Here is a 72,089-nt window from a genome sequence, read left to right on the forward strand (position 1 = left end):
TGACAGGGGAAAACAAAACTACTTTCTCAGTTTGCAAAGCTTCTAAAATTCTTCTCTCTTATGATAAACTCATACTTTAAAGTCTCCACTACCATGATACGATTTTTTTAAACCCATAGGTCCCAGTTTAACAATAATGTCAAGAATAAGTGCAAATGCTTTCACCTGCTGTACTGACTGGTTTTGTGTGTCAATTTGGCACATCTAGAAACATAGAGGAAGGAGCCTCAGTTGAGGAAATGCCTCCATGAGATCCAGCTGTAAGGCATGTTCTTAATTAGTGATCAAGGGCCCAGCCCATTGAGGGTGGTGCCATCCCTGGACTGGTGGTCCTAGCTTCTATAAGAAAGCAGGCTGAGCAGGGCGGAGGAAGCAAGTCAGTAAGCAGCACCCCCTCCATGGCCTCTGAATCAGCTCCTGCCTCCAGGTTCCTGCCATGTTCAAGTTCCTGTCCTGACTTCCTTCAGGGATGAACGGTGATGTGGAAGGGTAAGCTGAATAAATCCTTTCCTCCCCAACTTGCTTTTTGGTCATGGTGTTTCATAATGGCAATAGAATCCCTAACTACATCCACTAATCCATTTCACCAACCCCATGAATAATATCTTACGGAACTGTGGGCGGAATTGTCCATGTCTGGAAGGGGGACTGAAGTGCTAGAAGAAAGTTATTAGAAACCTTTCTCATGCCCTGGTACAGATGGATTTAATAGATCAGAACTTGTAATGAATCTAGAAGACCAGAGACATCTATCTAACTGTTGGAGTGGTATCTTCAAGGAGAGTTGTGGAGAAGTCTGTGGGCAACTGTCACTGCTAAGGGGCTTCCACCAAGCTCTTCAGTAAGACCTGGGCCCTCTGGAGGTGAAAAGCACCAGAAATTGGAAAGAAGAGTGAACACTGGAATCAAGGACCAGCTAGCTAGACCCTGCCAGTCTCTTTGTGGATGTCTTCTACTGTCTAAACATGGTGGTTGTCAGGGATTAGTAACTCTCTCACCTCTACCACCCAAAATTTGGCCAAATTCCTCTTTTGGACATTCACTCCCATTTTTAATTTTTTTATTTTTTATTTATTTATTTTTTGAGATAGGGCTCTCTATGTAGCTGTTCTAGAAATTGCTATGTAGACCAGGCTGGCCTTGAACTGACTGATGTTGACTGCCTCTGGCTCATGAGTGTTTGAATTAAAGGCATGTATGACCATACCCAGCTTGGTTTTAGCCAATTTAACTCAACCATAAGATAAAAGATAAAAGTCTTGGGGAATGAGGCTCATCTTAGGCAAGTCCGCATGGATACTAGAGAATGGAACTTGGGTTGAGTGATTTTTTTTTTTTGTAATTCACACAGCGTTTACTTGAAGTAGACATTTACGGTTTTCTCTGCTATACTCAGGAGGCTGGAAGCCTGTGCTCTGGAATCCTGGGGCATTTCCTGTGGCCTGCTTCCTGCTCTCACATCCTGTTTGCCCAGCTGCTCATCCCCATGAGTGACTGTGATACTGATAGGAATGCCTCTTTTATCTGGGATCATATACTTAATTTGATCCTGCCAGCAGCATTGCATCTTACCTTAAATACTGAGTAGTTTTTTAATTAGGACTTCAGTGAAATGACCAACTTCATAGTGCCACAAAGTTTCACTGATCTGTGGGTTTGAAGGAGGGAGATGTGACACTAGAGAGGAAGGTGATTTTAGTGGAAGGGTGTTAAAGCCCACCTTCCAGTGGATAATCACACCCGATTCAAGCGCGTGCCTTCCCAAACTCGGGCCCACGAGAATGGACGATTGTCCTGAGGGTTAAAAACAGACACACACACAAAAGAGACCTTTGCTCATTTACCAAGAGTAAATGGCAACTTTATTAAACTCAAGTCGGGTATTTATACCAGTGGGCAACCAGGATCACAAAGGGCAAGGCCTCCTCCCAACAAAAGCAGGAAGGAGAATAAAGGCCCCAGTAAAGGAAAACTCCTCCCACCCAGAGGGGGCTGGGGAAACTGGCCTCTGTGGGAGTTTTTCCCCAGGCAGGTGGTCGAGGGTTCAAGGCAATGTCAGACAGGTTAGATGGGCCTTGGCGCCTGAGCTTCTTTGAGGCAGGTTGAGAAATTACCATTTTAAAGTAAAATAGATCCCTCAGGCTAAAGTACCAGGCTGTAGCAGAACCAAGGACGGAACTAGCAGGAAGCTTAGCTGGTTAGCGTAAACATTATTTGCATCCAGTATTTTGGTCTCAAGGATCAGGGAGGACAGGGTCCCACAAGTCCCCCTTTTATATAAAATATGATGACTAGCACCTTGTCTTAGGTGGTGATGGCCAGGCAGACTCTTTACCCGTCGTGGAAAAAGTATTCCAGGTCAAAATACCTTTCTGTCTTAGGTCAGAGTCTCCTCCCATTCAATCCTTACCCGTCTTTGGTTACTAGTCATACATTGAGTCCAGCCAGATTATGCTGAAAGAAATTTTGAGGCGAATGCCAAAAGGACTTGACCTGAGTAGTCCTGACTCCAGCTTCATGAGATCATGAATGTCATGCTCCAGCATATACAAGCATTTCCAAAGGAGATTGTGCTTTGGCACAATCCTGAAAACTCTGCTCAGAATAGAGCCCCTTTAAGTAAGGTCTCAATAGCACTGGTGTAAGGTCCCTGGAAAGCTAACTAGAATAAATGACAGCCAATTAGTAAATTTTGTATTTCAGGGACCACGAAAAACAGTAAAAATCCTATTCTGTGACCAGCAAAGGTCAAAAAACCATATCCAATCTGTCAAGATTAGCCTCAGTATCCAATTTTTAATTTGAACAACCATGGCATTTTGTAACCTGTCTTGAAGATACCCATAGTGCTTAGCAGAAATAGCTGACAGGATAAGAAAAACTGATAGCAAGCAATAACTGAGAAATCAAGGGGAAATCCAGCAGTACAGCAATTGTACAGCAATAACAATATAGCAATGTACAGCAATAACTGATAGATCAAGGGTAGGAGCTGGATCACTTTTCAGGAACCTGCCAGCTCCGCAGCAATCAGGTCAGGCAGCTCCATAGCAGAGGCTTTGTCCTCAGGCCTCTGGACAGATGAATCCACAGCATGAACAGTACCCAGATGCATGTCAGCATTCCTGGAAAAAACATAAACAAAACTCTTCTCCCAAATTAACATTTAAGAGTACTAAAAAACTCAGTATAAAAATTTAGCACAGTCAGTACTGGAAATAGGCTGGTCTTGAACTTAGAGACCTGAAGGTCTCTGCTCCAAAGAGCAAATTCTATTGGCCTGTGCCACTGCAACCGGCCTAAATATTGGGCAGAATTAGCCAACCTCAAAACATTATTTTTTATTGGCCCGCACCATCATAGCAGGTTTTGAACTGGGCTGAATGGTCAGCTCCAAAACATCTTTTAGAATCAGTTCCGCCTGGAACTTTACCAGGGACAGAAAATAATTATCTGATCCAGTACGTGAGCACTTATATAACTGGATAGAATTATAAAAATTGTTACCTTTATGGGGGCACATTGCCTCCCGCCAACATTAAATAAATAATAGGATCGACATATCTGGCTACAGATATGGAAATCTTTGTCAGTCATTAATCCATATAAAAACATTAGGACTTTATAAATAGTCCTCCAAAGAGCAATTAATCAAATAAAAATATATGCAACAACCCTAAATTGAAAACTCTCAATAGACAAACTTAAAATGACTGAAAGACATTTTAAAAAATCCTCAAATAATAACATCTTTAATCATTGGAGAAGTGTGAATCAAAATAACTCTTGACTCTATCTTATCCCTAAAACATGATTAAGATCAAATATAGTTCATAACTTTTACTTAAGAGAAACTCCTCCACCACTGGTGGAAATGCAAACTGGCATAGTTTGGATTTTTAGAAAATTAGGCAACAAACCATCCCAAGATTTAGCTAACCTCTTTTGGGTCTGTATAACCTTTGAATCTATCACAGTTTCCACTTAAAACTGCTGAAGCTGCGCTGTACAGCGGGGGGGGGGGGGGGGGGGGGGGGCAGGACACAGACCCCTCCGCTCTGTTTGCAAACTGTCACCTGAGTTTAGGCGGGCAGATTTTAACTATTCTTTGTACCACCAAGGCCTGGCTATTGTCGCCTTTTGTGGGCTGCCTCTGTTGTCCAGGCAAGCCCTTTAAGCCAGCCCAGGTGCCAGAACAGCGCCGCGGCCTGTGTTGCCCTGCGCCTTCCTCCCGTAGCCCCCGCCCGGGAGGTGTCGGAGATCGCCAGGCGCCTAGCGCGCCCGCCACATCCCTGTTGAAGTCAGTCGCTGCCATGGTCACCCTCAGTCAGGCATCGCCGCTTTTCCCGGCCGCCTAGCACTCTCTTTTTTTATCTGTCTGCTCAGGCGCCGCCACAACCGGCAATGCACCCTGCCCCAGGTTCCTGCGGCCTGCCGCTCACCGGCCGCCCTGGGCGAGGGAGTCAGCGTATGCGACTGCCTTTTGTGTCGCCTTTCTGCTTCTGGTCAGCGCGGCTGTGCCTCCGGACGAGTTTGCACCCGTGGCTGAGTGTACCGGCACACCGCTGCGTTTTACCCTCCTTGCCTGTCTGTAATGGCCCCGACACTCACAAGCAGGGCCTGGCGGCTGCCTGCACTCCTCCCTGTGCCATACAGCAGCCTGTTTTTCTGCTCCTAAGTGCACCTAGCAGAACCTCAACCACAGTGAGTGACCAAGTGCGGTCCTGTGACCCGCATTCAAACATGCATGGGAGCTTTCTAGTCTCCCTGAAAGACAAGCTCTGTGAAGCTGTTCTTTTGTTACTCAAAAACTCTTAATAGAACTTACAAATATATCTTTAATCCTCTCTCAGCCCGAGACCCGCACTTCCATGGGCCCTCGGCTATATTATTTGCTAGTCACCAGTTACGTTTGGCCCTGTTGCCTTGGGAACGGATTCCCACTGGGAGCTAACTGCACCCAGCCTGTGCTCTTAGGCAAAAATTAAAGTTTCCTGCATGTGAGAGCCAGGGACTGAGTTATAAGATCATCTAAGCGGTCTCTAGTGCAGTGTCATTTAATCCTGGTGCCTAGTCTCTTTATGAAATTTAGCAGCTGATTTGCCCACTGGCCTTCAGCTCCGGATCAGACCTTTTGGCACCCATACTTCACACATCAAGCTATTCACCCCCTATCACATGTGCACAATTGCACACTATAAAACTGGCCAGATTCCGGATCGTGGGGTGACCCTCACCTCTATTGGGGTTCTCGTGGTGGATCCACTGACGGCAGGACGCGATTTTTCAATTCTTTAAAGCCCACCCAGGGACGCCATCTGTTAAAGCCCGCCTTCCAGTGGATAATCACACCCGATTCAGGCGCGCGCCTTCCCGAACTCGGGCCCACGAGAATGGACGATTGTCCTGAGGGTTAAAAACAGATACGCACACAAAAGAGACCTTTGCTCATTTACCAAGAGTAAATGGCAACTTTATTAAACTCAAGTCGGGTATTTATACCAGTGGGCAACCAGGATCACAAAGGGCAAGGCCTCCTCCCAACAAAAGCAGGAAGGAGAATAAAGGCCCCAGTAAAGGAAAACTCCTCCTACCCAGAGGGGGCTGGGGAAACTGGCCTCTGTGGGAGTTTTTCCCCAGGCAGGTGGTCGAGGGTTCAAGGCAATGTCAGACAGGTTAGATGGGCCTTGGCGCCTGAGCTTCTTTGAGGCAGGTTGAGAAATTACCATTTTAAAGTAAAATAGATCCCTCAGGCTAAAGTACCAGGCTGTAGCAAAACCAAGGACGGAACTAGCAGGAAGCTTAGCTGGTTAGCGTAAACATTATTTGCATCCAGTATTTTGGTCTCAAGGATCAGGGAGGACAGGGTCCCACAGAAGGGCACTGATATTGGAGGCCTCATCATAATTAGTTCTTGTGGTGAGACATTGATGATCATTCTGTAGGACCCTGAAGTCCAATCACTGAGGAGGAGTCGCCCCAAAACACTCTCATGCCGCAGTTGATGTAAAAGCATGAGGATTATAATTAATTCTGGTGCAACAAGGTCTTTCAGCATTTGAGGAGCCAAAAAGACCCTGAATAGCTGGTACAGGCTACTTTTAAAGTAAAAAGCCACAGAAACAAGTGGGGGAGTCTGGGGTTGTTTTTTTCCAACTATTAGAATTGGCTGATTCAAAGGGCTACTAGCAATGATTGGTCTTAGCCATGGCAAAAGAGTGGTTGCTAGATCAGGCAGGGTACGGGGGAACATCTGTGAGTCATCTTAACCATATCTGAGGAACTGAGTCAATATCCCTTGACCAAGGCCGAGGAACTGACAACATCTAAGGGTTATCTTGCCCCAATTCCAATAACTGAGTTCTATCTGGAGAACATCCACAAGAACACAGGGAGATGGAAAATCCCCAACATTGCAGTACGTGCATATGAAGTTAGTGTCCCAAGGGAGGGACACTAATGCTGAGAGGCCTCAGAGTTGTCTTAAATGGCTTCAGAATTATCCTAGAGTTTTACACTTCATTTTCCCATGGTTATATTAGTTCAGTGTGAGCCGGGAATTCAGAAAAGATGACAGGAGAAAGAAAGAAAAAGGAAACTCAGTTCCCATCAGGAGTCCCTCTTTTATTCAATTGCGTGTCCTCCTGAGGAATACACAAAGAATTTAGTAAGATATTCAAGACCTGTCAAAACCTGCTCTCTAATTACTATCTGCTCTTATTCCCCAGGATATATTTGACTTTGCAGAACACTTGAGTGCCCGAAACCCACCTAGGGAACTACTTCAACATGCCTGAGAAAATCTTAGAGGGACTGACAGAGATGCTGGGGTAATGACACTTTGCTTGCGTTCAGATTAAGAGGGCAGCATTATGATCATGTGATCATCTAAGAACAGGAAGCCTTGTGCATCCACAAAGACTTTTCTTGACATACTTGGGACAAACCTTAATGCTTTCTTTGGTACATTTCCATAGTTCAAGTTTCCTCAACAATGTCTAGAGCAGGAAATACATCTTCTGAGGTTCTATGTAGTCTGCGTATTGTCATTCATGACAATGCTAATCAGAGTAAGTAATTCTAGCTGCTAGAAAAGAAAAACACACACACACAGTGACTCAACACAGCTAGGCTTACTTTTCATTCACATAATAGCCAAATTAAAATTTAGTGAGTGGTAGGAATGACTTAGTTCCGTGAAGTCAGTCTAGGATTTAACCCTCACCCAAATTATTAATTGCAGTCACTGTCAGCATGCTCAGTAATGTTGCAAGGTTGCCAAGGAACAGGAAAGAGAGCAGAGTTAAGGCTAACTTGGTTTTGACTGCAATGCCATTGAACTAGCCACATGGTGTTAGTTACCTAGATACAAGGAGAATGGACAGAACAGGTCAGCTTTGTGCCCAGGAGGGGAACTTGGCATTTAGTAAGTAATCACGACACTGCTGAAATGTTCAGGATGCACCTGTTAGAAGCACCTAAAAATGTTCACTCACCAAGGAAATGAAGGGGTGAGTCTGTAGGCGTCTCTGTTGTGTTTTTCATAGAAGGTAAATGGGAAGAAGACTCTAGGGGGAGAAGATATTTATCTGCTGTACCTGTTATAGTCATGTGACAATTTGTATTTGTGAGGTTATCCCCCAAGGGCCATGGTCTCTTGAAGATATGTTTTAGTTGTTCAAAAAATATTCCAGTGCCCCCGTGTGTCAGGTACTATGGTATGTTGCATAGAAGAAAGAGTACAGTTCATAATTTCTGCCAAGTGATAGTTCCCCTAGACTGAGTTTCGTGGGAAGAGAGAAAAGAAGTCAATGATTACTAATATTTTGTGGGTGCCATGATAGGTAAGTGGTTGAACTGTTGTGGCAGTGGGGAAAAAGACCACATGATTCAGTCAGAGATGGACATTATAGGGGTTCACTCGCCAGATGAGTGTAGTGATCATGATAGGTGAGACACAGGGAAGGGTATACGCAAATCTGACAGTTTAGGGAACTCCAGGAGGTCGGATGTCTGGCAGTGGAGGGTAAGCATGTAGGTTTAGGCCTGGACTGAGTCATGAAACACTTACCAGTTGCATTTGATGAGAAAAGAACGAGTAGAGATTAGGGATAGCGATGACGAGGTGAGCCTCTGCTGAATTAAATCATTGACATATTATAAAATCTAAACAAAAGCTGTGCCATCTGTCTCTCTCCAAATCTATTTTTCAGCCACAGATCTGCTTCAAATAAATGACCGGTAATATTAAATAAGGAAGTAAAATGCCTGCTCGGGGTTCTAATAACAACTCTTTCACGGGCAGAGGCTAAACACAGGAGACCATCCAAAGGTTTCATAACCTCCGTCTCCATACAATCTTGCCTTTGAGAGTGGAAGAGCAAATGGCCCCCTTTGAAATAAAAGAAGGGAAGTGACTTTATTTTGTAAGATTTCTATTTATCCACGGAATAGATGTTTCTGAGAATGTTTTCAGATGAACTATGGCAAACAACAACAACAACAACAACAAAACAGCCCCCCCCCAACAAACAAACAACGAGGAACAAGTTTTGCATTATTGAAGATGTTAAAATTGTTCAGTCAGGGGACCAGCTATTCATTCAGCTGTTGAGCATCATGCATGCTCTCAGTATGTGTGAGTGACACATCTGTATCCTGAAGTCAGAGCTGTCACATGGATCTAGAAATTTCTAACTAGGGATGTACTCTATTCAAGGATTAAAATAATACACAGAGTAAGTATATACTCATGTACATACACATGTATTAAATATCCTTCAAGGCCAAAGTCCAGATTAACTGTCTTACTTGGGCAATTAGTCACTGATTGACCTGTCATTTTCACTGTAAAATGAAAATACTGCAGCTGCAGACTGGTTACCAGGACTAGATAAGACTCTCCGAAGCTCTGGGTAACACCACAGTTACCAGGACTAGATAAGATGACTCTCCGAAGCTCTGGGTAACACTGCAGCCCTGCACATTGGTGTAAATATTGAAGGTGAGCACTCTAGTACTCTCTAGCAGCGTTTATCAAAGTGTGTGGGCGCAAAGTACTTAGGTTCAAGGAAAATAACATGTATTTCTCAAGAAGAGAGTTCTGTGATTAAATTTGGAAAATGTAAGATTAGCAAAAAAAAAAAAAAAAATGGTTCTTGGGTTGTTCCGATGCTAATATGGACTGTGAATTGCCCCAGCCAGCATTGAGATACTTACCATAGGAGGTATAAAAGGAAAGGGCCAGCCAACTCTGACAAAGTTGGAGGGGATTCCTCCATAAAATTGGGGGATATATGGTGTTGTAGTGGACACATTTAGTATTAATACTGATATTAGTATTAATATGGTAAACGACAGGGCAAAGCAGTAGAAGATACAAGGAAGCAAAAGTGATGAGACGTGAACTGAATCTGGAAGATTTTACACAAGCAGACTTAGCTTCTTTTGTTGTTTTATATGCACGGGTGTTTTGCAGCATACACCCATATCTGCCTGCAGAGACCAGAGAGGGTACCGGATCCCCTGGAACTGGAGCTACAGAAGGCTGTGAGCTGCCACCGGGGTGCTGGACTCAAATCCCGGTCCTCTGTAAGAGAGCCACTGAAACATTTTATTCAGCTTATAATTAAACTTTTTATAAAACATTAAAAGTCATAAAAACCACAACTTCGCCCTTTTGAACAAAAGGGTACAGAAACACCGCTAGCAAGAAAGGACTCTGTATTCAGAGTTTATCAGGCCAACAGCTTTCCCTCTTCAGGCTCTTCCCAACTTCAGGCTCTGCCTGGCTGGGTGAGACCTTTCAGTACTCCAGGGAATGGAGTAACAGCGCTTGAAGGTGCGGGGTGGGGGTGGGGGTGGGGGTGAAGGTCCCACCCTGAGGGGCGGGGCGAGCACGAGAAGGGGCGGGGCCATGCTGGGGGGGAGAGAGAGAGAGAGAGAGAGAGAGAGAGAGAGAGAGAGAGAGAGAGAGAGAGAGAGAGAGAGAGAGTGTGTGTGTGTGTGTGTGTGTGTGTGTGTGTGTGTGTGTGTGTTCTCCCAGGGAGGGCGGGGCTATATTGGGAGGCGGGAAAGCCAGAGGGGAAGGCGAGCAGTAACTGTAGAGCAGGGGCGGGGCTCCCTCCAGAAGGGGCCGGGCTGTCCTGGGAGGAGGGGGAAACGTTCAGGTGAGGGGGCGGGGCATCTGAAGGGTGTGGCGTGAGGGGAGGGGCGAGGGGCGGGGCATTGGGGTGCTGGGCGGAGCTGAGCTCCGCGGAGGCAGAGCGCCGGTGTTAGTTACAGGTAGCCCGCCCGCAAGAGTGGAGGCTCCGGATCGGCGCAGGGTGCAGCGAGGGCGCCCACGCCTCGAGAGCCGCGGGAGAAGACGCTTGGCAGAGCGCGAGACCTCGACGGGGAGCTGCGGCGGCTCAGGTGCGCTTTACCCTCCCGGCGGTTTCCGTCTCTGAGTCTTGAGCTTTCTTTCTGTCGAGGGTCGCGGTGACCTGAGGGCGGCGGGGGGCGAGGCCCGGCCGCCTGGCGTGGCCGGCCGTCTCTGCGCAGACGCACGCCCGCGTGCGGCCCCAAGCCTTCCCCGGCCCGCGCTGGCTCGCGTGCCGCAGGTGCTCTCCCGGGAGAGGCGAGCGAGGCGAGCAGTCTAGAGTTCAGCTGCGAAACTTCTGAGACTCCGGGATACCGGGAAGGCGTGTGTGTGTGTGTGTGTGTGTGTGTGTGTGTGTGTGTGTGTGTGTTGTGTGTGTGTATGTGTGTGTGAACATGTCATTTTCCTGTGTTTAGCGCATCGCAATAGGATTTCTACCTCTTCCGTGCTGTTCTGTTTTCTCTTCCAGGACTTTCCTTTAATATAGGGAGATAGAATAGTTAAGTTGTGGGATAGATGCCAAGCCAAACCTCGTCTTTAAAGGAATCACGTAAAATGTTTTTGCTTTTGTAATTCAAATATTTTGATTCTCATTGCAGGTAGGCAGTCAATAGAATTGTGTTTTTCCTTTTACTGTAACAGAATTTACAACTGGTTTTTCCTGTCTAATATTTAACTTTCTTAAAACAATTTCTAGAGGGGACTATTAATAATATTTGTCTCTGAGGTTATAGATTTGTTTTTATCATCTCCTTTGTAATTTTTTGTGTAGGGGTTGCTAATGAACATTTTGGCCATATAACTAGGAGAGAAACAAAATATTTTTTTTATCCTTCACGAAAATTTAAATAGGTCTTGAATTTTGCTTCATTTGAGTTATAGCGATTCTTGAATAGAACTTGTCGATGAAGAAATAAACGCAGGTTGAGAGAAAACTAATTTGATATGCTCTTAGGACATTTCGCAGGTTGTCTATTGGCACTAAGATTTATTGGTACTGGTTATATTTGAAACCACACTCAGAAGCCGTGCAAGGGTATAGATCATTCGAGTAAGCACATTAGAAGAGAGGAAGGGTATGGGAATTATGAATACTTGAGTGTAGAGACAATCAAGGAGACCGAGGAATCTTGAGAAAGAATGAGAAATTCTAGGAGACAGTGGTACTTACTGTCAGGAGAGTTTCAAAGAAGACTTCAAGCAACATGAATCAAACAGATCAGGAAATAAAGTGCCTTTTGACTTCGGTAGCCAAGGGAGAGGGTCTTTGCCTTCAGCAAACCTAAGCATAGTAAGATAGTCAGGGCAGAAGCCAAACTGGAATGAGTTCGAGTTGTGAATAGAGGATGAAGAAGTAAAAATATTGGATGTAGAATTTATATTTTGAGAAAGGTTAGGCAGAGTGACAGCAGGTGGTCATTAGAGGGATCCTATTTTGGAGTTGGAAAGAATGTGAAGATCATAGAATAGCTTTTTGCGAAAATTCTTTGCCCTCTCTCTAACTGAAAACTCGGAGCAAGTAGCTGATCATAATGAATAATAGCACTATTTATAAATTGTGAATACAATATTTTAGTACTAAGTTTTGTTTATTGGGTTCCGCAGTTGCTATCAGTATCTAAGCTACAAATATGAACTGTGTCAAACTGTATTTCAGGTGCGTATTTGGAGTACTTTGGTACTCCAAACTTGTTTTTAAGTTATTTGACTTCTTTAGGTATGGCCTAATGATTCTTGTAGATACCTTATGTGGCAATCAGATGTTTTTATTAATTTACAGCTGCTGGTTAGTGCTTTGGTTTAATATGCGTTTAAAGGAAAATGCTCTTGGATTAAAATTTCTGTATAATGGGTTTCACTTTGATCTCCATTGTTGTTATTCTGAAGTTCAGACCAGTACTTTAATGAATGTATTACTTAGGAGGATGGAAAGGACGGTTCAGAAGGAAAGTCTGATGACCAAGTATTATATATGAATCTCTGATAGTTGTGCTGGTGGGATTTGATTTGGTGTAATTATTTTAAAAACCTTTTGGGCAGTATATAATAGGGTGAAGCATGCATAAACTGTATGCCATTACCCAACAAAATTCCAGAAAATATAAACATTACAGAAAACACATTAAATTGTTACAATGAAAGAAAGTGGGATGGATTAAAAGGGGGCATTGGGTAACCTTTAGGAATGTTGGGTGTATTAATTTACTGGATTGTAATAATACTTTTTTCAAAGTATTCACACATGAATTATTTAACTGTAAATTTTAAACATGCATAGCTTGTTTCAGGACAGTTGTACACTGATAAAGTGAGGAAGTAAATAAAAGAGGAAAAAATGACAGCATTTAAATATAGTTACTTTCTTTGAATATTATAGTTATGTCAGGGTGATAAAATTGTGAATATTTTTAATTTTCTTTATTTTTGTATTGTGAATATATAACTGAGAAGCTATTTAACATATGCAAAATGGCATTAAACACATCTTAGATTTAAAGAATAGAGATACTCATATACTTAAGAAATAAGACATAATATTTTTAAAATTGTCTTGTGCATTGTATACTTTTCCTTTTCTTGATTTGCTTTATAATTTTATTACATGCCTATATGTTTCTAAAAATTGTATTGTTTAGTTTTGTTTCCTTCAAAGTAAAATATCCTGTATGATTTGTGACTTATTTTTTTATATAAGATGTCATTGAATAGCTCAGATTGGCCTCAAACTTGCCATTCTCCTGTCTCAGCCTTTCCAAATAAAGGGATTATAGGTATCTACCACCATATCCTGCTCTATGACTTCAACACTTTATTTTGTGATATTTTTTCATGTTCATATACTCTAGATCATTTGCTGTTTATTGCTGTATATCATCCTATTATATGACTTTTCCACTGTTTACCCATAATTCTGTTGATGGATCTTTAGTGTACATTGCCATCCTTTATTTTTTATTTTTGCCATTCAAAACTGTTTTGTGATTCCCTTCCAATCTATGTTTCTTTATATCCATGTATATGAATTTCCTTGACTTTTTAAATCCAAGATTAGAGCCATGAATCTTTATTTTTGCTAGATAATACTGAGCTATTTTATATGGTGCTTGTATCAGTTATACCATCACAAGTAAGTATTCTCATTCTTATTACCGTATAAGACATTTGAACATTTGTATTTTGCCTCAAATTTTCCTTTTGATGATCTAGTGAGTGAAAAATAGTATCCCACTAGAGAATTTAGTTTATGTTTCTTTATTTATTATTTATTGACAATTATTTAATTGTTCAACGTTATGTAGTTCTATGGGGTTTCCATTTATATCCTTTTCTTTTTATCTTCTAGAACTTCTTCCTCTATTTTTGAAATTGATCCTTTATTAATTATGTGTATTTTTTCCAGTAGATAGCTTGTCTCCTTAGTTTGTAGTGCTTTTGACGAACATACCATATATTTTAATAGAGCTGGCTGTGCCAGCTTCTTTTAGGTTTTTACTTTTGGTGTCTTGTTTAATCTTTCCCTTCCTTCATCTTGCAAAAATGTAGTTTTATGTTTTCTGCTGGAAGCTTTAAAATGTTATCAAGGTGTGCATCTCCCATTGTTTCCATAACACCTAAAACTCCAGTAGAAAATAGTCTACTAAAAATTGATATTAGGGCCAAGGAGATGATTTGGAGAGTGAAAATGCTTGTTCTGCAAGTCTTATAACCTGAGTTTTGATCCTAGAAACACAGGGGACACAAGTAGAAAGCTGATGCACGAATCTCAGAACTTTTATGATGAGATAAAAGGCAAACAGAAAATCTGCCTGTGGCTTTGTGGGCCAGTTAGCCTGCAGTATAGAGTGGCTGAAACAGAGGCCCTGCCTCAAAACCAAATGGAAGGAGAGAACCAACTCTCCAAAAGTTGCTCTTTGACCGCCAGAAGCACAGAACAGCATATGTATACTTTCACATATACACAGTAAATAAAGTTAGTCAGGATCTCATAGCAGGAAGCCAGCTAAGCTACATAACTGCTTTAAGACCATCCTAAACTACCAAGACTTTGTCTTAAGAAAACCATAGCTAGGGGTATAGATTAGTGGTTAAGTGCTTGCTAAGTAAGTAAATAGAAAGCCATGGGTTTCATCCTCAGTATCACAAAAAGGGGAAAAAATTCTTTCGTATGTATAGCCCTAACCTATGTGTAATTATTTTCTTGTGTGTTTGTGAAGTGGGAGGATCTAGCTTTGTTTTTTCCCCCATATGGGTAATCATTTATTGAATTCTCTAATTAATTTCATCCTAGTGATGTCTTTCATGTGTCAAATTTCTGTATATTTGTGAATGTGTTTTTAAGTTACTATTTCCTGAACTGTTTATGTATCCTCACTTTATAGTCTTGCTTTAGTTGTAGTTGACATTATGCCATCTTTCTTGTAAAACTAGACTTCTTAAATTGTTCTTTTTTTCCCTTTCCCTTTTGGTGAAGCTTTTACTTTTTATAATACATTGCTTTATTTTAAAACAAGTACTATAATCACCTTAGGTAACAAAACAAAACAGAATACCTAACGATACTCTAATGTCAAGCATATTGACTGTAAATCTTGTCCTATTTCATCAAGGCTAATTTTACATTAAAAAGTAAATATGGGAGTTTATTTTGGAAACATAGTAAGTTGCAGTATTTGGAACAGATGTCATGCTGAAAGCAACTAAGAATCTTAACAAATGGGGATTAGAATGTCAAAAAGCTAAGAGAATGGTGGAAATATGAGAGTCAGGAGCTCTGAAGTTCTGTTTGCTTGAAGGACATTTGCTTAACTAGGGAAGTTTGATGGCTGTGAAGTATTTGTGCTATTTGTAGTGCGGAGGACACTTGGCGTTCAACCAGAGCACGTTGAAGATAAACTAAGGAGAACTTCTTTCCCTAATTCTAAGTTCCCAAAGGGATGATTTATTGAGAAAGGAGTGAAAAATTACTCTACCATCTTCAAAGAAACAAAACAAAAAACACTGTAGGGAAAATTGTCTTGATGCTAACTAAAATAGAAGCGGGGAGACAAGCCTGTCCTTGGCAAGATGCAACCATCGCTAACTAAGTGGGGTGGGTGGGTGGGGCTATGGGCTGTGGGAAGTGGTTATCCTTAATAAACTTAAAAAGGAAAGGATCTTTTTTTGTTTGTTTGTTTTTGTTTTTCGAGACAGGGTTTCTGTGTAGCTTTAGAGCCTGTCCCGGAACTAGCTCTTGTAGACCAGGCTGGCCTTGAACCCACATAGATCTGCCTGCCTCTGCCTCCCCAAGTGGCTGGGATTAAAGGTGTGCGCCACTACCACCTGGCTAAAAGGATCTATTTTTAATTATTTACCCTGTTCAAGTACACTATTCAGGAACAATCTTATGGTTCCCCCAAAGCAGTGGCTCTCAACCTTCCTAATGCTGTGACCCTTTAATACTGTTCCTCATGTTGTGGTGGCCCCCTAACAACAAAATTATTTTGTTTCTACTTCATAATTGTAAATTTTCTACTATTATGAATCGTAATATAAATATCTAATATGCAAGATATGATATGTGAGTTATGACCCACAGGTCGAGAACCACCACCCTAAAAGGAACCTTGTATCCATTTGTATTGTAGTAACTTCCTGTTTTCTCTCCTCTAGCTTCTGGCAGTGCAAATTTATTTTGTGTTTGGATTTGCCTATGAATAGAATCATATAATATGATCTCCATGTCTTTTTTTACTTAGCATATTGTTTCCAAGGTTTATCCATGGTATAGCATGAATTGGTACTTTTTTTTTGTTGTTAAATAATACCCATTGCATAGACAAGTATGTGTTTCATTTTGTCTTTTTACTGGTGAATGGTTGACTGTTTCTATTTCTTTACTCTTCTGAGTAAGACCAATATGAACATTTGTGTTCAAGTTTTTTTTTGCATGAAAATATGGTTTTCATTTTCATAGGTATATTAAACCAGAAATGGAATTCCTAGGTCATATGGTAACTTTTAGTTACATTTTTGGGGGAATACCGTGGTATTTTTAGCAATGTATCTACACTATTTTACATTCTTACCAGCAATATGTGATGGCTCCAGTGTTAATTTATATATTTTGTATGTTTTTAATTACTGTTTATAAAGTGATGTTTTATTGCAATTTTATTTGTATTTCTCTTATAGTCATTGAGGTTGATCCCCTTTTCATATTTATTGGCCACTTTTTATCTTGGACAAATGTCAAATTCTTTGCTATTATAGTTGTCAAAACATGAATTTAAAATGAGAAGCAGTTACAAATACACATCCTTAAAGATGTCAGTGTTATAAAATAGAAGTTTATTGTGTTCTCAATGAAAGTATCATCAGATTTGTTTTCACTTGGAACTAGAGCAGACCGCAGAGCTCAGGTCAGACGAGCACGAGCGGCTTAAACAAAAACAAACAACTGAGAGTGAAGAGCAGTAGGTATGACTGGCCCTGCTATACATTTTAATCCTTAAGACTACAATCACATGGCGTTGATACAGGAATGCATTGACCATTGGAAGAGAATAGAAAATACAGAAACACACCCAATTATACATGACAATTTAATATTTTAATAAAGGGAACATCCTAACAGTGGTGGAGAAAATAAGATTTTTTTAAAGAAATTTGTTTTTCATTTATCAATTTATTATTTTTGTGTGAGTTCCAAGCATAGAGGTAAAACACGGAATGTTTCACCAGTTTACAAGTTATCTCTACATAAGGGCCTTGCTAATCTCCATATCACTCTAGTTTTAATATATGTGGTGCTGAAGTGGGCTCTTGGAATTCTGAGTATGTGGTGTTTATGGTACTGGGGTAAGATAGATTTGAATACATTTTTCATACCATTCACCAGGATGATCATTAAAAAATAACATACTAATTAAAATAGCTTGGAGAAGCCAGGCGGGAGTGATGCACACTTTCAATTCTAGCACTGGGAGGCAGAGGCAAGCGGAGATCTGTGAGTTCAAGGCCAGCCTGGTCTATATAGTGTGTTTCAAGACAGCCAAAGCTACACAGAGAAAACCCTGTCTTTATAAATAAACAAAACAAACAAACAAACAGAAAACTTGAAAAGATAGATAAATTATTTATGACCTTGATATGGAGAAATTTTACTCTGACTTAGTCTAGCTGAAAAATAAAAATCATAGACATAATTACATTTATAGGTATATATATGATCATATGTTTATATATCCAAAGTGCTTCAGAATCTGAACTTCAGTTCTAATATAATGCTATAAGTAGAAAATTTCACATCAAAAACAAAATTACTTTTGGATATATAATATGAAAAAATAAATTTCATACTTAGATCTGGCTTCTTCCCTAGATATTCTATTATATATGTGTAAATATTGCAAAATACAAAATCTGAAACACTTCTGATGGCAAGAATTTTAGACAACAGATACTCAATCTGTATATATGTGTCATGTTATTGTGTATATAGATATGCATACACATATGTTTGGTGCTGGGGATCGCATCTAGGACTTCTCACCTGCTAGGCAAGTGCTCTGTCACTGAGCTACGTTCCAAGGTTATACAAACACTTTTACATAACGACAGTCAAAGCAAGAAGCAAATGAACAGGTTAAAAGAACATTTCTCACTTATATATTAGACATGAGCTAATCTCTGAGAGTTTATGAACACAGATAATTCATAGAAATAACTGTACTTTAGTCTTATGTGTTAAATGATGCCCAACATCACATTTTAAGGATTTAGTTGTTATTTTATGTGTTTTGCTTGCATGTAGGTAGGTGTACCACATGAGTGAAGTACCAGCCGAGGACGGAAGAGGTTGTTGGAGTTACAGACTGTTGTTAACTGCCATGTCCATGTGTGTGCTGGGAATTGAATGTCAGTCCTCTGGAAGAGCAGCCAGTGTTCTTAACCACTGATCCGTCATCATCTCTCCAGTCCTTACCAATAGCATGTTTAATAAGGAGATACAACCTAAGACAACAGAGGCCAATCATTTCTTTTATCTCACTGACAGAACTGCAGCATTTGAAGAGCACTTGCTGGTGACAAATGTGATTTTATATGCTCTGTTGTGAATATGAAACAGTAGCGGTTCAGAGAGATTTTAGCACTACAAACAGAATACACATATATAATTTTTGACCCAGCAGTCCTATAACTTACAGATACATACTAAGAAATATCTGAGTAATATATGTACACATAACTAGTGGTACTATTTCTAATAGCAAAAGGTACAACGATCTAAATATTATCTTGAATTCAACAAAATGACTCTTAATGGAACCATAGGTGAAACTAAATAAAAAGTTTATTAAACTTTTTCATGTTGCTAATGTTAAATTTTTGTATATGATAATGCTATTATAATTATTTTTAAAAAAAATGTCTTTTAGAAATGTTATGATATAATCCATTTCAGATAGTTTGTTTTAATACTTCAGCTAGTGAGAGCCTCTCAAAAATTATCTTCTGAGGCCTCTGTCACATCTTTTAGTGCTTCCTGCTTAAGTGTTTTAGATTAAATTATATAACGCGTTTATTTCAAAGTAAGCAAAAAGTATAGGACAAGTGAGAGGTAGAGATGAAATAAGATTTGCCATGAGTTGAAAATAGTTTAATTTTGGTGAATTTGTTATTGTAGGTTCTCTTTGTGTTTAAATTTCCCACAAAAATGTATAGAACTTAAGTAGGTGTAAGTGAAGAGAGTCCTTTTGGACAAGCACATTGATAATCAGGGTAGAAAATTGGGCAGAAAGTTCTCTTATACCATGTTCCTGATAAATATAATACATAATCCATTTGCAATGTATCTTATTTGTGTGCTTGCCCTTCCTCCTACCTCTGTGTGCAAATGATACAATATTTAAGATATATTTTTCTGTTAGCTTAATTTTAAGGATTAAGATAACTTACAATGTTTATAGTGATTTGCTTATTAGGTTACAATTACAAAGGATTTGGATTATCAAAATAATTGATGTAGAGGAAGTGAATTTTTTCTGTCATACTTTTATGATAGTCATATCTTCTTTTAAGTTTTACTTGAACATAAACCTAGATATATCAGATGTAAGATAATATTCAAAAGGGCATTTTTCTTTCTCAAATTATAACAATGAAATTTTTATGTAATAATTTTAAGTATGTTGTTCAGATAAGTTATAAAGACCCTAGGATGTATAAAATCATGTAGACGAGTAAAAATTTATTTTCCTCTTATATATTTTCTTCAGAGCCCTCATTATGCATTAGAAAGACAGATAGTATGACTTGTTATTGATAATCTGTGACAGTCACAATGAAGTTTCATGCTTTCTCTTTTACCTGCAGGTTGATATTGGAGTTTTTGATTATTAGAAACTGAATGTAATGGCAGCAGAATGTATAAAGAGTTGCTGTAGAGGATGTTTCTATGGAGAAACAGAAAAGCACAAGTGTGAGTATTATTTTGATTTTGGTAAACGCTTGGTGCCTTCTTTGGCATTTAATAATGCATGAGTAAATTAGGAATGTTTTCTGACTTTGATGGGAAGGCAGACTAGGTTGTTGCTTCAGAACTCGTAGGGACCCTGAAGTATAGTGGAGAGACTAATTCAAACCATGAAACAACCCTGGACATCACTTAGAGGGTAGTATTTGCTGTGGAAATCTGAATAGGATTTGCTAAGCTGTTGGGAAGAAGGAAGTATAAACATCTATGAGTTGGACATAAGCAGGTGAATGTAAGGAGAGAAGTGTGCTTGGGAAACAGTAAACTCTGATAAATGCATTGATGCAAATAAAGATAACTTCCACTTTATGTTCAGTTACATTAAAAATATCTTGTGAATGAATGGTCACTGTGCTGGCCAGTTTTATGTCCCAGCTTGACAAAAGCTAGAGTCATTTGGGAAGAGGGAACCTCAACTGAGAAATTCCCCCCACCAGATTTTCCTGTAGACAAATCTTGATTGATCATTGATATGTTTGTGTGGGGCAGCTCACTGTCCTGGGTACTGTAAGAAAGCAGGCTCAGCAAGCCAGTCAACAGACCTTCTCCTTGGCTTCTGCTGTAGTTTCTCCCTCCAGTTCCTGCCCTGAGTTCCCTAGATGATGGGCTACAAGGTATTAGCTGAAATATAAACCCTTTCTTCCCTAAGTTGACTTTGCTCATGATGTTTTATCACAGCAGTAGAAACCCATATAAGATGAACACTGAAGAAGAAACTCAAAACTTTATCAAGATTCACATTTATGAAAGATTCCTAGACTAGTTATTTCCTTTTATATTGTATCGTTTCTTATCTCTTCAGGGTTAAGCTTATTTTTACTCTCTGGTTATTTTATTTCTTGTAGGGTAGAACTTTTTAGTATATATTTGGATATGACATTTTATTAGTCTGTTTTTTGACATCAATAACACAGTACCTCTGCTGATTACAAACTGAATAAGAGGTTTATTTTGACCATCAATTCTGCAGGTCAATTTTTGCTGGTAGTATCCAAAGGCAGTACAGAGTATCACTTGATAGGAAAGCAGGGAATGAACACATATAACTTGATCTCTCTGAGTCTTGTATAAAGCCACCAGAATTCAACCATGGATTCTCTACCCTCCCAAAGGCCCCATATCTAAGTACATGATTTAGTTTAAGTTTCCATAGATAGTTTTACTTTCCTTACTATGTGGATTGTGGATTTAATACCCTTACCTTAGGGATTAAATGACAACTCATGGGGGATACACTTAGACCATATCCAGTTTATAGCAGAACGTTTCTGTTTTACATTAAATCTTTCCATAAATTTCTATACTATAGTAGTTGTGCTTTTATTCATTCTACAGATGATACTAACTATACATAAAGATCAGCTGTTCTTTTCCACCCTATCTTAGGTTATACAGTTATGTGTATACTATTTTAGAGAATAGATAAAGTGCTCTGTAGATGTTCAGGCAGGGTGAATTGCTAATATAATAAATATCTAGTCAGTATATATTTTATTTGGTGATTTGTTGGAGAGTTTTGTAAACTTGAAGACTTTTGGCTTCTTCTCAGAATTGACTTATGTATTTGAGACTCAGGTTTCCCAATTGCATTAACAACAAAAATAGCTTTGTTTATAACATTTTAAACTGACTAGGTTTTTATTTGAAGACATTATTCATTAAATTGCAAAATAAACTTGCTTTTCATCAATGAGCTCTTATGAGAATGACTCTTAAAAACTGCTTTTCCCATTCTAATAGAATAATGTGCTTTGGCAGTAACATGTTAATTGATCAAATCATTGTTCACCAAGATTAATGTAAATTCCAGAACTGCTTGTTTGAATCAACAGTAGCTTGTATCAGAATGTTTTTTCTAAAATTGTTTTAAAAGGGCTGGCATGCTGTCACACACAGTTAGCCCTAGCATTCTAGAGGCAGAAGCAAGTAGCAGAAGCCAGCAGAGCTCTGTGAATTCCAGGAAAGTATGATTTACATAGCAAGTTCCAGATTAGCTAGAATTACATAGTAAGTTCTTGTCTCAAAACAAAATAACAAAATAAAGTGAAAATAAAAAATAATAGTGATTTAAAAAGTACTAACCATTTTGGGTTTAGATTATTACATGTAATCTATATGCATAATTGTGACTTACTTCTGATCTTTTTCTTCCTTTGAATGCAGTTTCTGTGGAAGGGGACTTTACAGCATCAGTCTCAAATAGCCAGAATACCATCTGTACACCTCCACTGACTTCTGTTTCAGTAAAGCCCCAAGTTGGCTGTAGTGAGGATTATTTGCTTTCCAAATTACCATGTGATGGCAAAGAAGTACCATTTGTGGTGCCCAGGTTTAAATTATCTTATATTCAGCCCAGGACACAAGGAACTCCCTCACATCTGGATGAATTAGAAGGTAAGCAATAAAATCACATAATTTAAAAATCAACACGGACCATTTAAAGACTGTTAATGGTGTTATTTTGCTTTTTATATCTTTCATGCAAAATTTATACGAATATTTATATTTTGAGTTTTATAAGTTCTTTTCTGTAGAACAGTTTAATGAACAGTAGTTTTGAAATGTCCCATTGTAGAAACTGATCACGAATAGCATGGCACATTTATATGTAGCTTGGCTTAAAAATAATATATTTTTACTTATATGTGTATGTATTTATGTCTGTGTATACTACATGTTTTTTGATGCCTGTGGAGGTCAGAAGAGAGTACTGGATGTCATGGAGCTCGAGTTACAAGTGGTTGTGAACTGCCCAGTGTGGGTGCTGGACATTAAACTTGACTCCTCTGGAAGAGTAACAAGTTCTTTTAACTGTTGAGCTATATCTCTTGCTTCTCCAGTTTGAGTTAAAAAAATAAAGGCATATTCTTCTTTATGCACCTAGAAAAAAAAGTAAAAGAATTCAATCATTAAAGAATGAAACAGAAATGGTTACTATTTTCTAAAATTTGGTACAGTAAGACACAGGGAAGAAGCTTCCTGGTTATCTCTTTTCTTCTCCTTCCCATTCTGCTTTTTTTCTCCTCCCGTCCTTACTCTCTTCTTTCCTCCTCAGGTTTGATTCCCAAACTGAATAGATACGTGAATAAGGTAGATTCATTGACTGAAATCTGACTCAGATTAATTAAAGGTTAATTAGGTTAGTTAGTAAGGACATATAGCTCTTATTTAAAAAAATAATTTGTATTAGTTCATTGAATATTTGAAAAATAATTTATATCAGTCTATTGAAATATTGTCAGTCACAGTGGCTTTTCCCTACAAAATTTTATAGAAAAATTTCAAGCATATAAATGACTCAAAAGAGTTTAACAGTAATACCTCTATGTCTAAAACTTAAATTGTCCCATTAGCATTTTACTATACAGTTTTTATCATTAATCTATATAATTCCATCCTTCTATTCAATGTTAATGCTCTCTTTTGACAAGGAACATGTGAAAGATTTTAGAATACATTGAAGTCATCAATATACGTCTTCTAAGAACTTAGACATATCATTTACTGAAGTTTAGTGACCTATTTAGAATTTTAGCATAAATCTTATGTACAATGTACTTTCTTAAAATACTTTTGAATTACTGGGTGATGGTGGTGCACGCCTTTAATCCCAGCATCCGGGAGGCAGAGCCAGGCGGATCTCTGTGAGCTCAAGGCCAGCCTGGTCTACAAGAGCTAGTTCTAGGACAGGCTCCAAAGTTACAGAGAAACCCTGTCTTAAAAACAACAACAACAACAACAAAAAGACAAACAAACAAAAAAAGAGGAACAATTGGAGCATATATATTGCAGTACTTTTAGGAATTTTACTTGTTTGGTTAGTTTTCATTTTATAATTTATTGTTGTCTGTAGGACATACTGGGTTTGTTGGAGTGGAAGTGATTTTTTTTCGTTAAGGAAGGAAAACGAACCCAGTGCATGGCCCTACCACAGTAACTCACTGTTACTTTGCATATATCAAATGTGTCTCAAGAAATAGTTTTAAAAACTTGCTACTCATGGAGTATCTGAATCAGAGGATCAGTTACTCCCCTGTTTATTTATTTACATATGTGTGTATGTGGGTGCTCATGTGGAAGTTAGAAGACAACTTGCAAGAGTCAGTTCTCTCCTTCCACCAAAAGGTTTTAGGGATTAGACTCGTGTTGTCAGGCTTGGGGGAAAGTTCCTTTCTTTTTTGACAGGACTCCTTTTTTTTAATTCATGTATGTTAAAAATATTTAAATTAAACCATTGTTTTAGGGTTAATTAGTAATCGTTATGGTTTCTGTTGCTGCAGTGAAACACCATGACCAAAAGGGAAGATAGGAAAGAAAAAATTTATTTGGCTTATACTTTTCTTATCGCTATTCATCACTGAAGGGAATCAGGGCAGTAACTCAAACAGGGAAGGGACCTGGAGGCAGGAGTGTTGGTGGAGGCCACTTGTTCATTCCTGGCTGCACAGACCACTTAATAATTACTCAGAAACTATATTATTTGCAATACTGTTTGGCCAATATCTTAAATGTATTGCTAGTTAGCTCATATCCTAAACTAACCCATTTTTATCAATCTGTGTATCACCATGTGGCTGCTGCTTACCGGGTAAAGTTCTGCCAAGGCTGTCTCTGGCAGAGGCAGAGGCTACATGACTTCTCTCTGACTCCGCCTACTCTCTCCTCCTCTATCTACTTGGAACTCCCATCTTTCCCTATTCTGCTAAGCCACTGGCTGAAACAGATTTATTCATTAACCAATAAAAACAACACATAGAAGGACTTCCCACACCACAGGAACTGATGCAAAGGCCATGGAGGAGAGCTATTTACTGGCTTGCTTCCCATGGTTTTCTAGTCTGCTTTCTTATAGAACCCAAGACCACCAGCCCAGAGATGGCACCACCCACCATGAGGTAGACTCTCTCCCATCAACAGCTGATTAAGAAAATGCCTTACAGTTGAATCTCGTGGAGACATTTTCTCAATTGATATTCTCTCCTTTCATATGACTCTAGCTTATGTCAAGTTGACATAAGACTTAGATCAAGAGCAAGAGTGAATCATAATGGCAGGGGAAACATTGCAGCAAGTGGACAGAGCAGGAAGCTGACTGATCACATTTTAATCACATACAAGAAGCAGAATGAACATGAAGTGGGGCAAGACTTCAAACTCTCAAATCTCTCGCCTGCTCATAATGGTAGCATACTCTCCAGCAAAGCTGTAGCTCCTAAAGGTTCTGTAACCTCTCAACCAGTGCACCAGCTGAAGATCAATAGTTCAAATACATGAGCAAATGGGGTGCATTTTTCATTCAAACCACAACAGAATGCTTTAATATTGTTTTCATAGTTAAAAAAGTAAGAAATATATAGCAATAGATGATAGGTTTTCTTTTGTACTTCTCATGTACTTACTAGAAAACAAATTTAATTTTGAGTTATATAGGTAAAAAATTTGCTTAATTCCTAAATTATAGGCACATTGAAGACATTGAAAACCACAGACACACACACACACACACACACACAGACACATATGAATATGAAAATTGCTTAATTCGAGAAAGTTCTCTTGAAGCCCAATTGTAGAAGTCAAATATATGTGTATTTGTGTGTGTGTATGATTGATGGAATGAGATGGGGGAGGCAATCCTGAGACAACAGACTGCGATCAATAATAACTAAAACTTTTTTAAATGTTAGAAATTTGTTTTATCCCATAATTTACTAACTAATGGGTCTGAATATGACTGTCCCTTACTAGGTTCTTACTATACTGACAACAGATTTTATCATTAAGCTTAAAAAAAAATCAGTGCTTACCTGCCTATCTGGTAAAGATAATAGACATTTTGGTTAAAAAAATAATTGTGGTATTTAAGAGGAGTAGGCTATCATGTAATGTTACATTTCATTTTATAGCACTGTGGTTTAGTAAACTGAAAGAAATTCTAGTTGAACCTTAGATATCGTTGTGTACTGTCTGAAAGAAAGATTTAAATTCTTTAGTGTTTTACTTATATGAAAGAAAGTTGAAATGAGAATATTCTTACATTCTATGAATACATTATAAAAGAAATGAACTATCTTTGATGGGACTAAGGATCTTTAGAAATAATAATAACAATAAATTTCTAGATTGTATTATATACAAATATATTTTACTTATATGTCATATAAATGGCATTTATTTGTATGGCATATAAAATATAAACATATCTTATAAGTATATAAATTTTAATTTTATTATATGCAAATATTTATATGTTGTATTGCAATATTAAAATAATGCTCTTAGGTTCATTGCTACTCTTGTTGCCATAAAGTAAATCTTCTAGTAACATTTTGTTTATGTGCTAAATGACTTAAGTGTTAGTTTATAAGGTATGTAAATATGGCTCTCAGACATCACAACTCTTCAGGATCTTCCTGCCTCTGTATTTTACTTGGATTATGCAGTTATGTCTGAACCAGAATGATGATAAAATTTCATATTATATCTCATATTTTATTTTTTTCTGAAATCATTGTAAATACTTTTAAAAATTGTTTAGCTTAATTCAGGAAATACCAGTTTATTTTATAGGTTCAATTTTAAGTAGGACAGAGAATCAAAGATGGCAATAATTTAAACTTTAAAAAATTTTGTGTGTTTTGTGTGTGCAGACTATGAGTGAGGGCATATTGTGTTTGTGTGTGTGTATACATGCACACATGCTTGTGGAGGTCAGAGGTTGACACTGGTTGTCCTCTATTGCTTCCCATTCTTTTTTGAGACAATGTCTCTCCCTGATCTCAAAGCTCACCAAATGGCTGCATTGGCTGGCCAGTGGGCTCTGGAAGTTCTGCTGTCTCTGTACTTTTAGAGGTAGGGTGACAGATAAGTGCCAACACTTGGCTTTTATGTGGTGCTGGAGATCTAGAGTCAGGCAGGCACTTACTGACCAAGCCATCTTCTCAGCCCTTAACTTAAAAAAAAAATATGTGTATGGGTGCATGCATGTAAGGAGATGAGAAGACATCCTCTGGTGACATTTTTACTAACACATCTGCCTCCATTGAGAGAGGATCCCTCCCTAATGCTCATCAATTAGGCTGAATGCACTGGCCAGCTTGCCTTCCCAGCACTGGGATTACAGTACACAATATGTGCCCAGCAGCTTTGATGGGTTCTAGGAAGTAAATCCAGATCCTGGTGATTGTAAAGATATGGCTTTACTGAAATAGCCATCATAATTTAGACCTTTGGAAAATCTTAGTTTATGCGATGTGTTTATTAAACCTGAAGAAATTTTTAAGTTGTTTTAGCCTTTTAAAATTGTAAACTATCTTACATATGGAGGAAAAGACACAAAACAGAAATGTAAAGCTCAGTGATGTATTTAAAAGTAAAATACATATAAAGGCACCACCCAAGTAAGGAAAATAGAGAATTATGAGCAAGACTGCCTCTTATTCATTGTGGGTAATCAGTATCACAGTTGTTCTTATCATAAGTTTAGCTTTTCCTCTTAATGCATATGCACATGCTATGTGCTTATCCTGTTTTCTGGTCTTTATGTATTTATTTGCTTAATTTTTCTTTTATTGAAAATAGATTTTTTTCATAGAATGTATTCTGATTACATTCCCCCAACTTCTTTCAGTTCCTCCCTGCTTATTCTCCCATTCTGATTCATATCCTTTCTGCCTCTTCTTAGAAAACAAACAGGCATCTAAGGAATAATAATAAAATAAGATAAAAACAAACAAGTCAGAATAAGGTAAAACTAACAGAGAAAAAGATCCAAGCCAAAAGCACAAGAAACATAGTCACAGAGACACACATGTTCGCACACACAGTAATCCCATAAAAACAAAACTGGAATGAAATGACCTAGTGAGCGTATATTATTTTGTTTATATATTTTTTTATTCTTCCTCATGATTGTGAGATTTCATTCAAGTAGCTAGTAATTTTAGTGTTTTCATATCCAAACATAAGTATGCCTTATAATCCATTATTTGTTCTAAACAACATAGGATATAGTATGCATATATATGTATATTATATACAAATTATATATATGTATGTATATGTATATTACAAAACCACTGTAAAGTATTTTTTGTGATTCTCACATAATGGGCCAGTTATATTTGGTTACATTTGTCTTCTCCCAGTCTGGGTTTCCTGTGTACTTTCTTAAGTAGCCTTTGATGAAAGTCTTTTAAATTTTAATATTGTTAACACACTTTTATAATTAAATGTTCTGTGTTCAAAACCTTTCTTACAAAAAAAAAACTATAGAAGGTTTATTCGTCTTTGTTGTTTAATTTAGATCTGCGACCCACATAATTTTCAGAATAAATATGATTAAATTGTCTTCCCCCATATTAGTATTCAATTAATTTAACCTTGTAGTGAAAAGACCATTTTTTTGTCCACTGCTATATGAGGTCACATTGCTTATATATCAAATATCTGTAAAATAATTGCTCTTTCAGGGTCTTGCATTCTGTTTCATTAATCCGGTTTTCTGTCATACAAAAATTTAATTCTTTATACCCAGTACAAAAATTTTTAATTTTTTTCTTCTTGTTCCTTTGCTTTCTAAAGATTTATTTTTATTTATATGTATGTATGTGTGTATGTGTCTTTGTGTTTGCCATGGTATGTGTGTGCCTGAGGAATCCAGAAGAGTGTGTCAGATACCCAGGAGCTAAAGTTACAGGTAGTTGTGAGCTGCCTGACATGGGTGCTGGCTTCTGAACTCAGTTTTTTGGAAGAGCAGCAAGTGCTTTTAACAACTGAGCTATCTCCCAAGTACCTTGATTTTCTTCTTAAAGTTTATGTTAAAATATTCTTGGTTCTTAGTATTTCTATAAATATTTTCTATTAATTTTATTGTTGCTTCTTGATTTCCAGCTTAATTGAACTGTGGTTAAAAATTGCTTTATTTATCTTGAGTCCTTTCAGAGAACAGATCTGCTTAATGTATCTTATTGCATGTGGTCAATTTTTAAATGTTGTTTTCTTCAAAAGAATGTTTGTAAAAATCATTTAAAATCTGTTATATATATTAGTAGAGACATAAGATGAAATGCGGGTAGTGAACTCCAGAATTATCTATAGGGCAAAGAAAAATGCCAAAAATTTGCCTGTCTGTCTTAAGAGCAGGATTCTTGGCTCATACCTTACATACATCATATAATTAGAGTTCTATAAATGTAAGCTGGTTAAGGCATATGTTTTAGTTTCATTTGTGACAAAGTATTTCTAACCTATTCCTTCAGTGTATCAGCTATTGGCTTATAGAAACACTTGCTTTCAGGATCTGTCAGAGCATCTTTTGGAGATCAAAAGGCAGAACTCTGCAGTTCATTGTATCATGGACCCAGCTATGATGTATATAATCCTTGCTATATGTATCAACACTGTTCACCTGATTTAAATAGGCGCTTTCCTACTCATTTTGAAACCAAAAAAATGTATGGATCTGGTAAGAAAACATTTTTGTGCTTTTCCTCTGGGCTAATCTTTAACAAATTTAGAGATTTAAATCTAAGACTCTAGCAGAAATAGTTATTAAGAACAGTCTTAAAATAAGAGCAAAGCAGACTGCACAAGTGTGTGATAAGTGTTATGACTTCTCTCTGTTGTTACAATTAGTATAAAAATTTACAGATAATGTATTATGTCTGTTGGTGGTTGCCAATTCCACTTCATTTTTTTCTTTTAGAGAAAATTTTATTATAGATTATTTTACATACATTTTGTTATACACTTAATAAATTTTACTATAGACATTTATAGTATTTTCTTTTTCTGTTCCAGTCAGCTAAATGAATTTAAGAGGTAGACACAGATAATAGAAAATAACTAGATTTTTTAGTTTGATATTTAGGACTGTCAATTATATGAACTACCATGTTCAAAAAATTCTCAGGTTTTACAGGTCTACCTGTGCACATATATCAGCATCACTGAAAACAAAAAAGTACTTTCTTGAGGGCTGCTCTGTACTTAGCATTGTGCTAGAGCACACACTTGTGTGCAGAGCTCCTTTTTAGAAAGATCTTACAGTTTGGGAGGAGAACTAGAAATATAAGAGTATTTGGGATTGAGGATTGAAATGTGATAATGTTATATGTGCCTATTAAATAGTAGTTGAATTACACCTATCAAAGAGTACTTATATTGTATTAAATTATTTTTCTGGATGTAGGACTGGGAATATCAGCAAAAACCTGCTTAAAATGTTATGTGAATATGAAAATATATTGTTTGATTGCTATAGTCTTCTGTTTTAAAGATTAAAATGATTTATAATTGAAATTTTAAAGATTTTATCAAAATTTCTGTTTATATAAATTTGTATATAATATACATGATGAATTCCTATGGAGATTTGACTTAGACAATTAGGTTTCATTTTTATTAATAAATAATTTCTTCTTGTCTCTTTGTAGTTTGTGATTTAAGGACCAGTAAACGTCCTGTTTCCCCTGGGTTAAGCAAATCCATGTTTGATCTTACTACTCCACCTCAACGATTCATCCAGGTAGATAATATTATATAACCATATAAATTTCTTTATATGTGAACCTTTCATAGAAAAATATCAAAACTGTATGAATTACATTAGGAATCACATGTTTTATTTTTTATTTTTTTGCCATATTTTTTATTGATATTTATTGAGTTCTACATTTTTCTCTGCTCCCCTCCCTGCCTCTCTCCTCTCCCCTTCAACCCTCCCCCCATGGTCCCCATGCTCCCAATTTACTCAGGAAATCTTGTCTTTTTCTACTTTCTACTTCCCATGTAGATTCGATCTATGTAAGTCTCTCTTAGTGTCCTCATTGTTGTCTAAGTTCTCTGGGATTGTGGTTTGTAGGCTGGCTTTCTTTGCTTTATGTTTAAAAACCACCTACGAGTGAGTACATGTGATAATTGTCTTTCTGTGTCTGGGTTACCTCACTCAAAATAATGTTTTCTAGCTCCATCCATTTTCCTGCAAAATTCAAGCTGTCATTATTTTTTTCTGCTGTGTAGTACTCCATTGCGTTAATGTACCACATTTTTCTTATCCATCTGCGGTCGAGGAGCATTTAGGTTGTTTCCAGGTTCTGGCTATGACAAACAAACTGCTATGAACATAGTTGAGCACATGTCCTTGTGGCACGATTGAGCTTCCTTTGGATACATACCCAAAAGTGGCATTGCTGGGTCTTGAGGAAGGTTGTTTCCTAATTTTCTGAGAAATCGCCACACTGACATCCAAAGGGACCGTACCAGCTTGCATGCCCACCAGCAGTGCAGAAGTGTTCCCTTTTCCCTACAACCTCCCCAGCATAAGTTGTCATCAGTGTTTTTGATCTTGGCCATTCTTACAGGTGTAAGATGGAATGTCAGAGTTGTTTTGATTTACATTTCTCTGATGACTAAGGATGTTGAACATTTCGTTAAGTGCCTTTCAACCATTTTATATTCTTCTGTTGAGAGTTCCCTGTTTAGGTCTGTACTCCATTTTTTTATTGGATTATGTGATGTTTTGGTGTCCAATTTCTTGAGTTCTTTATATATTTGGAGATCAGACCTCTGTTTTATGGAATCACATGTTTTATTTCTGTGGCTTATGTGTATAACAATATCTGAAGAATAAATATGTGACATTTCCTATATATAATATTTTAGGAAAATATCAGTGATTAATGAAAGGCATTATATTTGCTTCATTTTACATAATTTGTATCTCTCGATATGAGCTTAAGGATCTTCAGAAATTGGCATTTGTAAATCATATAGTTAAAAGTACCTCTTTGCTTATTGAACATAACCAGGCAGTTACTAAGAATTAATATTTCTATTGAAGTGTAAGACTTTAATTTTTCAATAATATCAATATAGCATCCTTTGATAGTTTAAAATGTTTCATTCTTAGTTCAGCTAAGTTCTATTTGAAATTAGGAAATAAGCCAGAAATGGTGCCCCATGTTTGTAGTCCCATCACTAGAAGGCTGAGGCAAGAGCGTCATTTAAGAATATGAGACCAGCCTAGACCATATAGTAAAACCATGTCTGAAAATACCAAAAAGTAAGAAAAAATATATATATACTGTTTTTTGGGGGGGGCTACTGCCCAGTTCCAAATAAATCACACATGGAGGCTTATTCTTAGTTGTGAACACCTGGCCTCAACTTGGCTTGTTTCTTGTTGGCTTTTCTTAACTTAAATTACCCGAACTACCTTTTGCCTCCTGGCTTTTATCTTTCTATATCTGTATACCTTTCTTTCCTTCTTACTCTGTGACTGGCTGGGTAGCTGGCCCTTGATGTCCTCCTTTTCTTATTCTCTTGGTTCTCCTCGATTTATCCTCTCTGCCTGCTAGCCCTGCCTACCTTTGCTCCTGCCTCACTATTGGCCGTTTAGTTCTTTATTAGGATCATCAGGTGTTTTAGACAGGCAAAGAATCATAACTTCATAGTTAGTCAAATGCAGCATAAACAAAAGCAACACACCTTAAAACAATATTCCTCAACAGCTATAGAGATAAGCAAAGTTTAAAGACAAGTTATCTGTCTTCCTATAAGTGAGAGAAAAAGCACCCTGAACATCTTTGCAAATAAACTTATGTACTTCCCTTTATGTTGGTGGAGAAGGAATGGCTTATGAAATGGGCTTGTATTCTAAATTAGCCTTTCTAATTATACATTATAATTTTTAAATGCTTAGTCATTTATAGCATTTAACATGCATCTGAGTTGTTTGACTATTTTGTTAGATACAAACTGTCAAAGCTTCACACCTAGAATTTTTGGTTCAGTAGTTCTGTGATGGGTTCTGAATTTTTGTTTCTATGAAGTTTACATAATACAAATACTCCTGATCTAGAGGGACTATGCTTTGATAATCCTGTTTTACACTTTTATAGGTTACTGGACATTTCTATTAATGTATTCGATATGAAAACTAAACCAAAAGTACTAAAGGCTTTCCAATGTTAGCTATGAAGGTATTTTTTGATATGTTAGTTTCCTCTCCTACAAAAGTGGGACATTCTGACTGATAACACTGACAAAGTGATTAACATGGAGTTTGATATCAGGGTGTTTATTGGGGCATAAATATGAAAGTTTTTAAAGTTTGATACTCAGTTTCTGACTGAAGCATTTTGTTGTTGCAGAGACATGACTCATTGTCCAGTGTGCCTAGTAGTTCTTCTTCCAGGAAAAATTCTCAGGGCAGTAACAGAAGCCTGGGTAAGGAATGCAGTATCCTATGTATACTGTTCGGCAGGTTATTTCTACTCAGTCACTGTCATAAACATGACAGTGTTTAGTTGGATGAAGAAAAAAGTGTTCTATACATTTTACATGTTGGTTATTGAACCTATGTTGACAGTATTATCACAAACTCAGATCAGATGAACCATTCCTTAGTGTTCAGGCAAGAATGAATATTTTTTAAGTAAGCTCTTACATATCTTTTATTTGTTTGATATATACATACACACTATATATATATATTTGTTTGATATATACATACACACTATATGTGTGTGTGTGTGTGTGTGTGTGTGTGTTTGTTTGTTTAGACAGGGTTTCTCTGTGTAGCCTTAGCTGTCCTATAGACCAGGCTGACCTCAAACTCATAGAGATCTGCTTGCCTCTGCCTCCCAAGTACTGGGATTAAAGGCATGCACCACCACCACCCAGTTTGTGTTTTAAAGTATATGGATTAAGGAGCTTTCAGAAGCACATAGACCTTAGAAGTGCTATTTGCAAAAGTTTTCAGAGTTTTAACTAAATTCCTCACATTGTACTTTTGTTAAACTTCTTAACGATATGCATTCTTAGAGTATTTTATGTCTAGGACTTCACTAAAAAACATGAAAGTGTGATTTCGTCCTACTACACTGGAAACTTAGAACAATAAATGTACCAGTTTTTGCCAGGCATGGTTGCGCACGCCTTTAGTCCCAGTGCTTTACAGGCAGAGGAAGGCAGATCTCTGTGAATTCAAGGCCAGCCTGGTCTATTTAGTGATTTCCAGGATAGGCAAAGCTACATAGATCTTGTCTCCAAAACTCAATATATATAGTATATTTGCATATGTATAATATATTGAATATATATATATATCTTTTAAAATTGGTTCATGTCAAAACTTAATTGGATTAAAAAGATTGCATGGAATTTTTACTTTTTGTCCTTTATAATTCAGATACAATCACCCTATCAGGAGATGAAAGAGACTTGGGGAGATTGAATGTGAAATTGTTTTATAATTCTTCAGCAGAACAGATCTGGATCACAGTTTTGCAGGTAAATTAGTGTAGTTAATACTGATTTTTATTATTAAATTGAATATTTTTAACCTACAGATATCTAGTGTTGCTTCTTACTGGAGAAGGGGTCAGTAACTATCTTCATAACTTAGGATTCTGTTGTATTTTGCAGAGTAGAGTGTTTAATAAAGCATTTGACACTGAAACTGCTAGAAGAAAACATGGAAAGCTTTAAGATATAGGCATAGGTAAAAAACTATTAGATTAGAACTCTAATAGCACAGGAAATAATTCCAATTATTAACTCCAAAGATTAACAAGTGGACTTTCGTAAAATTTAAAAGTTTCTGAACAGCAAAGGAAACTGTCAGCAGAATAAATGGACAGCCTACAGATTGGGAGAAAGTCTTTGCTAGCCCTCCGTTAGACTAGGGCTTAATATCTTGAATATATAAACAACGAAAAACTTTACACACCAAAACCCCAGGCTGCCAGTCATTAAGTGAACTGAAGAATGGAACATATAGCCCTTGAAAGAAGGAATACAAAAGGATCATAAATTCTTAAGTAATGTTCAGTATCTTCAGCCATTAGTGAAATGGCTCTCATCAAAAGCAAATGACAACGAATACTGGTGAGGATGTTGGTGAAAAGGAGTGTAAACTGGTGTAACCACCATGGAGATCATTGAGGAGAGATCTCAAAACAAACAAGCAAAAAGTAGAACTGCCATAGGACTCAGCTCTAGGACATCCCCTAGGACTGCCGTAGGACTCAGCTCCTAGGGCATCCCATAGGGACTATAAGTCTTACTACAGATACACTTGTACGTTCATGTTTATTGCTTTTCTATTCACAGTAGCAAGGAAATTAACTCAACCTTTTTGTCTGTCAGCATATGAATTGATTGTGAAAATATGGCACATATGCACAATGGAATTTTATTTAGACATATAAATGAAATTTTGAAAATTGTAATAAAATTAATAGATCTGGAAATTACCAAGTGAGATAAATAAGACTCAGAAGACAAATACCTACATGTTCTCTTTCACATGTGGGCCCTGCTTTCAATTTTTATATTTGTGCTTATATGGACATAAGTTGGAAAATTAGAAAGAGAACCTTAAGGGGGGTGTTTTTGGCTTCTTTTTAAATTAATTGTTATGGAAAAGAGGTTTTAAGGAAAGGGATTAGGGATGATAATGGAATACTTGAAAGCCAGAAGAAAACTGGGTACAAATGAGAGGCATGGCAAGGAGAGGAACAGAGGAAGAATAATAGCTAAAACAAAGTATATATGAAAGTGTCATGAAGGAAACTAATAGGACTATAGAATAATGTCAAAATAGTAATATGGATAAAACATGAAAAAACTAATATTCTAAAGTTTATTTAAAAATTTAATCAAAAATCATTAACTCAGTAGGGAATTGTGGCACACATCTTTAATCCCAGCACTCTGTAGACAGAGGTAGGTGGATCCTGGTCTACATAGTGAGTTCCAAAAATCAGGCTTTGCAGATAGCCTCAAAAAAGTTATTAACTCAATAAATATAGAAATTTGTGTTGTCAAAGTTCTAAAAACATAAATTATGTTTTAATTTATTTTTGTTTTTAGTGCAGAGATGTAATTTGGCCCTCTAGTTATGGAGATACTCCCACAATTTCTATAAAAGGAACTTTAACTTTCTCTAAACCAGTGCATTTCAGATCTTCAGCCAAAGAAGCTTCCAATGTAAGTAGGTGTTTGAATTACTTTTCATTTTTCTCATATTTATTTTTTTTTACTTATATAAAATGTGAGAATAAGAAAGAGTTTTGTTTTTGAGAATCTAAATAAAATCACTTGTAAATAAAATTTAGCTTCTCCAAAGCACCCTTTATTTAAAAGATAATTTTAAATACTAAGAATGTTTGCTATTTCATTGTCTGGTATTAAGCTGAATTTAAAAAGGAAACTGTAATTCCTAGAGTATGTAGAATAGGTAAGAAACTACTTTTCTTTTGGAAAGTAATTGCAGAATTGCAATTAATCTTATTCCCCAAATCTTCCAATTATTATAAGTAGAAGGTTTATTATCTTGAGACTTGTTTTATAGATCGTGTTTATATTAATTTATATACATGTCCATTATTGTCTTTTGATATGATTACAAAGTTCAGTTTTTACATGGAAGTGAAAAGATATTTTAAGATTCTTCATATTTAATTGTGTGTTGGTTTGTGTACTTAAGTGCAGTGCACATTGAGGCCAGAAGATTGAATCTCCTGGAGCTGGAATTAATGGGTGGCCGTAAGCCACCTGTTGTGGGTGCTGAGACTTGAACTCAGATCCACTCTTAAAATAATATGCATTCTTAACAACTAAGCCATCTCTCTAGCCTTGAAAAGATAACTTTTAAGAGAGCTTATCACCTTAAAATAATAGAATTAAAGTGTCTAAGGATTCAAGAAAATTCATTTTAGTTATTAATAATAAAATACATATTGATATTTTTAATTAATATGATTAGGAAATATTTTACTGAATTTTTAAATTCAATATATTCTAATCATGCTTTTCCCCTTCCCCAATTCCCCCCAGATCCTCTAAACCCACCCAATTCTACACAGGATTTTTTAAAATTACTCTAAAACAGGGGTTCTTAATATGTGGGTTGTGATTCCTTAGGGTTGTACATCAGATATTTACATTACAACTCATAAGAGTAGCAAAATTACAGTTATAAACTACCAACAAAATGTTATGGTTGGCGTCACCACAATATGAGGAACTATATTGAAGGATTGCAGCATTAGGAAGGTTGAGAACTACTACTCTAAGACTGTGTGTGTGTGTGTGTGTGTGTGTGTGTGTATATATATACACACACACACACATATATATACATACATGCATATATATATATAAAGTTGACTTAGCAAAAGTTAGAAAAAATTCTGTCATCAATCTTTCATTTTCAAAATTTATTTTTATACATCAAGTCGTTTGGGAGATCCCTATTATGGAAAATATGAAGTATACCAGCACACTTGCACTGTGTAAGACTGTTAAATAGTTTATGTGCAATATTTTACTGGTATAGTTCTATAGCTTGATAATTTAAATGAAACAGTGCTTGAGAAACTAACAGGAACATAATTCTGTCTGATGTGATATTAATTATTATAATGACAAAGTTTAGAGATAATATCCATCATATTTGTTAATTGACTAGATATCTGACTTTTCAAAAAGCTATACTAAAGATGTAAAGAAGGAAGTATATATCACAGAACAGTCTAGTGTTCAGTCTCTTATAAGAAGAGAATTAATGTGAACAGCGTAGATTCTGGATGCTTAGTAAAGTTGTATGTGAAATTCTTGAACTATTCTCATTACCTTTTGAAAAATTGCAATGAATAGGAAGAAAGGTGTATTAGAAAACCAAGGTTGGGAAAATGGTCTAATTTGAAAAAAGGGAAAGTGATGTAGGATTCCCCTCTGTATGCTGTGAATGTGTTTTATTACCATTGGTTAATACAGAAGCTGCTTTGGGCCTATGGCAGCACAGAATAGGGCAAGGCAGAAATTCTGAGCAGAGATAGAGGAGAAAAGAAGGCAGAATCAGGGAGAAGCCATATAACTGCCCTAAGGAGACAGATGCCTTGGAACCTTACTGGTAACGTGGTAAAATATAAAATAATAAAAATGGGTTAATTTAAGATATAAGAGATAGCTAAAAATATGCCTAAGCTATTGGCCAAGCAGTGTTGCAATTAATATAGTTTCTGTGTGATTATTTCAGGTCTGGGCAGCTGAGAAACAAAAGAGCAGCCTCTGCCTACAGGAAAGATGTATTCTGATGAGGTTGTTGTTAACATTGATCTTAATTCCTAAGTAATTGTGAAGCTAAGGAAAATAGTAAAACAAGACCACATTCATTTTCATGTTTTAATGAAAAGTATACTTGTAAAAATAAATTCTAAATATCTTTCTTAGGTTTAAAAATTTATTTTATAATGTCATATCAGCCTTTTTAGTATTTATATTTGTTTTCTTATTTTTTAAGGCTATTGAATTTATGGAAACTTTTGTATTTGCTATTAAACTACAAAGTCTACAAACTGTGAGGCTTGTATTTAAGATTCAAACCCAGACTCCCAGGAAGAAAACCATTGGAAAATGTTCTCTATCACTCAGAACTCTCAGTACACAGGAAATGGATTACTCGTTGGAAATAATACCACCTTCAAAAATTTCTGTAAGTGATAATAGTATCCAATACTAAACATAGTACACACCTTGAGAATGGTTTAATGAATGACTTATTTGTTGGAGATACTTTGAATAGTATAATATGTTGGAAGACCATGTGAACTCTCAAGAAGCAATATTATTTTAAACTATTTTATAAATAATTTATAAAACATTAACATAGCCATTTTCTTTCTTCAGAAAGAAAATTTATTTTCTTCAGAGTAACATTATGTTATCCTTTTTTAGTACATTTTTTCATTAATGTTTGATACTGTAGGAGTAACAACCCCAAAGGCAATAATCGTAAAGTATAAATAACTTCAAATAATTAATTTTAAAAGTTATTAGTAGTTGAGGACTCAGCAAAAATAAGTATAAATCATAAAATTCAAGTGCAATCTGAGATTGCAATAAAGTAGAATTAAGAAAATGGTTTTAACCATAGGTAAGCTGTATATCTGTTCCCAAATTGGTTAGAATGGAATTTGGGGCGGCCAGGACCTTACATATGCTAAGCACACGTTCTGCTAATGAGCTGCAATGCACCCCCATCACAGAATGCAAATTTGTTTTCATTTTAATATGTTTTTGCTTTTCCTCAAAAACTTTTTAATATTTATTTATTTTGGGAACAGGATGTATGCTATGGCATGTGTATGAAGGTCAGAGGACAAGTTGTGGGAAATTGTTGTCTTCACTGTGTAGTTCCTGGGGATCAAACTCTGACTGTCAAGCTAGGCAGCAACCACCTTAAAATTAGCCATCTCTTTGGACCAAGAATGGAAGTTTTTAAAATTATTAATAATTTCTGATTGATATTGCATCATAGAAAAAGTGTTTGGTTGATTTTGAGACCTGATTATTTGCCTCTCTCAGTCAGTCAGTCAAACACTGTCATTAAAGTAGAAATTCCTAATGATTTAACTATATAGTTTATTTGTAGGGATAACATTTATATAAATTAGTCTTACTCTTTATAAGATAAATCTATTATGATTTTAAATTTATGTAAGATTTATATTTTACTTCTTTAAAAATATTTAAGATGCTGGGCAGTGTTGGCGTACGCCTTTAATCCCAGTACTTGGGAGGCAGAGGCTTGTGGATCTCTGTAAATTCGAGGCCAGCCTGGTCTACAAGAGCTAGTTCCAGGACAGGCTCCAAAAGCTACAGAGAAACCCTGTCTCAAAAAACCGAAAAAAAAAATTAAGATGATTTGAAGTACTAATTAAAATAACCCTAGCTATGCATCGGTATCATTTTGGGAACTTTAAAAGCATGTCCACACCTAAATCAATAAAATTAAATTTTCTTGGGGGTTAGGACAGAGACATTTGTAGTCTTCAATAAGTTTCCCAGTTGTGAATCTAATGTGTTGTGTGGCTTGAGAACCACCAAATTGGAAGGGAGAAATTATACACAAAAGATTACTAAAGTCAGAGATTAAAATTTATTTCTGGTTATTTCTTGACTATATTTTCAATCTCAGCTGCCAGTGTGAGTGCTTATAACATTTGCTACAACATTTTAAAACTTAAGTTACCTTTTTTGCTGTTAAAACACAGTAATTAAGATAGCAGTTTGTAACTGGCATCATTTATAATAGCTTAGTAGATAGTAATATGCAGTCATTATTTTACAGAAGATACAAATACCAAATGCATATTTCATATATTAAATGCTAAAGATAGTACCGGTATATCAGAAGATAGTGAAGAAAGTTGAGAAATTATTTTCTTTGAAGAATTTGAAGGAATGGTTATGGCTATATTCTATTTTTTTTTAAAAAAATAATAAAATTCAAATAAAAACATTACACATTGAAATTAAGTCTTTATATTAGTGAATGTTTATATGGTTAAAATAGCCTTTTGAGGCTGTGGAGCTTCTCCTTAGATTTTATATTTTCACTATCAAGTATTTTTAAAGCACTAGACCAAAAAAATCAAATGACTGAATTAGAACTAGAAAAACAATTATTGTTATTCATAACTTATGTCCATTACCTGTCCTTGTTCATCACCTAATATTTAGCTTTTCTTGTTCTCTTACCTACATGTTATACTATACCCTCATATGTATGTTTGTTTACATATATTGTTAGCTAGGTTATGCATATGAGGAAGACCATGAAATTATTTTCTTTCTGAGATTGTTGATCTTATTTAGTATTATACATTATAAGCCTATATATTTTCCTGCAAATTTTATAATTACATTTTTCTTTAGAGCTGAATGATATTCCATTTTCTACGTATATGAAATTTTCATACGTTCATCTGTTGGTAGACAACTAGGTTGATTCCATTTTTGTGATTTATTATATTTATTGACGTGTGTGTGTTGAATCATCTCAACATCCCTGGGATAAAGCCAACTTGGTTATGGTAAATAATCTTTTTGAGGTTTGTCTATATTCAGTTTACAAATATTTTACTGAGATTTTTTGAGTCTGTGTTCATCAAGGATATTGGACTCTCATTTTCTTTAGTTGTAGTATTATTACCTGATTTTGGTATTATGGTAATAGTGGTTTCATGGATCAAAAATGGAAGTATTCTTTATTTTATTTTATTTTATTGATATTTATTGAGCTCTACATTTTTCTCTGCTCCCCTCCCTGCCTCTCTCCTCCCCACTTCAATCCTTCCCACAAGGTCCCCATGCTCCCAATTTACTCAGGAAATCTTGTCTTTTTCTACTTTCTACTTCCCATGTAGAATATTATCTATGTAAATCTCTTGTAGTGTCCTCATTGTTACCTATGTTCTCTGGGATTGTGGTTTGTAGGCTGGCTTTCTTTGCTTTATGTTTAAAAACCACCTACGAGTGAGTACATGTGATAATTGTCTTTCTGTGTCTGGGTTACCTCACTCAAAATAATGTTTTCTAGCTCCATCCATTTTCCTGCAAAATTCAAGCTGTCATTATTTTTTTCTGCTGTGTAGTACTCCATTGCGTAAATGTACCACATTTTTCTTATCCATCTGCGGTCGAGGAGCATTTAGGTTGTTTCCAGGTTGTGGCTATGACAAACAAAGCTGCTATGAACATAGTTGAGCACATGTCCTTGTGGCACGATTGAGCTTCCTTTGGATACATACCCAAAAGTGGCATTGCTGGGTCTTGAGGAAGGTTGTTTCCTAATTTTCTGAGAAATCGCCACACTGACATCCAAAGGGACCGTACCAGCTTGCATGCCCACCAGCAGTGCAGAAGTGTTCCCTTTTCCCCACAACCTCCCCAGCATAAGTTGTCATCAGTGTTTTTGATCTTGGCCATTCTTACAGGTGTAAGATGGAATGTCAGAGTTGTTTTGATTTACATTTCTCTGATGACTAAGGATGTTGAACATTTCGTTAAGTGCCTTTCAACCATTTTATATTCTTCTGTTGAGAGTTCCCTGTTTAGGTCTGTACTCCATTTTTTTTTATTGGATTATGTGATGTTTTGGTGTCCAATTTCTTGAGTTCTTTGTATATTTTGGAGATCAGACCTCTGTCTGATGTGGGGTTAGTGAAGATCTCTTCCCATTCTTTAGGCTGTTGTTTTGTCTTGTTGATTGTGTCCTTTACTTTACAGAAGCTTTTCAGTTTCAGGAGGTCCCATTTATTAATTGTTTCTCTCAGTGTCTGTGCTACTGGGTTTATATTTAGGAAGTGGTTCTCTGTGCCAATGCGTTCAAGTGTACTTCCGACTTTCTCTTCTATAAGGTTCAGTGTGGCTGGCTTTATGTTGAGGTCTTTAATCTATTTGGACTTGAGTTTTGTGCATGGTGGTAGATATGGGTCTATTTTTCTACATGTTGATATCCAGTTATGCCAGCACCACTTGTTAAATATGCTTTCTTTATCCCATTTGATATTTTTTTCTTCTTTATTAAAGATCAGGTGTTCGAAGATTTGTGGATTGATATCCGGGTCTTCTATTTGGTTCCATTGGTCCTCCTGTCTGTTCTTATGCCAACTCTGTTTTTATTTCTTTGAAAAATTTAAAAAGAATTGTCAATAGATTTTCATTGAAAGTCTGGTAGAATTCTGTTAGGAATCTATCTCAGACTGAGTTTTTTTTTTCTTTTAGAAATCTTTTTATTTCTACTAGAATCTTCTCATTTGTTGTAGGTTTGTTGAGGTTGTTGATCTCTTGGTTTAGTTTTGGTGGCTTGAATGAATGAAGAAATCCATCCATTTCTTTTAGATTTTTCATCTTAATGGACAAAGGTTTTGTTTTAAAGTATTCCTTCATAACCCTCTGAATTTTCTTACTGTCTATTGTGATAGTTTCCTGTTCATTTCTGATTCTGTTAACTTGGATCATCTCTCTTTCTTTTAGTTAGTTTTATCAATGGTCTGTTAACTTTGTTTACTTTCAAAAAGAACCAGCTCTTAGATTTATTGTTTTCTTTGTTTCTATCTCATTAATTTCTGCTTTGATTTTTATTATTTCTTGCCAACTACTGAATTTGGGCTTGATTTGTTCTTGTTTCTCCAAATTTTTGAGTTGTCTCATTAAGTCATTAATTTTTGCTCTTACTGATTTTGTAAGGAACTTAGAGCTGTGGGTTTCCCCTGTAGGACCACTCTAAATGTATCCCAGAGGTTTTGTGTAGTGTTTTCATTTAGTTACAGGGATTTTTTTCTTTCTTGATTTTTTTACTTTGTACCATTCATCATTCAGTAATGAGTTGCTTAATCTTCATGAATTTATGCCTTTACTAGGGATTTCCTGTTAATTTTAAATGTTATTACATTGTGGTCATAGAGAGTACATGGAATCATTGCTGATCAGAATGAAAATCATTCTGATTTTCTAAGGATTTGTTTTGTAGTTTTTCTTGATGGACTTCTTGACCTTGATCATTAATCAAGTATTTATTAAGTATTTGAGATCTCAAGTTTCTGTGCTCAGTACTGTAGATGAGACAGAATTTACCTGAAGAAATAACTGACCATTACAGAAATTTATGGCTCAGTTGTTGTTAAAGTACAAAATGTTCTTACCATGCTTAGGAGCATGTGCTCTTGTTATCCCAGTAAATAGTAGAAATAGTGAAACTTGTTTGAGTCCATGAAGCTAGCAGTTGGCGAATAGGATTTGTTTTCAGAGCCAGCTCTTTGGGTTATACCTTGTATTTATCACTTTCCCTACACAAAAATATTCTCAAATACCACCAAATCATGTTTTCTCTTGTTTTCTTTTAAAAAGTGATACACTGGGACTGGAGAGATGGCTCAGTGGTTAAGAGCATTGCCTGCTCTTCCAAAGGTCCTGAGTTCAATTCCCAACAACCACATGGTGGCTCACAACCATCTGTAATGAGGTCTGGTGCCCTCTTCAAGCCTGCAGACATACATAGACAGAATATTGTATACATAATACATAAACAAATAAATTTAAAAAAAAAAAAAAAATAAAAAGTGATACACTATTTATAAACAGAGATTTTCCATAATTTTGTGCTCATTAAATATCATCAATGTATATCTGCTAATTGATTAAAATTTTAAATTTTGGGTTTTTTGAAAGTAGTTTTTCAAGATCTGAATTAATGTCCTATAATATAATTTGTATTTGTGAAAATAAATTTGGCAAGTAGAAAGTGTCAAGTCCACTGCCAAGATCTGCTGTGTTTTTCACTTTAAGGACCTTAGGATTCATAAAAGTGGGATGTCTTATGTTACATTTCACAAATAAATCACCAGTTTTTTGTTTTGTTCATTTTTGCTGTTGGTCAGCAATATTGTAGAGTATATTTTATTTTCTTCCCTTATGTTTTCATTATTTTACTGTTTGCCTCATTTTCTTTGACCTTTTCCTTTTTATCTATTACCTCATTGCATTGACTAGCTTCTTCCTTGCCAACATTTTTTTTTGAAAGTAATTTTATTAAATTATAAAAAGTTTCCATTTACGCCCCTCCTCCCAACACCCTCCCACTCCCCCCTCCCTCTTCTCCTCCCTCTTTGTCCCCAAGGGCAGTCTTGCCAACATTTTTTGGCTTAACTTCCATTCAGAATAGTACTGCAACTCTTGAGTTCACAAATATGTTTATTGTAGTAATCCCTTGCCCTCTGACTTTGGTAGCAACTCTACTGATTTCTAAAGTTAGAAAAAATTATCCTCTGTTACTTTAAAAATCACATTTCGGCCTAGCACTCAGGAGGCAGAGGCAGGCAGATCTCTGAGTTTGAGGCCAACCTGGTCTACAGAGCAAGATAGTCACAGCTACACCGGGAAACCCTGTCTCATAAAACCAAAACCAACCAGACCGAAAAATTTCTATTTCATGTTTTAAAATAATGTAGTTAGATTATTTTTATTTCTTTAGAAGATGTGTTCCTTTAGGTTAAGCAGTTTCTCCAATAATGCTTAGAAACTTAGTTTTTATTTTAGACTTTAGTCAAATTATCTTTTGAGATCAGTAGCTTTGAAGTTCAGTATATAGATAACGCCTTATATTTTCAGATTCCGTGCAAGTGAAGATATTTTTGAAATCCATGATATTTATCTTCAAAATCTCTCATAACTTGTGGTTTTTAGTGTCAGTAAAAAATAATACTTTGAAAAATTTAACTCTAGCTTTTTATGTTAGAAGTTTTGAAATATCTCTAAACTCTATTTGAACTACTAAATGACATTTTTATCATATATAGGTTTGCCATTCAGAACTTCAATTGGGGACTTGTTTTCAAGCAGTAAATAGCAGGATTCAGCTGCAAATTCTTGAGGCACAATACCTTCCAAGCTCATCAACACCTCTGACTTTGAGTAAGTGTATCAGTGGTTCAAAGTGCATCCAGTGTGAAGAGGTTCCAGTAGGGTAAGACCAGTATGCATTAAGGACTGTGCCCTTCTCTGGATAAACAGCTAGGGACTATGATATGTTGATGATTAGTTTACCTGGCCACCTTTGGAGCTAAAGATTTGAGATCAACCCTACTTCATTTAGATTGAAAAGGAATTATTTAGGCAAATAAAAGTACTTTAACTTTAAAAAAACATTAAAAATATATACAGCTGAGCATTCAATTCAAGAAGTCAGAAAAATAACAATTAGGAAAGCCGAAGTTGATAAATACAAGTTAACAATTGACAAAAAAACAAATGCTTTTTTCTTTAAAAGGATCATTAAGCTAGGAAAATTTGTAAGAAGATGGATAAAACAAAGTAGAGAAGACATGATTGCTATTCTGAACAGTGAAGATTATATAATTTTAAATTCAGAAGGATTTTCTAAGTCAGAAGAGAATTAATAATATGTAAGACAATTCCATGTACCAACTATACTAATTCATTTGCACATGCAGAAGGTAAACGAGTTTCTTAAAAACTCATTAAAGAAGAGGAAGAATCTGAAAATAATAACTATGGAAAAAGTGAAGAATTCCTTGTAAAAAGCACTAAGTAGGGCTTGGGAGATGGTTCAGTTGGGAAAGTGCCTTTTATATTAACATTAGAACCTGAGTTCTGATCCCTATGACCCATATAAAAATCTGGGGTGATGATGCATGCTTGTAACCTTGAGGGGATAGAGAGGAGTTTGCTGGACAGCTTGTCTAGCCAATCAATGAGTGCCAGATTCAGTGAGAGACCCTGTCTCAAAAGATAAGACACATAAGGACTGAGGAAGAGGATACCCAATGTTTACTTCTGGCCTCTACATGCATGTATACACACACCTACATATATATAATTTACATACAAAAATAAGATATTGTCCTTGCTTTTTTTGTTTGTTTCTTTTTGTTGTTGTTGTTATTGCTAACTTGACACAAGAGAGACTTTTCAATTGATAAAAATTCCTCCTTAAGATTTGTTTTTGGTCAGTCAAGCCTGTGGGAAATTTTCTTAATTAGTGATTGATGTGGGAGGGAGAACCTAGCTTACTGTGGTAAGTGCCATCATTGAACAGGTAGCCCTGGAGCAGTGGTCCTTAACCTTCCCAGTGTTGTGACCCTTAACACAGTTCCTCATGCAGTCACCCCCACCATAAGATTATTTTTGTTGCTACTTCATAACTCTAATTTCACTACTGTTGTGAATTAAATGTCATTATTTTTTTTACATAGAGATTTGCCAAAGGGGTCTGACCCGGAAGTTGAGAACTGCTTTCCTGCTGTGTATAAGAAAGCGGGCTGAGCAAGCCATGGGGAACAAGCCAGTAAGCAGTACTCTTCCATGGCCTCTGCTTCAGTTCCTGCTTCCAGGTTCCTGCCTTTGGGTTTCTGTCTTGACTCCCTTTAGTGATGGGATATGACCTGAGAGTTGTAAGCTGGAACCAACATTTTCCTCACCTGGTTGCTTTGGTCATGGAGTTTTATCACAGCAAAAGAAACCCTCACAAGAAAGATAACATTTTAGTGCTTCATAGCACTAAGGTCTACTAAACCACTGAAGAACATGTAATTCCTGTTCAACATAAGCTATTCTGAAGGATGGAAAAAATAATTTTATGATATTAGTGTACTCTTGATAGTAAAATAGAATGAATAGCCCATTGAAAATAACTATAAATTAATACCACTAGATAGAGAATTATAAAAGAAACAAAATCAAAATTAGAAAAGTAACTCATCAAGATTACTTCTAGTTAATTCTTTTTTTTACTGATTAATTGATTAGTTATTTTTTCCAGCCCTATCAGTTTCCCCTTCTTCCTTCCTCTCCTCCCAGTTCATTTCCCAACCTCCCCTCTTTCCCCCATTCCCTCCTTCTCTTTTCCCTTCAGAACAGGACAGTCCTCCCATGTGTACCTTCAACCAGCCATGGCATATCAAGTTATGTATGACTAGGCACCTTCTCTCTTTTTAAGACTGGATGAAGCAACCCAGTAGGAGGAAGGGATCCCCAAAACAGGTAACAGAGTCAGAGAAGCTTCTGCTCCCACTGTTTGGAGTCCCAAAGAAAACCAAGTTATGCAACTGTAACATATGTGCAGAGGGCCTAAATCAGTCCCCTGTAAACTTTCTTTCTGGTTGGTGGTTCAGTCCATGTGTGTCCCTATGAACCCAAGTTAGTTGATTCTGTGGGTTTTCTTGTGATGTCCTTGACACCCTTCTCCCCCGATCCCATAATCCTTCCTCTCCCTCTTACACAGGATTCCCTGAGACCTGCTTAATGTTTGGCTGTGGGTTCCTACATCTGTTCCCATTAGTACTGGGTGAAGCCTCTCTGATGACAGTTGAACTGGGCAGTGATCTATGAGTATAGCAGAATATCATTAGGAATCATTTCAGTGACTTTTTATTCTCTAGTCATATTTGGTTCTATCCTAAGTTCTGGGCTATCCAGCCTCTGGATCCGCCCCCGACCCAGGCAGTGTCAGGGATGGGCTCCTTCTCATAATTCTGTGAAACAGAAGCAGAAACAATAGTGGTAGTCTATACAGATGTATTATATAAATGAATCGCTTCATTTAAGCAAAACTACTACTCAGGATTGCTAATGATTGCCATTTTATAACCTTATAGATCTCATTCCTCATCCTGTGACTCTGCCTTTCTGGCAGTTCCCTCTTGCCTTTCTTGCTACTTTTTAGCTCCAGTTATAGTAACTGACTCCTTACAGTAGCCAGACAGCACTTGATGTTAAGCTGTAGTCATTTTGTATTGTTGTGGTCCAAGGCTCTGAATCAACCCAAGCATACACAAGAGGTTACTGCAAGGCAAGAGTTAATGCAGGGCAGCACAAAAGAAACGGGGGAGGGGGAGGGGACTGATCAATCAGGGTCACAGATAGACTCAGGAGCTGAACTATGACCCCACATAAGCACAAAATTTACAAATATTTGTTGCCAAATTACAGTTATAATTTTCACTAGTCCGGATTTAGAGATTAGGGGCTTCTTTGAATGTTTGTTCCATCTTTGTCAACCTATCTACAATGCAAGCCTTTTAGTCCAACCAGGTTCATTTGTTCTTTAGGAACAGCCACAATGTTTCTAGAGAACTGAAAATGCATAACGACTATTTCTATGGTTTAGGGAGGAGGTGGGCCAGCTATTCGAAGTTTCCCAACTCCCCTAGGGCTTGGGAACCTGAATTTTGTTTCACTCTATAAGTAGAATGGAGTCTAAAGTCAAAATGGCAGTACTCAGTACTCAGGCAGTACTCAGGTGCTTTTTGCCTATTCCCAATAGGATCACATTGAAAAGTATGCTTAGGTGAAAAGATACATTACCCATAATTTTATCTGGGCAGTTCCCAAGTTGATATTCCTGCTCCAACTTCTTCAGTACCCTGTTCTACCTTTTGGCTTAAAAAGCAGAAGCTTGTTTTCTCAGCTCTCTAGAGATTGAGCAGTCTATTATTAAGCACCAGCAGAGCTGGTTTTGGAAATTTTTTACTTTTCCCCCTAGAGTTTATAATTGTTATGTTTTGTTATAGTTTATACAAACTATTTTATCATTGTTGGAAGTGCTAGCTCTCAAATTTACTTAAGAATATTGTTTTATTCTAGTTCTAGTGCACATATATTTCTGACATCACAAGCAAAGAAATTTACCTATGACACTGTGAAATGAATACCTCTAGTTGTCTAGAGAATTGACACCTTTTTTGGTGTAATTCATTCAGTGTGTTTTCCTGTGCTAATGATTGTTATTCTGGTTGACATTATTCAGACTAGAGGAATGTTAAATTCATTTAAGGCCACAATAGTTATTTGTAAAGTGTGGTAAATGTTCTATTTGTTCTGTTGTCAAACAATAACTCAGAAGATCTTTAAAACTGATTATTTATATTTTTATAGCCTATATAGATAAAAACTTTACATAATATTTCACAAGAAAGTTTATAAACTATAGTTTCTTATTTCATAGGTTTTTTTGTGAAGGTGGGGATGTTTAGCTCAGGAGAGCTGATCTATAAAAAGAAGACACGCTTATTGAAGGCATCCAGTGGAAGAGTGAAATGGGGAGAAACTATGATTTTTCCACTTACACAGACTGAAAAAGAAATTGTTTTCCTCGTTAAACTTTACAGTCGAAGCTCTGTAAGAAGAAAACAGTTTGTAGGCCAGGTGAGTAGGTGTTGTCCTGAATTTCTTCATGGTGTATCACTGTGTGATACTATGTAGTTAATTAGCAAAGGAAGGAAGATAAAGTTAAGAATGAATACAGGAGGATTCTTCAAACTTTAAATTAAAATTCAGTGTTGCCTTAGTATCAAATTTTGTCAGATGTTTTGCTTTAATGCAAATAGATAACATTTCTGAGCAACTAGGCTTTGTTTTAAACCTTCTGAACTTTCAGATTTAAAATATAAAATCAGTAGAAGAGAAAATATGTGTAAGCAGAGTTTTTCATTGGGACCATAATTAGCTCTGTTCCACCAGCCACTTTCTAAATAACTACTTAGAGACTATCTATTAATTATAAATGCTCAGCAGATAGCTTGGGCTTGGTTTTTGATCTAGCTCTTATAACGTAAATTAACCAATTTCTATTAATCCATAAGTCGCTATGTGACTCATGGCTTGTTATCTTGTACACATCCTGCTCCCTCTACATCTGGCTGGCGACTCCTCTGACTCCACCTTTCTCAGTGTCCTTCGTCTGGGTTTCCTGCCTAGCCTTGTCCTGTTTCCAGCTATTGGCCAGTCAACTTCTTTATTAAACCAATCACAGCATAATTTATGAAGTGTACAGAAGACTTTGAGTATCATATTTATTTTATTGTTTCATCTTTAATTTTGTATTTAAAATGAGCCTTTTATATGTTTTATTAACTTCACTATGATAGATTTGAATTTTAGAAAATATCAATTTTTATCAATGTGATAATATTTAGGGAGCAAATTTTGCTGTCTTGATTAATTAATTAAAAATTAATTTATATATATAACAGTTGCCTTACTTATCAAGTCTATAGATTTCTTTTTACATTTTCTTTCCTTGTTGTCAATCCTATAGATTTTTTTTGTACATTTTCTTTCCTTATTAGGATTTGTGGCAGCTATTAGTTATCTATTCATATTAATTACAACTGTTTGTGTCACATTTAAATCTTGAAGTCTTTAACTGATGTAAAAGTTTTCACTTGACAAAAAACTGTTATTAACAGTCTTCAGATTGTGTATATGAATTTTCAAAGATTGGTATCAACTCTCATTTCATATAATTAGACTGCCAATTTAAAATGTTGCAGCTTTCTGTATTCTTATTTGGAAAGGAGTTTTAACTAAAGAATTAATATAAATTTAATTTGAGAGGTAATTTGGAAATTCTTTAGTGGCCTCAGGTGTCAGTCACCATGAGGGAATCCTATGTGGGCTTAAGTTCTCCCAGTTTATCAATCCCAATACTCTGTTATCTGTGTTATGTATTGGGGTCTCTGTAAGGTGTTGTTTGAAGGAAAGTTTTTTTTAGGCCAAGGTAGAAAAAGAATTGAAAACCAGCACTTACTCAAATCTCTTAGAAGAATTAGAAACTGGGTCTCAGGTAAGTTAATTCCAAGGTATTTGTTAGCATTATAGCCAAGATAAAGATTCAGTTTTTTTAAATTGTACATCCACCTTGTTTTCATGTTATATACTCATTTCGATGTCTTGTATTTGTACAATACTACAATTTTTCCAAGATCATTTGCTTGTATTTTCTGTAGTTATGTAAATGATAAAACAATGAAGTTATTATGTATTAAGAATGACTATCTATTAGATTTCAGTTAAGATTATAGTTTCATGTCATGTACAAGGTGTTTAAGTGCACATTCCTTTCTAGGTTAGAATCATTGTTTGCCTTAATTTAGAAATCATGGCAAAAATGTTTTTTTGAGTAATAAAGATCAATTTTAGTTGAGCTACTAGATTGATTGAGCAAGAAAAAATATTCAAAAGGTAATGTTTTAAATAATATTTCATTCTTACAGTTTTAATTTTTAAACTGATTTGGATCACATAATACAGAATGATTCAACAGGTTAAATATTTTAACATTTAAGGATCAATCAAATCTTCAAACAACTTTTGAAAAATTGGAATGATACCTATTTAAAAATATGTTATCCAAACTTGCCCATATCTTAATAATAAGAGTAATTGCTTCAATTCAGCTACTAATATTATGTCAAGTTGAATGATTGTACTGTTCCTTTACAGCTCTGGATAAGTGAAGACAGTAATAATATTGAAGCAGTGAACCAATGGAAAGAAACAATCACAAATCCAGAAAAGGTTGTTATCAAGTGGCACAAGTTAAATCCATCATGAAGACTTCAGGCATCAATTTAGTGAAGAAACAACTTTACAATATTTTAGAAGAAACATAATTTTAGTTTTCTAAAGCTTGTAATGCGTTCTATCAGTTATACAAAGTGAATGAAATGTTTTTAAATAGTGCCAAAACAGAAGTTAAAATAAAGGGTAATATTTTTAGGCCAACTAAATAGATTATAAAATCTATGAAAATATCATTCCTAGATAAGTTTTTCTGTATTGCTTTTGCTTTTTTTTGCTTTGTTTTTTGCTTTGAAAACTTTAATTTTGAATACTGAAAACTTATTTTTCAAGGAAACAAATCCAAATCTTTGAGCCTCTAAAGTAAACATAGAAAAAAATTAAGAAACAACTGAGCAAGCAACTGCTAGCAAGTCTTCAGCATTTCACAGGGTGGATTTAACAGAGCTGTATCTTCGTAGTAGCAAGGATGCAGAACTATGCACATGGCCATAACCTTTAGTCATCTTGTACTATTGGACTTCAATACCTAGCACACTAATCCCTCTTAGTACGATTAGGCATTTACAAGACTTTACCACTTTTCCTGATCTAGGCATGATTGATTAAATCTTGGTTATATGGTTTATATCTTCGTATGTACTTTTTCGAGCAAAAATGAATAGAACCATTTCTATTCTTTATTTTGTATTTGAGGAAAGTTGATACCTTGTGCTTACAATTTCTTATCTATAAGTGCATGATGACCTTTTTATAAGTTGCTTATCTCCAGGAGAGTTAGAGAATTATTAACATTTTTCCAAGAATAAATAAAGCTTGGAGCTAGCAGGATGGCTTAGTGGGTAAAGGATCTTGTCATTACACCTGACAAGTTGAGTTCCTCCATTTCTGAACTCAACATGATAGAAGGGTGAGTCCTTCAGTTTGCTCCCTGAAATCCTCATGTAAACCATGGTGCATACATGTATATGCACACACACACACACACACACACACACACACACACACACACACACGATAAAAAAGAATAAATGAAGTTTATTTGAAATCCAAAATATGTACATTTTGTTGTCTTCCTCATTCTTATCCTTTATTTTATTTGGTGTTAAAACAAAATATTTTATATTTGGGCCAGCTTAATTTAGCAAAATTAAATGAGCTTAAATAGTAAATTCAGTAGTTTTGATTATAAGTTCTTTGTTTTAGTTTTTGACGTAAGTTACTTGTTCTGTAATCTACAATGTTATTTTCCAATTTTTAATAACCGTACCTGATAAAAATGTATAGAATTTATATATTTTTCTACTGCAGGCTTTGTTTAGGTACATATTAGAATTTAGCCTATGGATATTATTCCTGCTTGGATGGCCATAAGAGTTGTGGCTAAGACAATACAGATTTTAGGAAGAAGCAGGCAACAGTTTCTAATATTATAAATAGTGACTTTATTTTTGCTATAAATAAATAATAAGATCTATATTCCTGATCCTCTCTCTCCCTCTTGACCAGTCTGCCTGCCTGCCCCTCTCTTTCTTTGTATCACACACTTTAGGTCAGAGAAATATTTTGTTATAATGTAGGAGTAACCTTTTTAATTCCAGTTCTTTATCATCTAGATATTTAATTAGAACCTAAACTGAACTGTTACCTAGATATCTTCTTAAGCTACAAATATATGTAGTTTATATTCTCTTTGCTTCTGTTGCCTAGATTTTATGATACCAGTGGTATTAACCAGAATTCTTTGCCATTGTGAATTTTGAAAATATTTTTAGACTTATGAAAAATGGAGTACTAGTCAGTACTCCCGTGGCCTTTTAAGAAAAACATCCTTTGTGACAGTGATAGTAATTTGTAAATTGAGACTTAAACTTTCTTTGACTTTACTTTGTTTAATAGATTTTGCTTTTAAAGTTGGCACAGAAGTTTTCTACATGTAATCTTCTGTTGTCAACACAGGCACAACCTTCTGCACTTTGAACATTCTACACCCAAATAAGGCATTTGTCAGAATTGGCCAACCTACACCAACATATCATAGACTTGCTATTTTTAAAATCTAGAATTTTATTTTCAGCATTTTCTGTGTTCTCCTATTTTTAATTACTAAATTTGATACATGCCATTTATTTAATTCAATTTTAATGATCTAATTAATAGTTAAGCATATTTCTCAGTCTCCTAGATAGCCTAGATAAGTCAATACAAAGAAAATTGTATTTAAAAGAACTTTCAGGTGAAAAAGTATTGATAGGTGAAGATTTCTGATGTTTCAATCTGTTTTTACTGAAGCATTTTTCAACTGAAGATGTACTGAATGTAAATGTGTATGCTCATTGTGTTCTTGAAATTTTATGTGAAATGTAAGAAAAAATAGGAGCCAATAATAAAAACTGAAATATTATGCAAAAATCATTTTTCTTTGTATTGGTTTGGGCTTTTCTTGACCTTTATTTGTAACAAAGAAAAAGGAACCTAAATGATGCTGGAAAACCAAATGGAAACCAAGGAAACTTCATAATTGGGGAGATTAGTCTTTTATAAACTATGACATTTATAAAATGTATTTATAAACTCTCAGATAACATAAAAGGTTACAGCCCACGTCAACACTATTTGTCATTCATTTAATTTTACATGATGCTATTCTCTTTACAATGGTTCTTTTCTTTCTTTTTTCTTCTTCTTTTAATTAATTGGCATACTTCCAGCTTTTACATATGTCAGCTTGTACATATGTCCTTAATTTCTTGGTATAATAAACACATCTCAATTCAAATAGCAACTTTGATTGCTAGGCAGAACAGAAGTAATTGGTTTTGCAATTTACTTGCTCAGTTGCATACAAACAACATGCTATATATGAAAATATATTTGAAAAAAGTTACTGGCTGAATTACAGGTATTAAATACTAAACATTCTAACAGTTACTGGATGAATTACAGGTACCAAATACTAAACAATTTAACAACTTATTATGATTTGTTCTATTTAACCATCTAGGAAGTTTGAAGCCATCATCAGTCCAGTGTTAATTTCAAGTGCAATTGGGAATTCAGGAAGTTCGATGGAGCTATTAGTGTAGCAGATCTTGTAGGTAAAATATATGCAATTTTAGTAGCTCATGTGAAGGACTCTCTCTAAAATTGACTTCATTGATTTAATTCTCAGCAAACTAACATGACCTTTATTTTTTATGGTATTAGTTCATATTGTATATTTATAATGAATTCATGACCACTTGAAGGTATTAATTAGATATACATGGCCTTCACAGCAACTATAGGTTTTTTATTCCATCCATTATGTTATTATAAAATATTACTTTGATCGCATAGAAACTTTGCTGGTTTCCCATATATGTTCTGGGGAACTGGAAGGAATAACTTCTGCCAGATTACATCTGCTTTCTGCAACAGGAGGGAGATTACTCAACAGTGTATTTATAAAATCCCAGATAACAAAGAAAGTTATAGCCCATGTGAAATCATTGTTTGTCATTCATTTAGTTTTACCTAATTTTTAAAGCAGAAATCATACAAATGACTTGTATTAATGTCAGTCCTTCCCAGATAATTGAGAAGAAACCATGGGATTTCTGAACATATCTAATTATGGTTTAAAAATAAACTAACCTGAAGTTTTCTTTGAATATAGTTTTGTAAATTACTTTGATAATAATAAACTCACCAGCCAGTTGGAAACCATTTCTAGCAAAAATTTTCATTGTTTATGTGTTCATATATTTGCACATGTATGAAATATCTCAGAAACTTGGAATAAATTCAAACTTTTCTTATCATGGTAGAAATGGATATTTCAGATGCCTCTCTATTCAGTGTTTGGAAATTTATTTAGTGTTTCTTCAGAGCATATCAAAAAAGAACCAATAAAATGTTTATGTCTGTGATGACTAGGACGAGGCTTTTTTAATTTTCTCTTGTTTCAGAACCTGTTTTAATCAAATGCTTTCAGTTTTAGGTGAAACACTGAGTTAAAAGAATTTTGAACTAAGAAACATCCTGTCTATTTATATATATTTATAATTCATGTAGATTTATGATTTTAAAGATACTAAAAGAATTAGAGTCATCCAAACCTAGATTTTATATTGTTATGGACAGAGGTGCATGCTGTCTAGTTTTAGTGATTTCCTAGTACATTTTTTCTTGGTCATCATTTTTTAGTATTGTCATCTATTAAAAAATCTGATCCTTAAAACAAATGGTGATAGTCAATATTTCCATTAAATCAATAGGACCTTGGTAAAGGCAGTAGATAACCTGGAACAAAGTTTCTTCACGCTTTCTTAAGAGGTAACTATTTTATGCTACACCAAATAAGGTATTCTTTTAAATTGATAATTATTTAGTATTGCTTTTAATATTCTCATGGGGTTTTTAAGGTCATCATTCTTTAGTTTTTGAGCCTGGAAGATGATTTTTTTTAAAAAAATCTGCTTCTTATGATATAATGATTTATTTTAGCAAAAGTAAGTTTGATTGTGGTGCTAAGTTGGCCTTCAGTTTAATTTCTTGGTTTTTCAATTGCCTTGATTATATAATGTATGAAGTTTTGATCATGAAATAACTAAAATTATAAATGTCACCATATATGCTTAGATATAATAAACTATCATTGTTTATACTGAGATTTTATATTTTATATATTTTATTTGTGAAATAAAACCATAAAAATCAGGATTATAATAAAAAATACTGGAGGTATAAATAAAGTGCTTTGGAAGATCTAATAAAGGAAGAATTAAAGGAAGAATTAAATGTAATGAAGGAAGTAGGAAAGGCTTGGTTGATCTCTTGCCCGACATGTATATATCCAAGTAACCTGGTAGCACTAACTCATCATTACTGATTTTCCCATCTGGAAATCTTGATTTCTTTTGTCAACTGACTCACTGAAAAACAATTATACTTCTACTTGTTTCAATCTTTAACATACCTCTCTTTTTATTACTTAGTAGGTATTATTTCCAGATTGCAAAGGAAACATGGTTAGATTCCTTCAACTACCTCCTTCCATATCTGCAAGTTTATTTTTGCCTATATCTATTCTTTTCACCTCTTGTTGGAAAGCCAGACAATGTAAATTATGAATTCCTCTCAGCCTTTTCTAGGCTCACATTCTATTTATTAGGCCCAGGTCTCCCCATTCATCGTGTCTCTCGTTGGATTCCATGAACTGTATAGGCATAATTTTGTAGTTTAGATTTCAATATGGGCAGAGGAACCTATGAAAACTGCAGTGGAAGGAATATCCCAATTCTTTTATTGAAAACCCCTATAAAATGGACAGTGTGGAAAGTGGTCCTTTGGGAGGTGCTTAGTTATTTTTTTTTCTTTATCACTAATCCCTCATGGATGGGATTAGTATTTTTAGTTATCTATTTCCTTGCTCTCTGGGGTTCATGAAAAACCAGGCACTAGGGAAATTTCCAGGAATCCACAAGGGTGACTCCAGCTAAGAGTCTAAGCAGTTGCAGAGAGGGTACTTTAACTGCCCTTCCCCTGTAAACTGATTCATGACTATCTTAATAGTCATCATAGAACTTCGGTAACTGATGGAAAACAGATACTACAACTAAGCACTGGGCTGAGCTCCTGGAATCCAATCATAGGGAGGAGTGATATTATGAGCAAAGGGGCCAAGACCATGATGGGGAAACCCACAGAAAGAGCTGACTCTAGCTAGTGAGAGCTCACTTAACTGTGGACTGACAGCTTGGGAACCTGCATAAGACTAAACTAGGTCCCTCTGAATTTGTGTGAGACTGTTGTGTGACTTGGGCAATTTGTGGGGCCACTAGCAGTGGAACAGGATCTATCCATAGTGCATGAACTGACTTTTTGGAGCCTATTCCCTGTGGAGGGATATCTTGCTCAGTCTAGATAAAGTAGGAAGGGTCTTGGTCCTGCCTTAAGTGATTGTGGCAGACTTTGTTGACTTCCCATGGGAGGCGTGACCCCCTCTGAGGAGTAGATGGGGGTGGGTTGGAGAGAAGGTGAGGGTAGTGTGTGAACAGGAAGGGAAAGGTTACTGGGATTGGTATGTAAAATAAGTTTGTTTTAAAAATAAAAAAAGGTGACCTCTGCCAGTCCAGGCTTGAGTCTGGGACCTCCAAGGAAGTAGGCCTGAGCCAGAGACCTTTGTGGGACAGGGCTCAAGTCAGGAACCTCTGTGGCAGTGGGCCCAGGCCAGGGACATCTACAGAAATAGGTCTGAGCCAGCGACCTCTGCTCAAGGTCTGAGGCAGCAAACTCTACAGAAGCAGGTACAAGGGAGTGATTGCTGATGGAGTAGGGTGGAACCAGAGACTTCTGTGGTTCCCGGCATGAGTCCATGACCTCCAAGGGAGTAGCCCTGAGCCAGAGTCCTCCCTGGGAGCGGGTCCAGGCCAGGGACATCTACGGAAACAGTCCTGAGCCAGTGACCTCTGCCAGAGCAGGCCCAAGGCAGCAACCTCAACAGAAAGTGTGAAGCAAGCAATCTCCGTGGAAACAGGCCCAAACAACCCTTGGTATTGCAGAGTGACCCCCGGGAGCTTTGAGCAACCTTCAGGAACACAGACTGACCAAGGAGATGACTGGAACCATAGACCTGCCTGCACCATGAAGAACAACCACCTGGGCCTTGGATCTACTGATACCTGGAAGATTGATCACCAGAGACTCAGCACCAGCTATACCAATCAGAGAAAAAGATGGGTAGACAAGGTAAGAACACATGCAACACCACAAAGAGCAACACAATACCAATAAAAACCAGTGGTCCTACAACAACTAGACTTGAACAACCAAATATAGATGAAGAGAAGAAAATGACCTAAGAAATAACTTTAGGAGAATGTTTGAGACCCTTAAAGAGGAAATGAAAATTTCTCTCAAAGAAATGGAGAAAAAACCAAAAACTTGGAAGAAATCAACAAATTCCTTAAAGAAAACCAAGAAAAAGCAATCAAACAAATGAAAGAAACTATTTAAGACTTGAAAACTGAAATAGAGACAATAAAGAAAGCACAAGTCAAGGGAATTATATAAAGGGAAATTATGAGAAAATGACCAGGAACAACAAATATAAGCATAAACAGCAGAATACAAGAGATAGAAGAGAGAATCTCAAGTGCTGAAGATACAATATAGGAATAGACTCATCAGTCAAAGAAAACACTAAATCTACCAAAAGCTTAACACAGACTGTCCAGGAAATATGGGACACCATGAAAAAAACCAAACCTAAGTATAATAGGTCTAGAAGAAGGAGAAGTTCAGCTCAAAAGCACAGAAAATATATTTAATAAAATCATAGAATTAAACTTTTCCAACATAAAGATATGCCTATGAGGATACAATAAGCTTACAGAACACCATATGGACTGGATCAAAAAGAAAGTCCCCTTACCACATAATAATCAAAACACTAAACATATAGAATAGAGAATGATATTAAGAGCTGCAGAGGAAAAAGGCCAAGTAACATATAAAGGCAGACCTATCAGAATTACAGCTGACTTCTCAATGGAAACAATCCAGAAGGTCCCATCCAAGTGTTATGCAGATATTAAGGGACCAGGGATGCCAGCCCAGGCTACTATACCCAGCAAAACTGTCAATCACTATAGATGGACAAAACAAAATATTTCACGACAGAACCAGATTTAACCAATACCTAGCCACAAACCCAGCCCCACACAAAGTACTAGAAGGAAAACTCCAACCCAAGGAAGTTAGCTGCATCCACAAAAACATGGACAATATAGATGATCTCACAGCAGCAAATCCAAAGAAGGGAAAAACACAAAATAACATTACCAACAACAAAAAGTAAAATAATTGGTACTAACAATCACTGGTCATTAATATCCCTTAATATACATGGACTCAACTCATCTATAAAACGATACAGGCTAACATTAGATATGAAAACAGAATCCATCCTTCTGCTGCATACAAGAAACACACCTCAACCTCAAAGATAACGACTTTAGAGTAAAGGGTTGGGAAATTTTTTTCCAATCAAGTGGACCTAAGAAACAAGCTGGTATAGTTATCCTAATATGAAACAAAATACACTTCAAATTAAAATCAATCAGAAGAGATGAAGAAGGATATTTCATATTAGTCACAAGAAAAATCCATCAAGAGGAAATCTCAATACTGAATATCTATGCCCAAAATACAGGGGCACCCTCATATGTAAAAGAAACACCACTGAATCTTAAGTCACACATTAAACCCCACACACTAATAGCTTCAACACCCCACTCTCACCACTGGACAGACAAGTCTGTCAGACAGAAAATTAATAGAGAAATAAGGGAACTAACAGATGTTAAGACTCAAATGGACTTAACAGACATCTATAGAACATGCCATACAAATATAAAAGAATATGCCAGAAATGCCTCATGGAACCTTCTCAAAAAATTGATCACATACTATGTAACAAAGCAAACCTCAACAGATAAAGAAAATTAGAATAACCCATGTATCTTATTGGATCACCATGGCTTAAAATTAGAATTCAACAGTGACACTTATTCCAGAAAGCCCACAAACACATGGAAACTAAACAGTGCTCACCTGAAACATCAGTGGGTCAAGGAAGAAATACAGAAATTAAAGAATTCCTGAAATTCAATGAGAATGATCACACAACATACCCAAATTTATGGGACACAATGAAAACAGTGTTAAGAGGAAAGTTCATAGCACTAAATGGCTATATAAAGAAGTTGGAAAAAAAATCTCACACTAGTGAATTAACAGAACACCTGAACACTATAGAACAAAAGGAAGCAAACTCACCCAGGAAAGCTAGATGTCAAAAAATAATCAAATTGAGAGCTAAAATCAACAAAATAGAAACCAAGAAAACAATACAAAGAATCAATGAGACAAAGAGTTGGTTCTTCAAGAAAATCAACACATTAGACAAATCTTTATCCAAACTATCCAAAAGGCAGAGAGAGAATATCCAAATTAACAAAATCAGAAATGAAAAGGGGGAACATAACAACAGACATAAAGGAAATCCAGAGAATCATATTTTGAAAACCTGTACTCCACAAAATTGTAAAACTTAAAGGGAATGGACAATTTTCTGATAAATACCTCTCACCAAAATTAAATCAAGACCAGATAAGCAAAATAAATAGACATATAGCTGCTAAAGAAATAGAAACAGTCATCGAAAGTCTCCCAACCCCCCCCCCCCAAAGTCCAGGACCAGATGGTTTCAGCTCAGAATTCTACAAGACTTTCAAAGAAGAACTAATACTAATACTCCAAAAAATTTTCCACACAATAGAAACAGAAAGAACAGTGCCAGACTCTTTTTATGAGACTACAATTACCCAAACCGTACAACGACATTACTATGAAAGAATTACAGACCAATCTCCTTCATGAACAATAATCAATAAAATACTGGCAAACCGAATCCAAAGACACATCAAAAAACCATCCACCATGATCAAGTATTCTTATCCCAGATATGCAGGCATGGTTCAACATATGAATATCTATTAATGTAATCTACCATATAAACAACTGAAAAAAAACACATGATCATCCCAATAGATGATAAAAAAGCCTTCATGTGAGGATAAGTCATTTCTATCATACATTCCAATGTCATGGCAGAAAAATTTGAAGATTAAAAAGTGAGATAATCAAAAAAAAAAAAAAGAAAATTAGGAAACAACCTTCCTCAAGTCTCAGCAATACCGCTTTTGGGTATATACCCAAAGGATGCTCAATTGTACCACAAGGATATATGCTCAACTATGTTCATAGCAGCATTGTTTGTCATAGCCAGAACCTGAAAATATTTACATAGCTATTATTAGAAATCATAGTTTGAGTTTGTAAATCTTTTTAATGAAGAACTAGAGGGTGCGCTTCAAGGTAGACAAGATGTGGAAAAGTGACTAGGATATGTTAATTATAATAGAAGGTGTTACCTCAGTTCTGTTTACATAAACTCATATATATATTTTTAAAAAATTCATTTTATATACCAACCACAGTTCCCCCTCCCTCCTCTTCTCCCTGCTCCTACCTTCCTCCAACCAAACCCCATCCACTTCTCAGAAAGGGTAAGGCCTCACATGGGGAGTCAACAGAGCCTAGCACATTCAGCTGAGACAGGACCAAGCCCTTCCCCCCACCCCATATGAGCAAAGCATCCCACCATATGGAATGGGCTTCAAAAAGCCAGCTCATTCACTAAGGATAGATCTTGGTCCCAATGCCAGGGATCCCACAAACAGGCCTGATTTGATCCCATGCAGGATCTCTAGCTATAGGTCTAGAGTTCACGAGCTCCTGCAAGTTTTCACCAACTGTCTCTGTGGGTTTCCCCCATCATGATCTTGACACCCCCTGCTCATATAATCCCTCCTCCCTGTCTTTGACTAGACTCTCATCCTGGTGCTTGGATGTGGATATCTGCATCTGCTTCTATCAGTTACTGGATAAAGGTTCTGTGATGAACTAGGGTATTTATCAACCTGATTATAGTAGAAGGCTAGTTTAGGCTCCCTCTCCATGATTGCTAGGAATCTTAGCTGGGGTCATCCTTGTGAATTCCTGGGTTTCTCCCTAGCCCCATAATGACTCACTCTATGGAGATATCTCTTTCCTTGCTCTCCCACTCCATCTCTCTCCCAACTTAACCATCCCATTTATGTTTTCATCCCCCATCCCTTGCCCTTTACTGTCCCCCATTTATGCAGGAGATCTCATCTATTTACCCTTCCCAAGGTGATCCATGTATTGGGAAGAAGGCAAACTTTCACTATTTTGCAGATGACATGATAGTATACACAAATTACCCCAAGAATTCTGCCATGGAACTCCTGCAGCTGATAAACACCTTCAGTAATGTGGCAGGATACAAGATCAACTCAAAAAAAATCAATAACCCTCCCTATATACAAATGATAAATTGACTGAGAACAAGATCAGAGAAATATCACATTTTACAATAGCCGTAAATAATATAAAGTATATTGAGGTAACTCTAACCAAACAAATTAAAAACATGTATGACAAGAACTTAAGGTCTTTGAAAAAAGAAATAGAGGAAGATACCAGAAAATAAGAATATCGCCCATGCTCTTGGATAGGTGGGATCAGTATAATAAAAATGACAATCGTACCAAAAACAATCTACAGATTCAATGCAATCCCCATCAAAATCCCAGCACACTTCTTCACAGACCTCAAAAGAACAACACTCAACTTCATATGGAAAAACAAAAAACCCAGGATAGTCAAAACAATCCTGTACAATAAAGGAACTTCCAGAGGCATAAACTCTTGAAGTTAAGTCTCTCACTCAGTAATAGCCGTTCCTTTAACTGGTGGCAGTGGAGACAACATTATAAAGGATAATTTATGTCCTCTTTTTTTTTCTAGATAGGAGGAAGGCAGAGAACTGTATTAGCTATTTTCTGTTGCTGGGATGAAACACCATGACCAAGGCAACTTATAGAAGGATGAGTTTATTTGGGCTTACAGTTCCAGGAGGATAAGATGGTCACTATCTCAGTGGGGAAACATACATGGTGGCTCTAGCAACAAGCTGAGAGCTCACATATTGAACTATGCCAGAAGCAGACAACAAGAACTGGGAATAATGCATGGATTTTAAATCTCCAAATCCAGCAGTGGCATACTTCTTTCAGCGAGGACACAACCCCTAAATTTAACAAAACAGTACTACCAACTGGAACCAAATATTCAAACATCAGAGCCTATGGGGACTGTTGTTCATACCACAAGAACTCTTCCTCTATCTATTGATTCTCAACTACTTTCATCTCTAATAATTCTTATGCAAAAGTGACTTACTTTCAGGTTCTAAATGTGATCCCTTTCAGCATGTCATGCTCTAAAGAATGATTGGAGTACTTAGAATTGTGAGAGGTATGTTGTTTGTTCTTAATGATCACTCATATGGCATGGAATAAACCACAGAGAAGCTTATGAAAATCAAAGTTACACTCAAAGTTCCTGAGATAAGGAAGTATGCCACATAGGGTACCTTATAGAAGGACACAGGCTCAACCAAGCAGATGGGAAGCAGAGGTTGGAAGAGGAATGGAAGGCAAGTGCTTTTTATTGGGGAACAAAGAGTGCCATGGACCACCTCTCGTGGAGACCATAGAACGAGGGAGAACAAGGGCGAAGGCTCAGGAGAATTTAGGAATCGGCGAGGAAATGACAGACAGACACATTCAATGTGGTTGAATATGCTGCTGCAACTTTATTTTAATTAGCGCAAGGTTTATATTTTTTTACAATCAAAGAACTTGGCAAAGGCATGTATCATCAGATCATAAAATCGAAAAGAACAGCATAAAACAGTTTACAAAGAGAATCTTTGAAGATGCTTTGGCATGGGTACAAGGACTTTTGCTCCCTCATATTTTGTTAAGTAGCCTTTTTTTCTTCTTTTTAGAGAGGCCATTGTTCTTGAGTTAGTTCATCTTTATCAGCCTGTACCAGGTGGCTGACTGGGTTGAGCTAAATGACCTTGTGCTCAAAATATCCTGGGTGGGAGAGGGGAAGGTCACTATCTTCCTGGGAAAACATTCTGTTAGGAAATTTTAAAGACATGATCTTAAATTTTTTTTGTTTATTAGAATTATCTTAAATCATTTTTAGACCCTTAATGTTTATGAATTTTTATATCTTTAGACCTTTATATATAATGAGCTAACAAGTTGACTATATCTTTGTGGAAGGATCTGGATATCCTTTTTGCTTTTATGTTGGTGTTATAGGTGGCCTAGCCATTAATACATTCAGAGATCTTAGAAGGATAAATAAATTATATTTAAGTATAAACAAAACAGAAAAATAATAGAGACCAGCCCATATATAGTCATACCCAGGTCTTTATAGCATTGGAGGCATAAGTATCAGAACAGCAGCCTTTACCAGACCCATAAGGTGATTGATTGGTTTCTGTGGAAGAGGGACATGGAAAAGACTGACCTTATTTTGTCTAGGTTGTCCATGGTCTGGACCGGGTCCTAGCAGCAGGTGTTGTATTGGGGGTAATCTTATCCAGTGGTCAGCATCATTGATATCCAGGTGGAGACATCGTGGTGCCCCATAGTCTTCTTTGGAGACCTTGGGTCACTGTTAGGATCTCAGAGTCTCTGTCTGATATAAGCTTTTTAAACTTTATTTTAAATGTCATTTTCTATAGATTTTTGAAGTATTTAGGGCTGTTTAGGTATTTCTGATTAGGCAGACTTTATTATTTTAAATTATTTGTTTTGAGCTTTAAAACATATATAGGGGACTATATAAGGCTTATCCCTGTATTTATATCAGTATTTTGAGAATAATTGATTATTAACTTGTATTTTTAACAAACCAGAAGTATATACCATATTTTTGTTAGAGTGAACCTTTAAATTAATCATTTTTAGCAAAGACAATGAGTCTAAAATCTAAACATTAACAATATGAAACATTTTATAAGCATTTGTGTTTTTATTTTTGAGACATAAAAAAATTCTCAAAAATTGTATGAGTCAGAACATTTGAATATTCTATTGTAAAGAATGACTGCCAAGATATTAGAAAGTCTTTGCATAGGAAAAAAGCGAGTCTTAAATATAATTTCTTTGCTGAATGTGGAGAAAAGCATTATTTGTTTCAGCATAAACAATTAATCAGTGACTATACTATTGAAGAAAAATATACCCAAATCAATATTTGCTCAGGATGTTTTTAGCAAAATGTGTCAAAATCATATGATGTTTATAGGACAGAGTTTTTGAGACCCTTACTCTGTTGAATATATTTATTTTATATTTTTAATATCATTATGTTCCCTACATATTTAACTATGCACAGGTATAAAGTTATACAAGCATAGATTTATCAAGAAAAAATTTTATAAATTGCCATTTAAATATTAATTGAATTATTCTTCATTTTAGAAAAGTGAGGATAGCCATTTAGCTTATTATTTTATTATCTCTAAAATTCCCCAGTGGCATTTGTGTTTTATTTTATTGAAATATTTTATTGAAGTTGATGTTTTTGATGATTATCATCTGGCCTTGGTTTTTTTTTGTAACTGTTTTTTCTTTGGGAGTCTAGTGCCAGCTATTCCCAGTGGTAACTGACATTCTTGTATATCAATAAAGAACAGCATAAAACAGTTTTAACATTATTTATATCAAAAAGACATCCAAATTTTTTGTAAACCTGAATCTAATGACCAGAGCTCAGAGAAAAATTATAAAAACAAAACTTACAATTACCAAAGATTAATTTTTTAATAAAACAAACATACATAAAAGAAATAACCATGACCCTTTCATAAGACAAATAGAGCCTTTTAAAACCAGAATTAACCATTAAACATTCAGATATAAGAAATTATAGCAAACATCTTTTGGCCTCTTATTACCTTTTGTGACATTTTATATACCTTTTGTAATTTTTAGGTTTGGCTCCTTTCTCAATCTTTGTTTTATTGGTTAAGCCAGACATTTTTAGACAAACCCCTTTTATTATTTTTATTTATTATTATTATTATTATTATTTTAGTTTTTTACCTTCTTTGGTTTTTAGACAATATGGAAGCCTCTATTCAGACAATTGCAAATTTTTATCAAAGTCCTTTTTTGTGATTTTATCCAGCAGAACATTGCATAAAACAAAAGCAGAAATACATATCTTAACCAAAGGTGATAAGTATTTGTAACCCATATTTTTTTTGTGGAAACAAAAGCATTTTTAAACATAATGCATCTTTAACATTCATTCTAAAATTAATGTTTTTTAAAGTTACAGTTGGTATAATTTAAAACTTTTTATAAGCAGTGTTAGGACAGGAAAGAGTTTAGAGAGGAAACTGCTGGCCAGCAGAAGAGAATTGAGTGTTATCATAGTGAAGATCTTAGCTCAGAAAAGAAAAGAGGTACAGAGAGTGTCCTTAGCTGCTAATGCCTTCTATTTATTTATTTATTTATTTTTTAATTTTTTGTTAACTTTTCTCTGACCATAATTTCGGACTTTTTGTTTTATATTTGCCTGGTTTTTATTTTTATGTTTATTTTTATTCTTATCTAAGAGCGTTCCATCTTTATGGAACTTAGATTTACATTCATTTTTCCAATGTCTCCCTTTTTGACATCTTTAACAATCACCTGGGAGAGGGCCTCTTTGGCCATCCTTCCTTTCCCCAGGGCAATTATTTGGTACATGACCTGATTCCCCACATTTATAACAAGTGGGAGCTGAGGGGTACTTTTGACCTCCTACATTGGTTTGCTTAAAATGGGCGCCGAACTTCTGTCCTTTCATTGCTTCAGCATAGGCCATCCCTAGGACTATGTCTGGTGAGGCATCTCTACAGGCTTTAATGTAAAACATTCTCTGTAGCATTGTTTCCAACATTTTCTCATGTTTGGTCATAGATTGTCCCATGGTTCCTGTGATTACTTACGCTTAACCGATGATCCTTTACCAGCGGGACTGCAGTTCCCTGGTAAGAGCCATTCCTGAAAACTAACAAAGGAAAAAGAGAGAAAAGAGAAAGATTACCTGTCCTTCAGGTCCCTGTTCGGGCGCCACCTGCCACGGACTGCCTCTCGTGGAGACCACAGACCGAGGGAGAACAAGGGTGAAGGCTCAGGAGAATTTAGGAATCGGCGAGGAAATGACAGACAGACACATTCAATGTGGTTGAATATGCTGCTGCAACTTTACTTTAATCAGCGCAAGGTTTATATTCTTTTACAATCAAAGAACTTGGCAAAGGCATATATCATCAGATCATAAAATCGAAAAGAACAGCATAAAACAGTTTACAAAGAGAATCTTTGAAAATGCTTTGGCATGGGTACAAGGACTTTTGCTCCCTCATATTTTGTTGAGTAGCTTTTTTTTCTTGTTTTTAGAGAGGCCATTGTTCTTGAGTTAGTCCATCTTTATCAGCCTGTACCAGGTGGCTGACTGGGTTGAGCTAAATGACCTTGTGCTCAGAATATCCTGGGTGGGAGAGGGGAAGGCCACTATCTTCCTGGGAAAATATTCTGTTAGGAAATTTTAAAGACATGATCTTAATTTTTTTTGAAATTTGTCTCATATCATTGACCTCAATTCTCCTCCCTTTTTGATTTTTAGGCTCAGATGTTATCAGCCTAGGTTTTTTTTTTTGCCCATAGGAAAGGCTTCATAGGCCTCCTGTTTTCAACCGCATGTATCCCCCAGGCAGATGCCTAGTGGGGACTGTTGCAACTGTTTTTTTGTAGAAGGCTTTTAAGGTTTCTCCTGATAAGAGCAACTCCCTTTGCTCTATATCATCAAGGAATTATCCTAACGATGACCCCCAATTCCCAGAACTGGCTACTTCCTTAAAGGCTTTAATGAATGGTGGGGCAGAGCTCAAAATGTCCTCAGCAGTGTTGTTTGTATCCACAACTTCCTGGAATAGTCTGATCTGTCGGCAAGATGCAAGAATCACAAAGAACAGAAAGACAAGGAAAAGACAGCCATATCGGCGCCAAGGGCAGCGAGGTCGAGTCAGTGCAGGTGGCAACTCAGGTGGCATCATGACCACAGCTGATTGCCAAGGGACAGCCTGGGGCACAGCTCCGTGGAGCACAGGCCCCGATCCTACAGCAGCAGTCCGTCCAGTCAGTATTTCTGCTACACAGGCGTGACAGCCGTGAATGTGGCAAAAGAGTACACAAGTAAAAGGTGATAGGATTTCACCGGTGTATTTACATATAACTAGGCCACAGGATGGCAAACAGAAGGGTTTATTTCAGAGACCTGCCACAGGTAACATTCCATTGTCTGTACAGAGTGTGTAGGGACTTGAGGCACCAAGAAAATTTAAACATTTACAATAATCCTGCATAATCTAGCTCTGCTTTCTGTTCTCATTCTGTTGTAAACTACCCCCTCCCCTTATTTTTGCCTGCTTGGAACACAGTACAAATCTAGACTGATAATTTTATAAGTGCTTGTTTCATAATATGTGGAATATTTTCCCTCTTCACTCTTCTCTTTGCTTGATTGCTCATGTTTCCTCTTTTTCGGGTGCCCACTGAACCACTTTCAACTAATATTTGGTTTTGTTTTAATGTTTTTCTCTATTTTCAGTTGTGGTTTGAGTGAGAAATGGTCCCAGTAGGCTCCTGTATTTGAACACTTGGTCCTTAGTGGTGCTGTTTGGGGGAGGTTTTGTAACATTTGGGAGGTGCAACTGCTTTTATAGATTAATTGGCCCTTTTCCTTTGCAACTCTCAAAATTCTTTATTCTGTATGTTTAGTGTTTTGATTAATATGTAGCAAGGGGGCTTTTTTTTTTCTTGGTCTACCCTATTTGGTGTTCTGTAAGCTGCTTGTACCTTTATAGGCATTTCGTTCATTAGGTTGGGGAAGTTTTCTTCTATGAATTTGTTGATTAAGTTTTCTGTGCCTTTGAGTTAGGATCCTTCTTCTTCCATCCCTTTAATTCTTAAGTTTGGTTTTTTTTCATGGTGTCCCAGATTTTCTGGATGTTTTGTGTTAGAAATTTATTGGATTTAACACTTTCTTTGACTGATAAATTTATTTTCTCTATCAAATTTTCAACACCTGATATTCTCTTCCACATATTGTATTCTGTTGGTGATGTTTGCATCTGTAGTTCTTCTTTGCTTCCCCAGATTTTCCATTTCCAGAATTCCCACAGTTTTTGTTTTCTTTATTCTTTCTATTTCAGTTTTCATGTCTTGAACCATTTCTTTTACCTTTTTGATTTTTTCCCCTCTGCTTTCTTTGTTTTTTTTTTAAAGGAATTTATTGATTTCTAATTTTTGTTTGTCTTTGACTTCTTTAAGGGAATTTTTTATTTTCTCTTTGAGAGTCTCTGTCATCTTCATAAATTTATTTTTAAGTTCATTTTCTTGTATTTCAGCAGCATTGGCATGTTCAGGTCTTACTGTTATGGGATCACTGGGTTCTAGCTGTACTATATTGCTCTTTTGGTTGTAGAATATATCCTTTTTTTGTGTTTTCCTCGAGACAGGATGTATATGTGTAGCTTTAGAGACTGTCCTGGAACTTGCTCTGTAGACCAGGCTGGCCTCAAACTCAAAGAGAACTGCCTGCCTCTACTTCCTGCATGCTGGGATTAAAGGCATGTGCCACATTCTTAACACTGGCGTTTACTCATCCTTTTTTTCTAAGTGGTATGGCTTGTGCCTGTGCCTGTACTTCATGGTTTTCACCTGTGCCTATGTCGTCTGCTGGGGTTACAGGGTAGGGTTGGCCACGGGGAGGGTATTCAGGTGCTTGGGGTTGGGTGACAGAGTGGGTCTTGGTGGGACAGCATCTGGTGGTGGTGGTTGTGAGATGCTCGGCTTGGAGGCAGGTATCTCACCTGCTTGCAGGCCTTGTGAGCACTGCAGTGGAACCATAGTCCCCTGGCATTGTAAACCAGAATAAACTCTTCCACAGATCGCTGTTGGGCATGATCCTTTGTCAGTGCAACAGAAAAGTACTAATGCAAATATTTAATTGCAAAACTTTTATTTAATGTTCCTCCTATGTTTCTATGAAAGTAGGAATTCTTTGCTGCCTTTCTAAACCTAGTGCAGTATCTGGCCAAGAGCTACATAGTCAATTTATTTACTGATTTAACTGATGGTAGTGCTTGGGATGTTGAGGCTATAATAGTGAGCAAACAGAAGAAAATGAACAAATACATTGGGTCAGATTTTATGAGTAAAAAAGCCAGTATCTTAAGAAGTGTGACAGTGCTAAACTATATCATGATTACATTTACTTTAAAAAATTCATTGGTATATTTCTTAATTATAAAAAGGAGACAGATGATATTTTCATTTTGTAATTCAAATTAGTTAGATTTGAAAATAATTCTTGAAATTCTAAAGTATTTATAATACAATGCTGTTTCATAGATTGCTGAGATAGTCATCAAATTTTATTATTATTATTTGGTAGAAGCTTAATATGTATCACTTTTGAGAGTTAAACCTTGTTAATTTATTTAAAACACTTATGTTTTGCAAGGAATGAGTTAAATGTGATTTCTGTACAAAATAGAATGAATACATAGATTCGAGTCCAGCACGGAAAACTTTAAGATGGAAATGGCCTTTTTAAGTTGAAGGAAACCCAGTAAACAAATGTTTGTTATTTATTGGTCTAAACAAAGTTCAGAAGATTTCTGTAGGAAAGAGGATGAACAGGATAGTAATATGATGGTTGTGTTCCTGGTGAAACAGAATGAGCATTTTGGCGTTTGTTGGATTCAGGTAAGAGATTGTAAGAAATGCAAAGCTAACCTATACAGGTCTCACTGCTAAAGACAATCTTCTCTTCTTATCTGGGGCAACTTATTAAGTCAGAGGTAACAAAGGAGGGAAAAACTAAGTAATATCTTAGCTCATAATGAAGGAAGAAACCTTTTCAGATAAAATTGTTCAAAAAGAGACCTGTGAAAGGAAGAAAAGTTGTTGGAAAAGAATTAAGGATAGAAAAGTAAGAAGATAAAGGTACACTTATGCAGTGACCTTATGAACTGATTACTATATAAACTGCACAATAACACATGTTATATTATGAAACTCATAATTCAAATTTTCTTCACAGAAACGTGCACAAAATTGCTATAGTGTTTCCTTTTTCTTCTTCTCTCTCCCTCTCTCGCTTCTTTTCTCTTCTCATCTCATCTCCCTTTTGACTGATGTTCCCTCCTTTTTCTTCCCATTTTTCCTTTTTGTTTTAAGACTGAAAACTAGTTTGGTTTGTGATTATAAAATCATTGTCTGACATGCCTTGAATAAAACTACTTAAGTATTTCCTAGTACACATATCTAGAAAACTAGAACATAGGTATATTTGATGAATATTTGTTTTTTGTAGCTTGATGTCACTTATTTGAGCTTCCATAGATAAAGTGTAAAGCAAAATAAACCCCCAAATCATGCCCTCATAAAATGTACATTTTAGTGACTGTATCCATATAACATTTCCAAATAAAGGTGGTCTCATGTAATGAATGAACATGCAGAAAATCATTAAAATCTTTTCCTGGTTTTTACTTCTGTGTGGTTGTTTTAAATGCTTATTTTCATTATTCTTATCAATGGTATTCTTAGGATATTATCCAGATTTTTTCTTTTAAAAGAAAGAGTACATTTAAACACATTATTAGAAATTGGGCATGTTAGTGCTTATCTATAATTCCAGCACCTGAGAGGCTAAGAAAGGAGGATCCAGAGTTGAAGTTCAGTTTTGGGGGAGGTGAAGGTAGGATTGGAGGAGAAATATGTATATGATCCACAATGAATATATATAATCCATATATATGGATTAAAACTAATCGCCTCAGAATTCTTCTTGCTTTATTTCTTTATTCTTCTCTCATACGTTGCCTCCTGACTACAGTTTCCCCTCTCCTCACTCCTTCCAGTCCCTCCCTTCCCAACTCCTCTCTCCCCCAAGAGCCACTCCTCTTCCTCCTTT

At 36.1% G+C, this 72,089-nt stretch overlaps 1 protein-coding gene and 1 pseudogene across 2 annotated transcripts; one reads left to right on the plus strand and one right to left on the minus strand.

Annotated features, from left to right (window-relative positions):
- The first annotated feature begins 10,260 nt into the window (after nucleotides 1-10,260).
- Nucleotides 10,261-53,966, plus strand: Tc2n (tandem C2 domains, nuclear). Of its 2 annotated transcripts, XM_087911567.1 has the most exons (13): nucleotides 10,271-10,413; nucleotides 18,153-18,432; nucleotides 19,715-19,820; nucleotides 22,038-22,268; nucleotides 29,173-29,340; nucleotides 30,311-30,402; nucleotides 33,029-33,104; nucleotides 34,069-34,169; nucleotides 35,754-35,870; nucleotides 38,188-38,379; nucleotides 45,029-45,143; nucleotides 49,195-49,394; nucleotides 51,474-53,966. In XM_087911567.1, exons 3-13 carry the CDS (start codon nucleotides 19,754-19,756, stop codon nucleotides 51,582-51,584), a joined length of 1,470 nt encoding a protein of 489 aa, XP_087767693.1. In that variant the 5' UTR covers nucleotides 10,271-10,413; nucleotides 18,153-18,432; nucleotides 19,715-19,753; the 3' UTR covers nucleotides 51,585-53,966. The 2 variants fall into 2 exon arrangements, with proteins under 2 accessions (XP_087767692.1, XP_087767693.1); XM_087911566.1 differs by lacking the exon at nucleotides 18,153-18,432 and having other exon boundaries at nucleotides 10,261-10,413.
- Nucleotides 53,967-54,543: 577 nt separating this feature from the next.
- Nucleotides 54,544-54,818, minus strand: LOC125409904 (elongin-C pseudogene; annotated as a pseudogene).
- Between the last annotated feature and the right edge of the window lie 17,271 nt (nucleotides 54,819-72,089).

This window comes from Myodes glareolus, chromosome 11 (genome assembly GCF_982192425.1).
Source record: "Myodes glareolus chromosome 11, mMyoGla1.1, whole genome shotgun sequence".
Classification (NCBI taxonomy): domain Eukaryota; kingdom Metazoa; phylum Chordata; class Mammalia; order Rodentia; family Cricetidae; genus Myodes; species Myodes glareolus.

What these genes read in the sequence shown, in the direction of transcription:
- Tc2n (XM_087911566.1), top strand. Translation starts at nt 19,754, where the DNA reads ATGGCAGCAGAATGTATAAAGAGTTGCTGTAGAGGATGTTTCTATGGA. An exon ending in GGGCAGTAACAGAAGCCTGG is followed by an intron (nt 33,105 to 34,068) that starts GTAAGGAATGCA and finishes TTTATAATTCAG; the next exon opens with ATACAATCACCCTATCAGGA. An exon ending in GAAAACAGTTTGTAGGCCAG is followed by an intron (nt 49,395 to 51,473) that starts GTGAGTAGGTGT and finishes GTTCCTTTACAG; the next exon opens with CTCTGGATAAGTGAAGACAG.